The sequence below is a fragment of the Symphalangus syndactylus genome, chromosome 6, assembly GCF_028878055.3.
Source record: "Symphalangus syndactylus isolate Jambi chromosome 6, NHGRI_mSymSyn1-v2.1_pri, whole genome shotgun sequence".
Classification (NCBI taxonomy): Eukaryota; Metazoa; Chordata; class Mammalia; order Primates; family Hylobatidae; genus Symphalangus; species Symphalangus syndactylus.
Genome location: NC_072428.2, coordinates 145,449,751 through 145,521,839, shown reverse-complemented (window position 1 = coordinate 145,521,839; position 72,089 = coordinate 145,449,751). Strand labels below are relative to the sequence as shown.

The following is a 72,089-nucleotide window of genomic DNA, read 5'->3' as shown; positions in this document are numbered from 1 at the left end:
TCAAGACTTTTATAGCTAGCGAAACTATCTTTGAAAAATGGTGGTGAGATAGACATTTCCAGATAAATAAAATCTGAAGGATTTGTTGCTAGAACACCCACCTTACAAGAAATCCTGAAGAAAGTTCTTCAAACTAAAAACAAGTGACACCAGGTCCTAATTCAAATTTGCTAAAAATAAAAAGAGCACTGGCAGAAGTAACAATGTAAGTAACTGTAAATGATAGTACAATTACATAGTTCTTCTTTCATCTCCTAATTTTAAAAGCAATTGTATAAAACAATATGAATATTATTCTATTGTTGGGCCTATAATATATAGCTATGTAATATATTTGACAACAATAATGTAAAGGAGGTGGGTAATGATAAGCAGTATTAGAATAAGCAAATAATACCAGATGGTAACTTGAATCCATCTGGTGGATAAATTATAACGTAATAATTAAATTATTATATATATTAATAATTATAATTTATTATAGCTATTATAACTCATTAGAACAAGAATAAATTAGAACAAGAAATGGTATACAACACTAACATAATAAACAAAAATATGCATGCTTACTCTCCCTTCTTTTAGCTTCTTTAAAAGATGTTCAATTAAAGTTATGTATGCATAATGACATTTTGATCAATAACAGGTCATGCATATGTAGGTGATCCCGTAACCTTATAAAGGAGCTAAAAATTTTCTATTGCCTAGTGACATCATAGCCATTGTGATGTCATAGTGCAATGCATCACTCATGTGTTTACAGCCATGCTGATGTAAACAAACCTATCGTACTGACAGTCATATAAAAGTATAGAACATATAGTTATGTACAGTACAGAATACTTAATGATAATAAACAGCTATGTTACTAGCTTATGTATTTATCATGCCATACTTTTATTGTTACTTTAGAATGTACTCCTTCTGCTTACAAAAAAAGTAAACTGTAAAACAGCCTAGGGCAGGTCCTTCGGGAAGTCTTCCAGAAGAAAGCATTGTTCTCACAGGCGCTGGCAGCTCCATGCGTGTGATTACCCAGAAGATCTTCTGGTGGGACAAGATGTGAAGGTGGAAAGCAGTGATACTGAGTGTCCTGGCCCTGTGTAGGCCAAGGCTAATGTGAGTGTTTGCATCTTTGTTTTTAACAAAAAATGTTTTAAGTTTTAAAAACATTTTAATGATAAAAGCTTATAGAATAAGGATATAAAGAAAGAAAATATATTTGTTCAGCTGTACAATTTTTGTTTTAAGCTAAGTGTTACTACAAAGGAGGTGAAATTTTTTCTTAAGTTTATCAAGTAAAAACATTACAGTAGGCTGAAGTTAATTTATTATGAAAGAAGGAAATTTTTTAATAATTTAGCATAGCTTAAGTGTCTTGTGTTCATAAAGTGTAAAGTGGTACACAGTAAAGTCCCAGGCCTTCATGTTCATTCACCTCTCACTCACTGATGCACACAGAGCAACTTCCAGTCTGGCAAGCTCTATTTCTGCTAAGTGTTCTATACAGGTGCACTATTTTTTATCTTTAATACCATATTTTTACTGTACCTTTCCTATATTTAGATATGTTCAGATACACACATACTTACCATTGAGTTACAATTGCCTGCAATGTTCAGTATGGTAACTTGCTGCACAGGTTTGTATCCTGGGAACAAAAGGCTATGCCATGTAGCTTAGGTGTGTGGTAAGCCAGATCATCTCTGTATAAGTACATGTCATGATGTTCACACAAGAAAATTGTCCAATGACACATTACTCAGAATATATCCCCATCATTAGGTGATGCCTAACTATATGTAGAATAATTATAACAATGCGTTAGTGGATTTGGGATATATATAAATGTGATATGTGCAATATGTGCACTAACAGCACAAAAAGAGGAGGCACAATAGAACTAATATCTCAATATTACACTGAATTGTTAGAAACCCAAAGTAGATTCTAAGGTAAGACATAAGTTGTAAATCCTAGGGCAATTACTAAGAAAACAATTTTTTAAATGTAGGGTGAAAAAATCATTACAAAATTCAAATGTTGTAGAATATATTCACTTCGTGCAATGGAAGTCTATAGAGGAGAAACGGAAGAACAAACCGGTACACCAGACATAGGGAAAACTAAAAACAAAATGATAGGGCCGGGTGCAGTGGCTCATGCCTGTAATCCCAGCACTTTGGGAGGCCTAGGCGGGTGGATCACCTGAAGTCAGGAGTTTGAGACCAGCCTGACCAACATGGAGAAATCCCATCGCTACTAAAATAAATAAGTAAAAAATTTTTAAAAAATACCCAGGAATGGTGGTGCATGCCTGAAGTCCCAGCTACTTGGGAGGCCAGGGCAGGAGAATCTCTTGAACCCATGAGGTGGAGGTTGCAGTGAGCCGAGATCGTGCCATTGCACTCCAGCCTGGGCAATAAGAGCAAAACTCATCTCAAAAAAACAAACAAAACAAAATGATAGACATAAGTCAAACCATATTAATATGGACACTAAACGTGAATGGATTAACAATCCAATCAAAAGATAGAGATTGTCAAAATGGATTTGTTTTAAATAAGATCTAACTATTCTGTCTATAAGAGATGCACATTTGATTCAAAGATACAAATAGGTTGAAAGTCAAAAGGAAGGGGAAGCCGGGCGCGGTGGCTCACACCTGTAATCCCAGCACTTTGGGAAGCCAAGATGGGTGGATCACGAGGTCAGGAGATCGAGACCATCCTGGCTAACATGGTGAAACCCCGTCTCTACTAAAAATACAAAAAAAAAAATTAGCTGGGCGCGGTGGCAGGTGCCTGTAGTCCCAGCTACTCGGGAGGCTGGGGCAGGAGAATGGCGTGAACCTGGGAAGTGGAGCTTGCAGTGAGCCGAGATTGCGCCACTGCACTCCAGCCTGGGCGACAGAGCGAGACTCTGTCTCAAAAAAAAAAAAAAAAAAAAAAGGAAGGGGAAAAGTATGCCATGAAAATAGTACCCATAAAAGACCTGGAGTGGCTTTATTATAACATCAGAACAGATAGACTTTAAAACAGGAAAAAATGCTACCAGACATAAAGAGGGGCCCTTTATAATGATGAAAGGGTTGCTCCATCAGTAATATAGAATGGCTGTCAACTTGTATACACTATCAATGGAGCCCAGAGATACACAAAGCCAAAATTGACAGAATTCAAGCTAGAAATAGACAACTCAGCAGCCATAGTTGGAGACTTTATTACTCTACCTTCAATAATGGATGCGACTAGTGAGACCAACAGGCAAATAGAAGACTTTAATAACACTATAAACCAACTAGACCTAACAGGCATCTACAGAACACTCCACTCAACAACACCAGAATGCACATTATTTTTAAGCATATATGGCCTATTCTTCAAGATTGACAATCCGTGAAGGCCATAGAAAAACCCAGTAAGTGTTAAAGATGTATATTATGCAAAGTAAGTTCTCCAACATAGACAGAATGAAATTAGAAATGAATAACAGAAATAAATGTAAATTTTAACATATGTAGAAATTAAACAACATAGTCCTAAATAATAAATGTGTAAAGAAAGAAATCCCAAGGGAAATTAGAAACTACCTCAAGAGAAATGCAAGTAAAAAACCACAGCATAACATAATGTATGCAATGCAGCTAAAGCAGTACTTATAGGGTCATTTGTAGTTATAACAATCCACACTAAAAAAGAAGAGAGATCTCACATTGATATTATATCTTTCCACCTTAAAACACTAGAAGAGCAAATTAAAACTAAAGCAAGCAGAAAAAACAGTAAAGAGTAGATTAGAAATAAATTAAATAGAAAATAGAAAAAAATAAGACAACCAAAAGTTCTTTGGAAAAAAAAATTGACACATTGTTATCTAAAAGATTCATATTGCTAAAATCAAGAATGAACATGTAACGTCACTACCAACTTTATAGAAATAGAAAGTATTATTAAGAGAGTACTGTGAAGAACTATATGGCAGGAAATTAGACAATTCAGGTGAAACAGACAAATGCCTAAAAAGACACAGACTACCAAAACTGCCTCAAGAAGAAATGGAATATCTGAATAAACCTATAATGAGTAACAGAATTAATTAATAATTTTTAAACTTCCAGCAAAGAAAATCCCAGTCCCAGATGTTTTCACTGGTTTCATTGAGTTCTACAAAATATTTCTGAAAGAATTAATAATGATTACTCATAAACTATTTTTAAAATATTATTTCAAAACTTAATCCTAAAACTTACTCTCTAAGGCCAGTATCACCCAGATTTCAAAGCCAGAAAAACAAATCACAAGGTAAGTATAGACCAATGTCTCTTATGAATATAAATGCAAAATTCTGCAACAAAATACTAGCAGAGAGAATTCAGCAACATATAAAAATGATTATACTTCATGACCAAGTGGGACTTACCCCTGAAATGCAAAGCTGGCCCAACATATGAAAACCAATCAATGTTATACAACATATTAATAAGAAAAAGAATAACATGAACTTATCACTAGATACAGAGAACACATATGATGAAATCTGACACGCTTTCATGACAAAATGGTCAACAAACTAGGGATAAAAGGGAAATTCCTCACCCCAACAAAGAGCATCTATGAAACACCCACCCCTAACATCATACTTAATGGTGATGGACTGAATGCTTTTTCTAAAATCAGGAACAAGACAAAGACATCCATTCTCACCACTTCTATTCAACATTGTACTGGAGGCTCCAGCCAGGGCAACTAGGCAAGAAAAAGAAATAAAAGGCATCCAGATTTGAAAACAAGTAAAACTATTTATTTTCACAGATGACATAATAATCTTGTATGTAGAAAATCCTAGTGAATCCACTCAAAAAGTATTCACACTGATAAACAAGTTCAGTAAAGTTGCAAGATACAAAATTAATATACAAAAAGCCATTGTATTTCTATAAGCTAGCAAAGAATAATCTGAAAATGGAATTAAGAAAGCAAATGCATTTACAATAGTATGAAAAAGAAGAAAATCTTAGGAACAAGCTTAACAAAGGAAATAGAAAACTTGTACCTTGAAAACTACCAAACATTTTGAAAGAAATTAAAGAAGATCTAATAAATGGCAAGTCATCTCATGTCCATGGGTTGAAGAGCTTAGTGTTGTTAAATGCAACACTCCCCAAGTTAACCTATAGATTCAGCACAATTTCTATAAATATTGCAGCTGCCTTTTTTGCATAAATTGACAAGCTGATTCTAAAATTCATATGGAAATGCAAGTGCCCATAATAGTGTAATCAATCTTGAAAAAAAAAGTTGGAGAACTCACACTTCCTGTCTTAAAATTTCCCACAAAGCTACAGTAATCAACAGAGTGTGGTGCTGGTATAAGGACAGATGTATAGGTTATCGAGATTGAGTTGAGAGTTTAAAAATAAACCCTCACATTCTATAGTTAACTGATTTCCAACAAGCATCCCAAGAAAATTCAATGGGGAGAAAATAGTCTTTTTAACCAATGGTGCTGAGACAATTGGATATCCACATGCAAAAGAATGAAGTTGGACTTCTACCTCACGCCATACACAAAAATTGACTCAGAGTGGATTATAGTCATAACTGTAAAAGCTAAAACTATAAAACTCTTGGAAGAAAACATAGGAGCAAATTCTCATAACCTTACACTAGGCAACGTTTTCTTAGCTATGACACCAAAAACATGACAACAACTATTAGATAGTTGGGACTTCATCAAAATTTTAAACTTTTGTGTTTCCAAGGACACAATCAAGAAGATGAAAAAGACAATCCACGGAATGGGAGGAAATATTTGCAAATCATGTACCTCGTAAGGAACTGGCATACAGAATATATGCCATACAGGATATATATGTCATGTATATGGCACACAGGATATGGCATACAGGATATGGCATATAGGATATATACACAGGAAAGACTCTCACAACACAATGATAAAAAAGACAATCCAATTTAAAAATGAGTGAAGAATCTGAATAGACAATTCACCAAAGAATATATACAAATTGCCAAAAAACACATGCAAAGATGTCCCACACCCCTGGCCATTAGAGCAATGCAAGCCTAAGCTGCAATGAGGTCCCACTTCAAACCCACTGAGATGGCTCTAATCCAAAAGGCCGACTATTAGGAGTGTCAGCAGAGATGTGTACAAAGTACAATCCTCACACACTGCTGAGGGAAATAGAAAATGTGTTGCCAGTTTGGAAAACAGTTTAGTTGCACCACGAAAATGTTAAACACAGTTTTCATGTGACCCGGTCATGCCACCACTAAGCATATAACCGAGAGTGAAATATAACCAAGTGAAAACACACGACCACACAAAAACTTGTGTGTGTGGATCTTCATAACAGTATGACGGCAGTCTCCCCTTATCTGCAGGGGACACGCTCCAAGACTCCCAGTGGATGGCTGAAACTGAGATTAGTACTGAACCCTATATAGACTCTGCTTTTTTGATATGATGGCCAAAACAGCTACAATGTGGCTAATGGGGAGGTGGCGGATGGATGCAGATCTGCTGGACAAAGCAATGATGCAGGCTGGGTGCAGTGGCTGAAATCCCAGCACATTGGGAGGCCAAGGCGGATGGGTCACCTGAGGTCAGGAGTTCGAGATCAGCCTGACCAACATGGTGAAACCCTGTCTCTACTAAAAATACAAAAAATTAGCCAGGTGTGGTGGCAGGTGCCTGTAAACCCAGCTACTTGGGAGGCTGAGGCAGGATAATCACTTGAACCCAGGAGGCAGAGGTTGCAGTAAGCCGAGATTGCGCCATTGCACTCCAGCCTGGGCAACAAGTGCAAAACTCCATCTAAAAAAAAAAAAAGATGATGCTTATCCCAGGCAGGTAGGGCAGGATGGCACAAGATTTTATCACAAGACCCAGAATGGCAGACAACTTAGAACTTATGAATTATTTTCTTCTGGAATTTTCCATTTAATATTTTTGGACCAGGGTTGACTATAAGTAACTGAAACCATGGAAAGCAAAACTGCAGGCAAGGGGGAGCCACTATGTTCCTAACAGCTATAAAGAGAAAACCCAAAATCTATCAACTGATAAATAGGCAAAATGTAGTATATCCATACAATGTAATGTTATGCAGTAACAAACAGGAATGAACAGCAACATGAATGAGCCTGGAAAACATGCTAAGTGAAAGAAAAGACTACATATTGTAAGATTCTATTTATGTTTAAAACAATACCAAACAGGGAACCCCATAAAGACAGAAAGTCTCTAGGTGGTTGTCTATGGCTGGCTAGGTTGGAAGGAATGGAAGGGACTGGGAGGAGGTCTGCAGCTTCTTTGGGGTTGATGCTCTGAAGTTGGCTGTGCTGGCAGCCATGCAAGTCTGCAAGTAGAATACACTAAAAACCCTTCAACTGTGCAATTTAGATTTGCAAATTGCATTAAATGTGAGTAACATCCTCACAAAGCTGCGTGGGAAAAAAAGATGTCATACGAACACATATGCGAGAATCCAGACATCCTGTCTTAAGCCAGACATGAAAGACATTTGTAAAAATATAAATCAATGCCACAGTCCTACTTGTATAAACATACTCTATGTCATGGGGTTATTACTGTTATTTTTATATGAATTAATACATTCCTTAAAATTTTCAGTTTTAATTCCCAATACAATAAACTCAGTGATTTTTAAGGATGTGACAGGGTCTTGAAACCAAAATGTTTGAAAACTGCGAAGTCAGAGGAAGATGTCCCAGCAAGGCAACGTCAGTGGGGTCAAAGGAGGGGAGGGAGAGAGGCCACAGGCTGCCTGCTCTGGCGACGCCTTCAGAGGGGGCTGCCTCCGAGGCACCTGATGCTTCTCAGAGCATGAGAAGCTGAGGGACAGGCCACCGGGACTGTAGTTATTCAAAAGTTGTGAGGGGCGGGGTCCTGAGTCTAAGGGTAGGATTGGCCTCGATGCCCCTGGACTGCCTTCTTCTGCTGCAAAGAGAGGACATGACTCTGAGGATGCACAGGTGGGGCAGTGGGACACCGAGGAGCCCTGCGGGAAGCTGCACCTTCTCCCTACTGCTGGAGGCCCGCGAGGCAGATGAAGCAGGGCCTCTTCAGGATGAGGACAGGGGACACTTGAGGAACGGAAAGGACTTGGGCAGGGATGTGCATTGGGCTTGCTGGCACCGCTGGGCCCAGGAGTCCAACAGTCCTGGATGCTCCAGGCATCTGTCTGCTGCGTGGTGCGGATCTCCCACTGCTGGAGGCTTCTTGGCACGTGCAGCCATTCTGGGGTGGCCCTGATAGCTGTGACCCCTCCACCTGGGGCTCCCTCAGAAACAGCCTCCCTCCGCCACTGGGGAGGCCTGTTTCAGAAACCAGTGGGGACAGACAGGAGCTGTCTTAGGGTAAGTCATAGGGCCCAGGGCATGGATGCCACTGTCTGAGCTGGTACAGGAGACGGGGCCCATGTCTTCTGCCCTGCAAGTGGGTGCCAGTGAGGTAGGGGTGCACCTCTGCCCTGTGCAACCACACTGTTCCGCTAGATTTTCCTGGACCAGACGCCGCCACCAGAGCTGAACCCATGCCCTTTCCAGCCATGAGAGGCCAAGCCTGCGCCCAGGCAGCACCGACTTCTCGCATGCCCGCCGGGCCGGCTGGAGAAGCACTGCGGGCTCCTGAACCTGGGCACGCCCTTCCTGCTCCATCCCTCGGCTACCTCAGTTTTAAAACAGAGCCGATGGTGAATGGCGCGCGCTTCCCAGAGTCTGTGCGCAGACCGAGCAGGGTCCTCGGGGACAATGCAGAGAACATGTGTTCATCCCCAATTGACACGTGACGTCCCCGTCATCATGACATCCCCGTCAACACGTGACATCCCCGTCATCCTGCTCCGGGCTCGTCCCCAAGCTGGCCCAGCTCTATGCTCCTCGTTCACGCCGTGAGTGGAGGGGTTCTCTGTAGAAGCTCAGAGCGTGAGGTGAGGAGTAGTCAGAGCAGACTATCCCTGAGGGGTGAGGAAGCAATCCTTATCCTACTCAGACGGGCTCCACAGGGGACCTTGCTGGGACGTGTCCTGCCAAGCGACGGGAGCCCCAAGGAGGTCTCAGAAAACTCCAAGCTGTGCTGCAAAGCCGGGCACACAGGCTGACGTCCGGGCGGTCACTGAGGGATTCGCCTAAGTGCTTCCCAGCTGGCTTTGTTGTGCAACCTCTTCCTCCCTGGGGACCATGACACCAGGATATCAATGGCAAAGTCAATGGTGAAGTCAGTGGCGATTGTGGCTCCACGCTTGGTCCCGCAGCACCTCTTACCTCTATGCAGCTAAAAATAAGTTCCATGCTCGTTTCCAAAACAGGAAGAGCTATGAAAATTGACAGCAGCCAGGTGAGGTGAGTGAATGCGGGTGGGGGCGTCTAGAGAGCCCCATCCTGCCCTGACGCCGTGCACCTTAGGGTGAGCTGTATATCCTCAGCCTCTCCATCTGCAAAGTGAAGGGGCTGCAGGGAAGGACCCCTTGGGTCCCTCTGTGTCAGATGAGGGGCAGCCTCTGTTTAAGGCATAAGAGGAGCCCTGTCATGGTCTCCCTAACTGACAGTTGATAAAGACAAATGATCAGGTCCGGGGGCCATTAGCAAGCTCCCGGGCCCCTGCTGGGAGTGCAGGGCTGGAGCATGTGTTCAAAAAGCCCATTTTCCATCCCAGCACTTCTGTCTGTTTGAATTACAGGACTCACCCATCCCCTCCTGCTGGCCCCCGCCTCCCCTCAGCCCACCTTTCGGCCCTGCTTTTGGAGTCTGTGCTGGAGACAGACTCAGCCTGCTTCTTTTCACCTTCTCCTTATGCACTGAAAACTGGCTGCTGTCGCATTTTGCCAAAATTGCTATTAAAAGACCCTAACATTGAAAAGTGCGAGTGGGCAGCCTAAAGACACCCTGACTCCCTCCAGCACCCTAGCAAATTCGCCCACTGGACCAACAAGCACCATTTGCCTGACTGACATTTTTGTTTTAGGGATCTTTTTAAACTGGCGCTGCAAGACCAGACTGGCCTCAAGGCAGTCACTGCCTGAGCCTCAGACCATGATTAGAAACACTGCTCAGTCATCAGTGCTCCAGGTCTCTGCAAAGTGGTCCCGGGATGCATCTCCAGACTCCTCCCAGCCTCCCTTCCCAGGGAGCAGTGCCGGGAGAGAACAAGAGCAGGCAGCTGGGAGCCAGCTCTGCAGAGCTGCTGCATCCTGGTTACCTCAGGAATCACTGCTCACCCAAGGCGCCCTGCTCACCGCCCTGCATCCGAGGCACCTCACAGCTCAGAGTCACCGCTGAACCCAACCATTCCTTCTAGCGGCTTCTCCAAGCAGCCCCCTTCCCTCCCCATGTGAAGGGCCAAGGAGGAAAGAGAGCTGAAGTCTGGGAAGGATTCTGCTTGTCAATCATTCCCCCCGATTTGGTACATGTGCCCTAAGCGCTTGGCACTGGATGTGTTTCTTATAAATCTAGATGATACATTTGAGTATGAATGAACCATAAAATGCCCCAATCTTGGCAGGCAGACATCTTTGCTCTAGGAAGAAAAAGGAAATAATCCAGTTTATGAAGGTAAAGTTGAGGGGGTGGTGCTTTTTGATAAGGACACCCATAAAATGAGTAAGAACACGTTTTATAGGTGCTGGAATCTTTAGCAGGAGGTCACCTGGGAGGCTGCAGAGGGGAGGGAGAGCTGATCTGTACAGGGGGCAGCCAGTGAGCAGGAAATGCCCCAGCACCGACAGGAAGGAGGGCCGTCTTCCTACACAGGGTGGCGCTGGTGACATCCCAGGTGACAGTGACGATGACGGGGTAGCTACCACTTACTGAAGGCCTCCCGCATGCCAGGCACTGAACTGTGGCTCACCCACATGCTCTCATTTAACCTAAGCCAGAAGCTTGTGTCACCACTGCCCCCGTTTCACAGACGAGGAAACCAAGGCCAAGTGCAGTCAATTCACACAGCCAAGATTACACAACCGGGAAGTAGCCAGGCTGAGCCTCGAACCCAGGTCTGCTCGATTCCAAAGATCATGACCTTCACCGCCATGCTCTGCTGGTTCAGCAGGTGCTCATTATGACGTCAATTATACTTTATTTATGAATTCATTTAGTTTTTAGTTTTTATGTTCCTTGAAAACATGTGAATGTGGTTCACACAGAAACCTCCACGGCAATGTTTATAAGCTCCAGGGTGGATTTGTGTCATGTCAACCCCTACCCTAACACCAGCCCTGCCATCAGCAGGACCAGGCCAGAGGGCCACAAGGGAAGGCAGCTGTGACTCCCACCTACTTCCCTCTGGGCCTGAAATGAAGCCCTGACCTCTGCACAGTCACCATGGCCCTTTTGTGCCATTGCTCTGATCGTCAGAGCCATTCTCTGCAACCAGCACACCGGCAGAAGCGTCAGGTTCCAACACGATCCCACTTCCTTGTTTGACTTCCAGCCCGGGGCTGCTGTGGCCCGCTCCCACGGGAGCCTCACCGTGACCTCGCAGTGGTTTCATAAGTTTTAATGAGTAAATTCCAGACTTAGCCCCATGCACACATAAGACACCCACGGCACACACCCACGGAAACACGGTGACTTGGGTGGCTGTGGGTTTGCTCCATCTGAGAGGAGACCCAGGTAGGCCCAGGCAGTGTGGCAGGGCCCTGGGATGGCTAGGACGAGGAGCCCTCCCACTCGACACAGGCAGTGTGACTGAGCGGCAAATGCCAGAACACCAGGGGAGACCAGCGCCTGGCAAAATGCACGGCATAACTTGGGCAAGACAGCATTGCAATGAATGATAGTGTGAAAGAAAAGACAGCACCCGTAAACCCATGAAACAGAGTTAACTGGGAGGCTTGGAAAGTATCTTTAGGAGCCATTCAGCCGAGCTGTCCCTGGTCTGCAATCCACAGAGAGAAACAAGGGGCTACAGACGCAAAGATGCTGCTGAACGAGGGGACAGGTGAGGACGCCACTGCGGTACTGTGGCACCCAGGCCTCGGAAACACAGGTGCCATTGGATTCCCTGGGAAGCCAGAGGATGACAGCTTGTCTCCAGCTGAACAAAGAGAAAAACAAAGATCAAGGAAGAGGAGGGGGCTCCCATGGAGGGGCTGGGAGACCACCCTACTGACTCCCCACCCTACCAATGAAACTCAGACCCACAAAGGGGAAAGGGCTGGCCCAAGTCCCCAGCCATACCCTGCCGAGCTGGGGCAAGCAGGACACTGTACCTGTAGCTCTCTGCAGCCACTCTGTCACAGATGACATGTGTAATCCCTTCACATGTGCAACTTCGCCAGGTTTTTCCCTCCACAAATTATCCCCATGGAGAGAGATTCTTTCCCAGCGCCATGGGAGACGGTGAGGACCCCAGGCATAAATGAGCGCATCCCAGAACACCCAGCGTGCAGAGGAACCGGAAGTGACAGAGAACGCCCGGCATGCAGGGGAACCGGGAGTGACAGAGAATGCCCGGTGTGCAGGGGAACTGGGAACAACAGGCGAGGGCTGTGCGTGGGGAGGGGGCTCTGCCCTGGGACTGCCGCCTTCCAGGACTCTGCCATCAACTGCATCTTGTCACACAAAGAGGTTCATTTTCTCGTGCGCCAGGACGTGTAAAAGGCTTGGCAGCACTGTCCTAAAGGATGGCCTGACATCTGGCAGCTGTGGCTCCTCCCGTATGAGGATTCCACCCAAGGGGCAGAGATCATCACCAGCTCCTGACACAGCCTTCGGGGGCTCCAGGGCTTTCCCAAAGAGCTTGGTCTTGGTTCTGTTTGGTCTCAGCCACTCAGCATCACGTCTGAGTGCCCCACAGGCTCAGCCCTGTTGGGGCAAGAGAAGAAGAGGAGGCGAGAGGTGACAGCTCTACGACATGATCCCTACCCTCCATCCCCTGTAAGAGAAGAGGAACCAGGGCCTGGGCTGCTGCAGTGAGCCCAGCTGGTCAGCGAGCGCCTGGGGAAAGACAACAGGGGCAGCGTCCTGCAGAGGCCGGGGCACGGCAAGCGGCCAAGACAGGGCCTGTTGGATTTTTGAAGCCAACCAGATAGCAAGAAGGAAGGAAGAGCGTGGCGTCAAGGTTCACTCCCAGCTTAATGCGTTCAGCTTGGCAGACGGCAATGATCCAAACCGAGAGGGAGTCTGTAGAAGGCTGTGGGGATGGAGGAGGCTGAGCCTCGCTCTGGGTTGTTGTCCAGACCCATGCAGGACATCCAGGCACGGGTGGGTCTGGCGGTGTTTGTGCGTAAGGCCTAGTGCCCAGGAGAGAGGCCAGCCAGGCCTGTGGAGTTGGCAGTTACAGACAGAGGGACGTAGAGTCGTGGCTGGGAGCCCATCTACTGAGAGCAAGCTGGGGTGAGCAGTGAGGCGACCCAGGAACCCTGACACCTACTGAGGAGGAGGCAAGAAGAGACAAGAAGTCGAAGCTCACATGGGGTGTTGATGCCACAGCGCAGGCCAGGCCAGCAAACTCCAGGCCTCAAGGGCCTGAGAACAGCCCCGCTTTGAGAAGCCCTGCACTGTGAATGAGAAACTGGTGGGCAGCTCCACACCAGTGCGATTCAGGAGCAGAAACACGCGCAGACACTGCAGTGCCACTCGCGTGTGCTTATTGACAATTTGGGTGATTTAGAATGTGCTGGTTTTATCCTATTCTTCTTAGGTTAATGGAAAAATAGTGTTGCCAAAGGCCTCACAGATGGCAACTGACTGCAGGCCCCAGCCCAGGCAGCCTCACCTGTTGGCCGAGAGCGCTTCCCACTCGTGCATGCGTGAGTCCCCACTAGTGAAGGAGGAAGAGAAGTGGGCTCCGTCCTCTCCCCTGTCCCTCTGATTCTTCCCTTGAGAAATTCCCCAGGAACCCAAGCCCCGCTGAGAACGGCCAAAGACAGGAAGGACAAAGTCTCATACAATCCATTTTTCAACACGAGCCACCACGCCCAGGGCTCAGTGTCCAGGGGTTCCAGACGCTCCTTCACTGGACTGTGGCCCCCGGGGCTCCAGGGCCCCAGCACCAATGTGGCCTCTATCTACCCACACCCAGAACCATCTAGTGTCCTCCTCCTTCCAGTTCCGGGGCAGGCCCCAGCCACCTTCCCCTCCCAGCGTCTTGGATAACGCTGCTCCCCGGCCGTCCAGGGCGTCAGGTCACCCCTGGGTCCTCCTGGTCTCAAGTGGGCTCTGCACAGAAGTCAGGAAAACACATTCTCCCCAGACTTGTGTTTCGAGAGTTTGCTCAGTCCCAGGCAGCACAGCCTGGTTCAGGATCCTATAGCTGACCTGGGGCCCCGCTTTGAGGGAGCAGCGGGCAGCCTGGTGGGCACCCCATCAACTCAGCCAAGGCCCGGCCTACTTCTCAGCAGCCGAGGCTGGAGCGACATAGGGCAGCCAGCCGCCGCCCCGTCCTGGGAACCCACAAAGACCCAGGGACCCACAAAGGCTTGTGGACGGCCCTGGACCAGGGTCTTCTCCTCCTTGCAGGGACACAAAAGTAGGGAGGAGGTGGTGGGAAGGAAGCTGAAAGGTTAGGCACACCCCAAGAGAGCTAGCGCACACCAGGGGGACAGGGGAAAGGCAGACAGAGCGGAGCCTGGTGAACCTGCCCGGGCCTCCCACTCAGCCTGGCAAAGGTGCGCCTGGGTCCACTATGGACCAGACCCAGAAACCCGGGCAGCTGCAGATGTTCACACAGCCCGACTCAAAATGGGCCAAATCCCACCGGCACCGGGGACGCAATCCAGCCCTGCAGCCTCCGAGGAGGGACGGCCCGTCCAGCTGAGGGTTGGGACCTGTGACCTGGCGCTGCCTGGCGGGCTTCCAGGTGGGCCTCTGCCTCGTGCACCTTGACCACGTGTGCGCTCCTCGCCAGGGCCTGCACCTTAATTAAACATGGGCTTTTCCCGTGCTTGTTGTCCTCGTCCTCTTTTTTAAAGAACATTGAGTGATAAAATTCAGGCGACGGGCGGAGCAGTCCCAGTGCCAAGACCGACGGATGCGCCCCTCCAGACCTCAGCCAGAGCAGTTCTCGCAGCTGCCCTCGGAGGCCCCACAGATCCAACCGTCTGTGCCGATGCAGAAGATGGTTTTCCAATCCCCCACCGAGCATGTGGCCAGGAGGGGGCGCGGGGGCTTCCGGGCATCCCCCCAGGGCAGGGCTGCCTCCTGGGAGCCCCCCACCCCCGCGGTTCCACGCGCCTGGGCCCCTCCTGGAAGACCCGGGATCCGGCCCCGCCCACTGCCGAGTCAAGTCCAAACCTCGCTCCTCTTCCGAAGCGTCTTTCATGTGGTTTCTGTCTAATCTGAAAACGCCTCCCTTCCCCATTGTCTTTGTATTTGTGAGCTGTTTCTTAAGTCACCTTTTGAAAAATCTGGTGCCGAGGAACACAGGTATTTCACGTGTGCACAGTGCTCGTGTCTACAAAGAATTTGGATTTCACCCCACGAGAGAAGGGAGCAGCGAGCTGTGTGTGTGCAGAGCTGGACTCTGCTAAGAGGCAGGGCAAGGTTGGGGAGCGGTCTCTCTCTGGGCCTCAGTTATCCAAGCTGGGGGAGAAGGGCACACGTCCGTCCACGGGGCTCCTGCACAGCAGGCCCTGCGCCCAGCACCCATGGCCGGGAGTCCCTGGGTGTTGTTCATTAGGGCTCCGTCACCCTGCAGGAGAGACCTGCTCGCCCTGGCATTAAGAAGAGGAACCAGGCTCAGGGAGGCTTGGGGATTCCTGGGTGGCAGAATCGGTGCTGGCCCCAGGCCTGGCTGACTGCCACATGCCATCTAGGCCCTTCCAGCACCCCAAGAACAGTCACCGCCTGTCTGAACATCCCTGTGTCTCAGCGCCAAGAGCCAGTGGGCTTCAGCGGCTTGAAGCTCTTTACTCACTCACAGTTCAGCGGCCTCAGAACCCAACAGCTCTGGGTGCTGCTGCAGAGAGCAGGGCAGTGAGGACGCAAAGTGCCACAAATCCCTCCTGAGCACGGAGGAGGCCGCCTGCCTCCGGTGTCACCCTATGTGTGGAGGACAGCGTGGAGGGATGGCTACACACGCTGCACACGCGTCCATCAAATCTGCTTTCTTGTTCCTGCCAGGAGCCGCAGAGCCTGCCTTAGAACTTCCCCCGCGATGGATCTAAATGATATTTAAGGTTTGACAAGTTACACTTGTGGTTTTCAAAAGAAATCATTTTTTTGTGAAGAATTACCTTTCTTGGCATAAAATAATTGGAAAGTACCCGGATATCTCAATAAAACACATCAAAAGTAACTTTCTCCAGCTTGTTTTGACACGTCCACTTGTGGTTTCTGTCAACTTTAGCTAAACATCAGGTTTTCTCAGACAGAACAAACCATTAAAATATTCAACAGAAAAAGCAAATAGATATAATTCCTTTCTGTTTGCCTCTTTTCAAATAAAAGGCAATATTGAAAGGAGAGGCCAGCCCAATTCAAAGCACATTTTTCTGATTCATACACTTGCCATAATTATTTGCATAGGATGTAAATGTCTAAGCCCTGGGCCCTGTCATTTTTTTTAAAATGCTGCATTGTAAAGCTGAAGCACAGGAAGCCAGTTTGGTATTTACAGAGGTCTGTCCAGTTCTGTGGAGTCTGATAAACGTTAGAGGAAAGGTGTATGGGTTTGAGATTAGAACGTTAGAGTGAGGACCTAAAGCAAACACCTTCCCGTGAGAGATGAAGGGAGTCTGTCGTGTTGCCCCCAGACCCTCTGCTCCTCATGCCTCATGAGAGGACAACAGACACATCAGCCTCCAGAAAGTGGACCCCGGTCCCAGACAGAAGAGCCGGCGCCTCGCGGCAGGACTGCCACTCGGGCTGGCTTTGCAGCTGGGCATGGGGTTTCCTGACAGCTGAAGCAAAACAGGAAACTTGTCCAGGGGCATAATTTTCTTTTTCTAACAGAAAGAAAACCTCTAAATTTGTCCAAAGAACAAAAAAGCAGAAAGCAAAACCGACTTTTTCCTGGAGGTAAATTGGAGCAGGAATCTGTGTTAGGCCACCCTTGTGGTGCTGTAAAGGAGCCCACCTGCAGCTGGGGAATTTATAAAGACAAGAGGTTTGATTGGCTCGAGGTTCTGCAGGCTGCAAGCATGGCGCCAGCATCTGCTTCTGGCGAGGCCTCAGGAAGTTTCCAATCATGGTAGAGGGCGAAGGGGGAGCAGGTGCATCTCATGGTGAGAGAGGCAGCGAGTCAAGGGGTGCCATGCACTTTTAAACGACCAGCTCTCATGTGAACTCAGAGCGGGCACTCACTCAACACCAAGGAGGTGGTGCTAAACTATTCATGAGGGATCCACCCCCAGGACCCAGACACCTCCCACCAGGCTCTGTCTCCACCAGTGGGAATCACCTTTCAACATGAGACCTGGAGGGGCAAACATCCAAGCCATATCAAAATCTGTGATGACAGGTCTTATGCCACAGGTGATACCCAACAGTGTCCTCAAGAAGAGTTCTGAAACAAAAAGACACAAAAGCTCTGTCCAGCCAGGCGTGGTGGCTCACAGCTGTAATCCTAGCACTTCGGGAGGCCGAGGCGGGCAGATCACTTATGGTCAGGAGTTTGAGACCAGCCTGGCCAACATGGTGAAACCCTGTGTCTACCAAAAATATAAAAATTAGCTGGGCACAGTGGCACACACCTGTAATCCCAGCTACTCAGGAGGCTGAGGCAGGAGAATCGCTTAAACCCGGGAGGAGAAGGCTGCAGTGAGCCAAAATTGTGCCTCTGCACTCCAGCCTGGGCGATAAGGGGAGACTCCATCTCAAAAAAAGAGACACAAAGTTTCTGGCCAAAGGACCCTTTCTTTCCTGAGCATCTCCCAGGAAGCTGAGTGGCTACGGTGGGACAGTCACCCAATGTGAGTGAGAGGGAAAAGTTGGGAAACTCTAAGCCCCCTGCCCCCACCCCCACCCCCACCCTCTCTCACAGTCTGAGGAGGGGTTTTTGCTGCTTATGGACTTACCAATATTTTGTGGGAAAATGGGGTAACGCGAAGAGGAGAAAGATGGAAGCCAAGAGGAGACAGAAGTGCTCTGAACGGGCACACGGAAGATGGGAGCTGTGTCAAGGACACCAGGCAGCCACTGTGGGGCGTGGCCTCAGGGACGTGATGGTGAAGGTCCGGTGCAGCTGCCCTGTGTCAGAGCCCCCGCGTCCCAGCATGGGTCTGCGAGCCTGGAGTGCTCTCACTTCAGTCCTCGTCACAGCATGGTGAGGCAGCTTCTTGCATTTTGCCCATTTTCCACATATGTGGAAACTGAGGCAGAAGCTCAACACTCCCAAAGCCCAGACAGAAAGTACCAGAGCCTGGATCCATGCCCAGGGAGCCTGTCCCCCTCCCCATGAGCTCAGGCTTCCCGCTGGGGCTCCAGTGTTACAAGATAGCATTCTGCCTTCACCACATCCTCTTTCAGAACTTTGAGATAGTAAAAATAGATCAAAACTACTCTTTTCCAATGCCTGGAGCTGCATGTGAGCTTCTCTGGATGCAATTTTCTGTTGAGTTTGCATTATGTAAGAAGCGAATGGCCAGGCCCGGTGGCTCACGCCTGTCATCCCAGCACTTTGGGAGGCCAAGGTGGGCTGATCACCTGAGGTCAGGAGCTTGAGATCAGCCTGGCCAACATGGCAAAAACCTGTCTCTACTAAAAATACAAAAATTAGCCCGGCGTGGTGGTGCATGCCTGTAGTCCCAGCTACTAAGGAGGCTGAGGCAGGAGAATCACTTGAACCCGAGAGACAGAGGTTGCAGTGAGCTGAGATCATGCCATTGCACTCCAGCCTGAGCGACAGGAGAGAGAAACTCCATAAAAGAAGAAGGAAGAAGGAAGAAGGAAGAAGGAGAAGGAGAAGGAGAAGGAGAAGAAGAAGAAGAAAGAAGAAGAAAAGAGAAGAAGAAGAAGAAGAAGAAGAAGAAGAAGAAGAAGAAGAAGAAGAAGAAGAAGAAGAAGAAGAAGAAGAGGAAGAGGAAGAGGAAGAGGAAGAAGGAGAAGGAGAAGGAGAAGGAGAAGGAGAAGGAGAAGAAGAAGAAGAAGAAGAAGAAGAAGAAGAAGAAGAAGAAGAAGAAGAAGAAGAAGAAGAAGAAGAAGAAGAAGAAGAAGAAGTCATCTGCAGGGAAAATGAGGATTATTTTAGACAAACACTTGGTTCAAGGAGCTACTGGACCCCCAGGAACCGTCATCAGCAATGCCAGGAGAAGAGGCCGAGGCTAGGCTCTGAGGAGGGAGTGCAGCTCAGGCCAAAGGCAGGGGAGAAAAACACAGGCGCTGGAGGGCTCAGGTGCACAGGGATCCCAAGGGGGTCAGGCCCGGGGCGGCAGGAAGGCAGGTCTGTGAGGACAGAAGGACCCCGAAGGCAGACAGAGGCTCAGGAGGGAGCTGAGCAGGAAAGATCAATGGGCACACACACAGCTTAGCAGGCTCAGCCTGGACAGAGTGGGCAGCGGATCAGAGGGGCGGGACCAGAGATGGGGACGTTGACAGCCGCAGTGAAGGCCTGAGATAGCAGCACAGGACAGAGAGGAAGGAAGGGGGACCATACTGATTCTAACAAGGAAGGCTCCATAGGATTTAGGATTGGCTAGATGTGAGGGGAGAGAAGGACAGAGGGAGGGAGACAGAGGGAAGTCCAGGGTGAGGCCCAGCTTTCTGGTTTGGGAGCAGAGCCGGAGGGTGTGTGCACAGCAGAAGAGGAGGGGCTGTTTGCTGAGGGAGAACCAGGGCCAGGGATGGATGAGGTGGAGCGGGAGCGGGAAGAGGGGGCTGGAGTCAGGTCAATTGAAGGTGCCCCATGGCCGCCAGGTGAGATGCAGGCCAGCCACCACGTACAGACCTGGAGCTCAGCAGAGAGCTGCTTGGGAACTGCAGGGCAGCATGGCGCATCATGTCACGAGCTCTGTGCTCAGCTGGGGCCAGCTCCAGTCTGAGTTGTGTCTCCAAGTTCCTGCTGAAGTCCTAACGCCAGGACCTCAAAACGTGGCTGTATTTGGAGACAAGGTCTGTAAAGAGGTAACTAACTAAGAAGGAGGTGTTTAGAGCGAGCCCTAACCCAATCTGACAGTCCTTACAGCAAGAGGAGATGTGGACACAGACAGGCACAGACAGGCAGCCTCGTGAAGACACAGGGAGAGGGCGGCCATCTGCCAGCCAAGGCGAGCCCCAGGAGAAGCCAGCCCTGCCCACACCTGATATCAGACTCCTGGCCTCCACGGCTGGGAGAAGATGAATTTCTGGCTCAGTACCTTGTTACAGCCTCAGGAGACCCTCACAAGGCCCAGCACCGAGGGCCCTCACCGTGCTGTGTCACCATCCAGTGGAAGAGGCACACAGCAACCGGCACGGGCAGCACCTTAGACAACAGCAGGGGCTGATGGAGGCAGGAATGAGGAACACAGAGGACCCAGTGGCAGCCATGGCCACCATGGACACGGGCCTTAAGGGGCAAGCCTGGGACTCAAGGCTGGAAGACATGTGGGCTTCCAGGCAGAGACCTGTGTCTGACACTGGGCAGAACTTCAATTCAAAACCTTTTCATGCATTCCCTGTCCTTAGGAAAGGCCAAAGCTGAGGCGATGAAAGCACAGTCACCCAGCTGAGCTGGTTGCAAAATGGGCCCCCTATAGCTGACTGAGAACACCTATGCAAAGCCCATTTAAGGACAACCATTTAGGTGGTGCAAATGCTTGTTGGCTACAAACATCCTTTCTGAGATGTAATTGAAGCTGCTCCTCCAGCCTGAGCGAGCTGGTGGGTCCCACTCCTTGTGAAGATGGCTCGTAATCAAAGGGCGGAGGCTGCCTCATCCGCCGTGAGCCACGTGCATCACAGGAAACCCTGCCTCGCCTCGACACCCTGTTCTTTCACTGCAACATTTGAAGACCGAAAGGAAGGGTGCAGACGTCAGGCCCTAGCCCTGGGTCAGGGCACCTGCCACTGAGGAAGTCCTGCATTCACACTGCCCTGCAGCCTCCTGCAGCTCCGGGGCTTCAGCACCCCCAGCTTCTAACATCCCCTCTAGAAGATAGTCAGAAGGACCAGCCCTGGGGTTTCTAGGGCCGGGAGAGGCTGTAGCACCCAGTAGGTGGTGCAGAGACAAGGGTTACTGATTTTACTAGAGACGATGATAAGACCAGCCCCACAATGGGAGCCGACCCTCCTCCCCAGCTCCAGTGCTTCCCCCTGAGCTCAGGCCCAACACCACTCCCATCATCTCCCCGACTCTCCTCTTGCCTTACTCAGCCCATGCCCTCCTCCAAGGTCAGTTTCTCCAGGGACAGCTCCTCCCCAGCTGCTCCTCCAGGACCAGCTCCTCCCCAGCTGCTCCTCCAGGACCAGCTCCTCCCCAGCTGCTCCTCCAGGACCAGCTTCTCCCCAGCTGCTCCTCCAGGACCAGCTCCTCCCCAGCTGCTCCTCCAGGGTCAACTCCTCCCCAGCCTAGCCATGTTCTGAAACTCCCCTCTGAGGACACTTCAGATCAAAGGATACATAGGGTGGTTAGGTTGGGCTCAAATGTTCTGCAGAGTGAACCAAATGGTAATAGGTCCACAAGCCCTGCAAACAGCCTTAAATTGCTCTCAGTGGTTTTCAGGACACAGTGGAGCCAGGACAGGTGCCCTCCCCACCCCAAAGACCCCACCCAGAGGCTTTACCCCCAGATTGCTCAGAATGCCCCTTCTTCTCCCCCCACCCTTGCCCCACACCTCCACAGCCTCGGACCTCAGTTTCCTTTCTGATTCCTATTGTACTGCCAGTCCATGCTACTCAACAGCCCCCTGTGTGCTCACACAGACCTGGGAGAGCCATTAGAGGCAAGAGGCTGTGTTCCTCCCTCCCTCCCCCACGACCCTGGAAACGGAGCCCAGCACATGGCAGGAACCTGGTACCTGTCGAATGAGCAAATGAATGGACAGATTCCAGTTTCTCAAACATGCCAATTACTAGGGCCAGCAATGAGCAGAAAGAGAAATGAAGCTGAGCCTGGGGCTTCGCGTGACTCCAGCAGGAGTCAGACGGGAAGAGCTCTGTACTCCATGGCGGAATCCCTCATCTTGGTTCCTGTGTGTTTAGACTGTTCTGAGTCAAATTCTATGTAAATATATTATTTTAGTTTGGGCCTTTCAGTTTGGGTTGTGTGTGGAATAGATGTGTTAGCTTAGAGTTTGTCACCATAACATATAAAGTGCTAGAAAACAGATGAGGGCTAGCTAAATGAAAGCTAAGAATAGAATCTAATTTATGCAAGTTGATTATACTTGTAGCAAGAGTGATAATTAGAGATATTTTGAAAAAAAGAGAACCTGAAGGTGGAGATAATTGGAAGATTTCTTTCTGCTAGGCTACTAGATAGGAAAGAATGAGATCTTTAATTACATTAATAAGAAAATAATTATTGATAGTCACAAATAATGTGTCTGCTTGATTCAGGGAAGCACATGACCTTCCAGAACTACCTAATCAATGTAAAACCTAAAGAGGTTTTTTTTAAAATAACACAGACAAACTCTAAAGTGAATGAGTCAGTCACTGGAGGAGCACGGGGCTGCTGTCTTCCTGAAACCTGAAATGGTGAACATTCCAGCCTGAAGGGGAGGAAGGAAGGGAGCGGGAGTGGCGGGGAAGAATGCAATGCCAGCCCTGGGCAGGCCTGGCAGCAATGCCCGGCCCTCTTGCCCTCCAGCGGGGGTCCACGGCTTTGTAGGAAAGTGAATGGAACCCCACAGTGGAGCACGTGACACATGGCAGGTGCCTCTCCTGCTCCGTTCCTGTCTGTAGGTCATTTCCAAATCCCCTTTCAGCTCTAAGAACATGGATGTGTAAACATTCTCTTCACTTTGTAACTGAAAAAATGCTTTCTTCTCACTCAACTCACTGTCAGGGGGCTTCTCAGAGAAAGGCTGTAGCTAGCAGGCCTTCCAGGGGTCCACCGTCTTCCCCAGCTCCAGAGCTTCCACCTGAGTTCAGGCCCAACACTGCTCTCATCATCTCCCTGACTCTCCTCTTCCCTTACCTCAGCCCATGCCCTTCTCCGAGGTCAGCTCCTCCAGGGACAGCTCCTCCCCAGCTGCTCCTCCAGGGATAGCTCCTCCCCAGCTGCTCCTCCAGGACCAGCTTCTCCCCAGCTGCTCCTCCAGGACCAGCTTCTCCCCAGCTGCTCCTCCAGGGTCAGCTCCTCCTCAGCTGCTCCTCCAGGACCAGCTCCTCCCCAGCTGCTCCTCCAGGGTCAACTCCTCCCCCAACTGCTCCTCCAGGGCCAGGTCCTCCCCAGCTGCTCCTCCAGGGCCAGCTGCCCTTCAGCTGTTCCTCCAGGTTCAACTCCTCCTGAGCTCCGTGTAGCACCTCCCTCCTGAAAGACTTGGTTAGTGCCTGCTTCCCTGTGACTGGAGGTTCAGAGCTGATGGAAGCACAAAAGTCCCTTTCTGGGTAAAGTCTTCCAAAAAGCCATTTTTTAAATAAATCACTCTCCTGTGCAGATGCTGTCAGTAAGCACCAGACAAGGCTCTAGCTCTCAGTGAGCAATGGACAAGGGCCAAACTCCCAGCACAAGAGGCAGAGCCCCTCACTACCTGGACCAGCCCACCTGGCCGTTCCTCACCCTCACCGCCTCCCTCACACCCCCTCCCTTGAAGCAGGACCTGCCATCATCCCTTCATTCCTAGAAGGCTTGTCCTCATCCTTCGAGATCCTGCAGATGTCACCACATTGGGACACCTCTCACAGTCACATGTGTCTACACAGGACACAGGAGCCCAGAACACAAGACAGTGCAGAGGCAGCACCCATGTACTCATCTCTCTTCCACCAGACTCTGGGCTACTTGAGGGCTGGGGCCTTAACTGACCCCTGCAGCCTTCTCAGGGAAGGGCAAGGGCCCAGCACTCCATAAATGCTTGGAATGGATAAATGTGCTTTGCCACAAAACAAAATTTAAGGAATCTTAAAGAGACAAACCATGGAAACCATTGTCAAGCAGTTGACAGGTCATAGGGTGAAAAATTTTAAAACAGAGTGGGCAGAGAGTGTGGGATTTGTAATTAGCATTTGCTTTGCACCTTCTTATCTGCCAGGCACTGGACAAAGTGCTATCCGAGCATCGGCCAGGGTGGGTGGTTGGGGTCATTCATAGATTCTTGATCTGTGGTCTTGTTTCCGCGGACGTGTAGGCTATGTCTCTTGAGAATCCAGATGCTTTGCAGAACTGTGAGGTTCTCATTCATGGATGGCTCCTGCTGAGCCTTCACAGCCTGCACTGGCCAATCTCCATTTTCCAGAACAAACAAAACAAACAATAGAAAATCCTGCAGCTAAGACTCATGTCCCAGACTCCTTAACGTTTCTCCTCCAACTTGCTGTTCTTGCCCACTCCAGCTGTTCCGAAGGACATATCCATGGCTCAGAGGTGCTCACTAACAGGCTGCAGACAGCCGGAAATGACAAGGGAAGAGTGTATCCCTCCATCTAGGCACTTGAGATTTTAGGACTTAAAAGCATTTACAGCGACCAGGATTGACATTTCAAACCCAGATCTAGACGGAGAAGGTGACTCTCCCCCAGCAGGGCCTGAGGCTGCCACCCCATCAGTCAGCCTTGCTGTAAACAGCTGCAGAACTTCAGGCTGAATTCAACAGGAAACACGGATCCAGTGCATGAGTCTGTGGGCTGAGCTGAGCTCTCACCAGGGCTCTGGTGCATCTGCCGAAGGTTGCTTAGGGGGCTGTCAGCTGGGCTGGACTGGCTTGCAAGTCTAGGGGCTAGCTGATGGCTACGATGGGTGTCTCCAGCTAGGACCAACCAGAGACCCAGCACGGCCCCAGCTGCCTCCCTGGAGCAGACCAGCCCCAGCACTTCCCCAGGCCATGGCCGAGGGGCCAAGGAGAGCTCAGTGGTAGACAAGGCAAGTCACCTGGCAAAGCTCAGGGCAGGGAAAGGGCAGGTCAAGGACACCCCAAAGGATGTGACCAGGGAGGGGCAAAGCACTGGGACCACTGGACTGGCTCTATCAGCCTGACAGCCCCACACACCTGATGCTCCTCTCTTTACAACTGGACTGACACTCTCAGCCTGGCAGCCCCACACACCTGAAGCTCCTCTCTCCACAACCGTCCTTCTACTAAGCATGGCCCAACTTTGTTTTCTCTTTTGAGTTCCACCTGCCCCAGAAAGGCTGCACACAGACTGTGGGAAAATCAGACTGAATGATCTCCAGAGCCGCCTCCTTGCAACCCTCTGCTCTGTGGGGCTGTCACACTAGGCCCAGCAGCTCTGCCTCCCACACACCCTCCTCAGATCCACACAGCCCACCCAGACAAAGTACTGCCCCAAGGGGGACACTTTGCTTTGTGTCTGCTTCACACCTCTGCCTTTTGGAAGGAATCACCTTACATGACTGTGATCCCCACAGATCTGACAGTGATGGCGTCTGGGGAGCCACCTCATCCCAGGAGGTGTGGGTCAGGCTGGTGGGTCAGAGCTGCTGCCCTCACAGCCATGGTGATTGGTCTGGGGCAGGGGTCTGGTGCATGCTGCCAGGCAGGGCCAGGCACAGCCCTGCTCCAGGATTGATGTGCATCCCTGGGGGCATGGGGCTTCCTTGTTCTGAGCTTGCTAGTTATGAATCTTAGAGATTGGAGTTGCCAGCTTTTGCACCCAAGAAAAATTCCCCAGAGAAAGCAGGTAGGACAGAAGAAAGAAAAGGCCAGCGTTAGGGGAAGTCACTGAAGCTGCACCTTCCAGGCTCTTCCAGCACAGGAAGCTTTGAACTGTTTTGCCTTGGGTGGGTTTCTGTCACTTGCAACCTAAGCAGTCTTGGTTAATATGCACTCCCTGAATACATTTGGAGCAGGACTCTCCTACTGTATTAGTCTGTTCTCATGCTGCTAATAAAGACATACCTGAGACTGGGTAATGTATAAAAAGAGGTTTAATGGACGTACAGTTCCACATGGCTGGGGAGGCCTCACAATCAGGGTGGAAGGCGAAAGAGGAGCAAAGGCACATCTTACATGGTGGCAGCCGTGAGGATGTATGAAGGGGAACTGCCCTTTATAAAACCATCAGATCTGCTGAGACTTATTCTCTGTCATGAGAACACCATGGGAAAGACCCACCCCCATGATTCAATTACCTCCTGCCAGGTGCCTCCCATGACAGATGGGGATTATGGGAGCTACAATTCAAGATGAGATTTGGGTGGGGACACAGCCAAACCATATCTCCTGCCCTCCCTGTTTGTTGCTGCCTCTGTAGTTGTTACTGTTGTTTTCATGTTCTTTTCTCTAACTCCTTCTTCCAAATTTGGCCCATCTTTCCAAGCATGGCCCGGGCCCCATCCTCCTGCCTCAGGCAGTCAGATCTCATCCCCCTTCAACCTTCACTCCCAGGACATGGGTGGGCTTTGTTGCCCTCTGACCAAATCACCCCTCCCCAGGGAGGCAGACAGCGTGAGGCCTCTTGCTGTGAACCTTGGTGCTTTCAACACAGAGCATAGTCTGTGAGCAACAGATATCCTCTTGTGATGAGGCATAGATACCGTTTTCCATCCTTTTAGAGACAATCAACTAAGACTGCATCTTCCTGCAGGGTGGCAGCCACCGTCCTGTCCCATCCAGAACCTTCACAAACACAAGGGCTGTGGTCGGATTGAGTGAGGACTTCCCTTGTGTCCCAAGTCCCCTCACCTTTCATGCAGAGCCAGCCATGTCACACCTCCCTCATCTCATGGTCCTCAAGCCTCTTCCACTGCACTGTGGCAACAGTGCATGCTGCACACATCATTGGACTCTGACCTAGCTCTTTTCAAAGTCTTTAATATGCAGCTCTATCTTTGAAGCCATGTAGGTGAAGAATTAAATTTCTGTGCTTTGTGGCCCATTTCATTGAAGTGGAGAATAGGTTTATCTCTATCACACTCAGAATTTGTAGGCCTTCCCACTCACAGAATGACATCCTTCAAGAGTGTCCTGGATCCCGGCTCCCACAGTGCTCCTCCCTGTCCTCTTTCAGAGCATCCCATGGAGTTAAGGGACTTAGCATGCTATTGCGTAGGTGTTGTTCACCTTCTGCAACCCCAGACGAAAGTTATGCCCACAAAGGTCTTGTTTCATGTCAATAAAACATGTCACAAGCCACTCAAGGGTTAGTGGCTTGAAGGATACTCCAATCTGGAATTCTGTGAGCTGGGAATTGGACCTGGCCTGGCTGGGCAGCTGGACTTCTCTCAGAGGCTGGATGGTCTGGAATGGTTCCTGTCACAGGCCTGGTGCTGGGCGTGCGGAGGGCCAGCTGTGCATTAGCCAGAATGCCCCAGCTGTCTTCCACGTGCCTCTCAGGTTCCCGCGGGCCAACTCAGGTTGGCTATCATGGTCTAGGGGTTCCAACAGTGGCAAGAGAACCCAGCTGTGATGTCCAGCACTCTCCATGTCTACACCACCACTGTCCCATGGCTGAAGTGAGTCACGAGGCGGAGCCCAGCCTCACCATGGGAGGACACTGCCTTGGATGTCTACAAGAAAGGAAGGTGCTTACAGGCATTTTCACAAGTAACCACAGAACCTGTTTGCTAGGGCTGTCATGAGGACTGGATAAGGGCTCTGCATGCATTCACATGCACACACACATGCACAGGCACACACACGTGCACACACACGCACACACACATGCACACACACATGCACAGCCACACACGTGTGTACACACATATGCATGCACACACACAGAGCTAAACCAGAACTCCAATGTCCAATAATACAGTACTGCCATTTTTTTTTGTACTCATATTGTGGATTCCTTGCACCTGCCACAATGCCTGCATGTAGAAATTGTTCACTATGTGTTTAGTTAATGAATTTCTGTGGCTTTACCTGGGCTTCTTGACCATCCAGGCTGCCCAGGAACTTCCGGGTGAGCTGCTTGGATGACTCGATTCCAAAGAGCTTCTCATCCATTATCCACTGCTTGGGGTTGTGTTTTGCAGTTTACAAAATTTTTGATATTTGTAAGACAATGCCCAGAAAAATGGAAATGGCTTCATGTCCCAGCACTCCCGGGACCAGAGTTATCATGTGCTCTCCTCCTCCAGCACCTGACGGTCCACCTGTGCAGGAGATCCAGGCCAGCTCTGAACCCCCATGGAGAGAACACCATGAGGGCCTCGCTAACTCTCAGGTAGGGGCCAGCTGCCGAGGTGCATCAGCACGGAACAACCATGCAGCACTTAAGTCCTTTGGTAAAACACATGCTCCTGAAAGGCGGTTCAGGTTCCTTTTCACCTGGGAGAAAATTGAGGCTCAGAGACATCGAGGGATGTCTAATAATCGCAGAGCAACTGAGAGGCAGATGCAGACCCTGGGACTCCTGGGCAACCCTAGGCTCTTTCCCCCACTCACCATCCACCTCCATCTAGCAGTAAGAAAAGATCTGCATGCCTGGGGCCCTCTGGGGAAAGGCAGGGCTGTACCTGTGTCGCCACAGTGAACCACGTACCAGGAGTCATCTGAAAGAGTCCACACAGGGACGGAAGCCTGTGAGAGCCTGCTAAGCCCCCAGGTGCACGCTGGTGATGACACCTCCAGAAACTCCGTGCCCCTTTCCTTAGCATCCGCCTTGCTTCATGGATGAGCAAGGGTGCCCTGCCCTCAGCGAGCCACACTCTACAGGGGAATAGTCAGCACCCCCAGGAGGTAGGGGAGCTGCAGAGAAAATAAAGCACAGAAGGGGACAGGAAGACCAAGTCAGGACACAAGCTAGGGTGGCCAGGAAGCCCTTAAGACCGGAAGAAGGCCAGGGAAGAGCTACCCAGTCCCAGGTATCTCTGCAGAGGCACAGAGGAGTGGAGGCGGGCACCTCCAGGGAGGGCCCACTCGGCTTTGCCTTGACAGCTGGAGTGGGAGAGCCCGGCCAGGAGGGCGAGGAGATGTGGCCAGAGAGCAGTGTCCCAGAGGCCACCGTGGGGTTGGAAACATGCAGGGTGAGCTAAATCACGCTGGCCGGCTGCTGCTTTGGAAAAACCTCCAGAAGCGAAATTCAAAGCCGTGGTCATAATGAGGAGGCTTCTGCAAGGACCAGACGGGAAATGATGGAAGCCATGGGGTAGAGGCAGAGGCTGGATCCCAACACAGTGCACTGGGTTCAGAGCTCTCAGGTCTGCTGGCACATGGCGCCCTCCATGGGGGCCGATTCTCTCCTCTGGGAGGTGAGTCCCTCCTTGGGGACTGACTTTCTCCTATGGGGCTGTGTGGCACACGACTCCCCAGATCCTTGGGATCCCCAGAGTTCTGGCTTCTTCATGCTAATGTTGACTGACAGCTTCAGGATGGAGCCGTTCACCTGAAAGATGGGCATGACAAGTTGCTTGGACTGGTTTTTTGCTACTTAATTCCAATTCTTAGAACACAGCTCCTAGAACCCAAGCACAAGCCTCTCCCTTGTTTGGCATTCCCTGAGATGGAGTGACATAACGAATTCCATCAGGGCCGACTTCATGGCCCGGCGTGAGTCTGGCATCCCAATGTATAAGGTCACACCCTTATCTTTTGAATGTTGTGACCACCACCCTCTGCCCAGCCCAATTCACCCTCCCACCTGTGCTGCGCCCAGCCCCATCCTGAAATCTGTTTTCAATCCAGGGACTAAACAGCAGTCCCCCTACTTGTCACCCACCACAGACTGAGCCCTGGCAGTGGGGACAGTGCTGCTGGGTTCTTCCTGAGTAGTCACCAGGAAACTGACGGAGTGACACACCCAGGCACCAGGTGGGCAGCACCCCAGCTCCACGGGGCCTTCTTAGGTAACATTGAGTAGCTGACCTCTTAGCCAGCATGGGCAAAAGTAGCCATGGAAACGAGACACAGGTCTTTTGGGAGTCCTTTTGGAGGCTCTGCCCATACCCGGCGTTTCCCCTCTAGGCCTCGCCTATGCCGCAGCCTTGGGGGAGGCACGGAGCCTGGAGCTGTACCCCCTCCCCAGCTCTGCCCACCCTCGGCAGGGTTTGGCCATGATTCTCAGCTGCTCGGCTCCTGGGTTGCCTTTGTGTGAAAGGCGGTACAACCACACGACCTCCAGGACTGACGCCAGGGAGCCCTCCGCACATGCCAGCCCCTGTTCCTTCAGGGGGGTCTGCAAGCTTGGAGCAAATCGGGCTTGCACACTGCCGGGAAGGATCCAAGCGGTTGCTGAATAAGGGCTGAGCTCGAGCAGATTATTAAGCAGCAAGACAAATTCTCCTATGTATCTGGCTCTGGTTTTTATTTTTAGCATGAAACACAAACACACACACACACACGTGTGTTTTGGGGGAAGGGCTCCATTTCTCCAAAGCCACCCTCAGGATGACGTGTGTCCACATCTTCACCTGAGCCTGGCACGACAGCCTGGGTCTGCGGGCATAAGTGCATGTCAGTCACCTGTGAGCTCACAAACCCCACGGCTGCTCCGGCTTCATTCACATCAGACATCCCAAAGCCAGGGCTCTGGGAGCAGGACGTGAGCATCCAGCCACATAGGTCTCTGCAGAGAGTCCTCACGCTACACCAGGACCCATCCTGTGCTCAGACAAAGATTCCACATGCCTCCTGGACCGCACAGTGCCCAGCCCCAGGCCTCTTTTCTTCTTCAAGGAAATCACTGTAAAAGCATTGTGCAGTGTAGATATTCAGGAGCCAATGAGACTTTGGAAAAATGTTAGGTCCAGGAGGTGGAAAGAGGGACAAATTAGAGAGTGACTTTAGAGTCCCAGGGATGGCCCTACCTGCCCTCTCCCCTGAAGGAGTGGCGTGTGAGCAGCCTGCACTCAGCTGAAGCTCAGCAGTGAGACCCAAGCCCTGGGGGCCAGTGTGGGTACAGACACCCAGAAGATGCCAGCACCTCTCAGATACACCACGCACTGCAACACCTAGCCTAGGGTAACGTCAGCATCTTGGCTTTTTAACCAGGTAAAGTGACATGAAATCAGCAAACTTTTCCAAGAAGCTTTCAGGAAATATGAAAACATTCACCTTCTGAAACTGGGATTGCAGTAAGCACTAGATTCCTTCAAATAAACATAAATATTCCCTGTGAGGGGCAAGGAGAGAGATGTAAGGTGTGGGGATAAGAGGAGATAGATAGATAGATAGATAGATAGATAGATAGATAGATACAGATAGAAAGATAGATTAGATAGATAATGCATATGTAAATAGATGATATATGATAGATAACAGAGATATATAATAGATAATAGATATATAAATAGATGATAGATAGCTACATAGATTGTACATAGACAGATGATAGGAGATATAGATAGATGGTAGATAGGACGAGTGGATGGATGGATGCATGGATGGATGGGTAAATGGGTAGGTGGATGAGTGGGTGGGTAGGTAGATGGACAGGTGGGTGGATGAGTGGGTGGCTGGATGGATGGATGGATGAATGGATGGATTGATGGATGGGTAGATGGATGGGTGGATGGGTAGGTAGATGGATGGGTGGGTTGATGAGTGGGTGGATGGATGGATGAATGGATGAATGACGGATCGGTAGATGGATAGTGGATGGGTAGATGGGTGGGAGGATGAGTGTGTGGGTAGGTAGATGGATGGGTGGATAGGTGGATGGGTGGATGAGTGGGTGGATGTGTGGTTGGGTAGATGGATGGATGGATAGATGGATGGATGGATGGATGGATGGATGGATGGATGGATGGATGAATAAATGGGTGAATGGGTAGATGGGTGGGTAGATGGATGGATGGATAGATGAGTGGGTAGGTGGATGGGTGGATGGATGGATGGGTGGATGGATGGATGGGTGGGTGGGTAGATGGATGGTTGGAGGAGTGGATGGATGGATGGATGGATGAATAAATGGGTGAATGGGTAGATGGATGGATGGATGGATGGATGGATGGATGGATGGATGGATACACAGATGGATGGGTGGATGGGTAGATGGGTGGATGGATGGATGGATGGATGGATGGATGGATGGATGGATGGATAGATGGGTGGATGGATGGATGGATGGATGGATGGATGGATGGATGGATAGGTAGATGGATGGGTGGATGAGTAGATGGGTGGATGGATGAATGGGTGGGTAGGTAGATAGATGGGTGGATGGGTGGGTGGATGGGAGGGTGGGTGGGTAGGTGGATGGGTGGATGAGTGGATGGGTGGGTGGATGAGTGGGTGGGTGGATGGATGGATAGATGGATGGATGGGCGGGTGGATGATAGAGATAAAAGAGGAGGCTTGCACAGGTCACTGGTGTCAATGTGCTCTGAACTGAAGCTTACAACTAATTCAAGCTTTATACCTGAGGTCCAAAATCAACAATATCAAAATTATGAATTCCTGCCAGAAATGAGAAACTTGCTATAATGTGGGTTTCCACAAAGCTGCCTAAGCAGAAGGTTAGGGAAAAGCTGGGGAGTCTGAAGCGCTGGAATCCTGGTCTGGCTTTGCCTTCACGAGCCATGTGCCCCCATCGCTGCTCTCATCCATAGGAGCCTGGCTCTCCTTCCTGCAGAGCAGCATCACCAGCCCCACCAGTGGCCAACGCCACCCTCCCCTCACTGCAATAGGGGTCACAAACACCGGCAAGCCATAGGAATTCCAGCCTAATGCCTGAGTTCCCTTCCAGCGCCCTGGAATTCCTCCATCTCTGGGTCCCCTGTGTCTGGGGGCTCCTCCATCTCAGGAGTTCCTCATCTGACTCGGGGCCACAGTGCCCACGCTGCAGCCCTCCCCACTCTCCACTCTCGGGGCCATAGTGCCCACGCTGCAGCCCTCCCCACCCTCTGCTCTTGCTGTCCTTCAGCAGCAGGTCTTCCCCTTGTGGTGCACCAGGTGGTTTCTGTCCTTTGAGAATTTGGTGTCCTGTCCAAGGGGGACAATTCAGACCCTGGCGTCAGAAAAGAACACGTGGCTAACTGGTAGGTGATTTTGTCTCAGAAATATAGCTGTCATTTTTATCAGAAACACAGGGAGTGTCTGAAAATTCTAATCTGATTTGGCTCTGATGGGAAAGAAAAACTAGGAGAGTATTCTCCTCACTTGGGTCCAGGAGAGGGGCCAGGATGGACTTGTAGGAGTGCAGACCCTGCTGGAGAACTGGAGAGACCCAGAGGGCTAACCCCACAGAACAGGTGATTGAGAGAGAAGCCCTAGGTGGAACCTCTCCGTGGGGTCCTGGAGGACCACCTCAGCTGCTTTGTGTTTCAAACAAACTTCTCTGTTTCACAACTCCAAGAGGTAGCTCCGCAAACCTGGGTCTGCTTCAGGGTGTAGTTCCCTGACGAGCTTAGTGGTGTTGATATTCCGCGGTATCTCTTACTCCTGTCTGGTAATGACGGGTGGACCCCAAAGGTCATTCGGAGGCATCCCAGCTTCCACAGCAAGGCGTCGCGGGGTCTCCCTTCTGACTTCCTAACCCAGTGGTGGTGAGGCACTTCACACTCATTCTCCCCTCTCCTTACTGAGCGACCCTGGCACTTTGCAGGGAGCCTTGTGCATGGATGCTTTTTTTTTTTTTTTTTGAGACGGAGTCTCGCTCTGTCGCCCAGGCTGGAGTGCAGTGGCGCAGTCTCGGCTCACTGCAAGCTCCGCCTCCCGGGTTCACGCCATTCTCCCGTCTCAGCCTCTCCAAGTAGCTGGGACTACAGGCGCCCGCCACCACGCCCGGCTAATTTTTTTTGTAGTTTTAGTAGAGACGGGGTTTCACCGTGGTCTCGATCTCCTGACCTTGTGATCTGCCCGCCTCGGCCTCCCAAAGTGCTGGGATTACAAGCGTGAGCCACCGCGCCCGGCCTGCATGGATGCTTTTAACCTGAGTCTCCTGCTTCCCCTGCAGTTAGTGTGGCCTCTGTGATGCAGCTACATCCAGGGGTGGAATGGAGGGCTAACAGGGACTTCTGGAAACTTCTGACTTTCCAGATTTAACTGCCGTGTTTCTTTCTTCTCTTTCTCCTCCTCCTCCTTTTTTTCTTTCCTTTTCCTACTTCTCATTCTTCTTCTTCTTCCTCTTCTGGAGAAAGTGGACGAGGCAGGAGGTGAGGCAACCATTTTGTGGCCATAAGGCATTTGTGAGGACGAGAGGAATAGAAAAATAGGACTCAGAGTGTGAGGCCACCACAGAGGTGCTGCTCTAGCCCCGGCTGCCACTGCCTGGTGAGTGTGCCTGGTGGCCCAGCCACTGCAGTGGGGTCCCTGCTACCTTCACCCACATAAAGTCCCTCAAACAGAAAGGGAAGCATTTCCATTTTGGCAGAACAAACCCCCATATGAAAATAACTTGGCCCTGGGTTTCAGAAAACTCAGTAAGCATTACACTTAGTACTTATCACTGCTCAGAACAGAATGAATCTTGAGAAGTGCTTCCACTTTGCTGGGAGATGAATCTCACTCAAGACCTTTAGAGGGCAAGGCACCAGCAGCATGGGCACCGGCATGAAGATGACTGAGGGGCTAAAACTAAGAGATGAGGTGTTGGGAGAAAGCCACTAGGAATTATCCAGAAAGCCAGCCTCTTTGGAGAAGGTATGATCTGTGATGAAACTTATTTTAACTGGAAAAGGCCAGCAAAATTAGGATGTAACAAGTCCTATTAAGAGAGGGCACGCCTCTTTGCTTGCTCTATGGGTGCAGCCAACTCAATTTATCCAAAATTCCAGCAAACAGAAAGAACTAATAAAGATTATTTTCATCTACAGCTGTAGACCTATGCAATGCTAATTGATGTTTATTAAGACATCTTTGGGGAAACAGAAAAACCCCAAAGGACCTTATTATCCAAAGAGTCAATTACTTCCAAATTGTTTGGATGTTAAGAGTAAGTTAGTGCATTGTCAATTCACATTCAGGCTGGTATTTGTAGAATAAATGAAGATGCTGCATCTTCTGCTCAGTCTGTTAATTATGTTCCCCACAAACTTATCCCTACAGAGAATCTGTGACTAGATAGTAATTTGCTTAGATTCAGTCTGCATATTAAATGATCATCTGCTTTTTCCCCCTTTGTTTTTGCTTTATTTCTCTTTTGTTTTCCTTATTCATATTCAGTTACTTCTTTCAGCATCCTAAAAAGCAAATGGCTACTGTAATTAATTTCTAATAGATCATATGGATGCAGATATCATGTAAGAAGTCAATGTTTTTAGCCCAGTTCTGCAGAATGTCCTCACAAGCTCAACTCCGTCATTATTCAGCAGGCATTCATGTCAAAGGCAAATTCATTTCTGGCAAAATGGGAAAAAGATTATTTCGAATTCATGAAAAGCAAAACGACTTTGCTCAAAATTGGTAACCTGTCATAGATTTGTTACTGTGAGTTTTTCAAAAACAAGATATAACCTAAGTCCTATGGGTATTTGACTAGCACAACCTAAGTCAGCCATCCTTTCTCCCAAACTCCCAGTGCAACAGGGGGCTTGGGATGTCAGAGAATCACAGCATCTTAGTATACCGGACTGAGAACAGGTATGAGCCACTGCTACTGTCATCCTGAAACCCAAAAGGATAATGAATATTTCAACAAATGACCAAAACATGAACACCAATGCCTTTGACAAAAGGCAAATGAATTATTTACACAAATGGGAAGCTGAAACTGACTAGTGGTATTTTCTGATACCAAACATACAGGGGAAAAGAATCCTTGGATACCAATTTGCCTGAGAACAACACAATTCCATAGAATGCCACAAGAGACACTTCAGTGACCGCCCCCACTCTCTCACAGGGTGGCCTGTTCCAGGGGACTCTGACTTCCTACCGTGTTGGGATTTTCTTCTTCCACTGCCCAAGTTGCATCAGAGCCCATGGGGAAGGCAATCCCACTCTGACACAGCAGCAGCAGCCTGATGTGGGATGTGTGCTTTTTATTCTCCTCTTGCCTCTGCCTCACCTCCACAGTCTGACTCCAACTCCATTTAGTTTCTTCAGTAGCTCTGCATATCTTGCAATAATTAAATAAAGTTCAATATTTTTATACACTTCTTTCAGTTGAAAGTTATTCTTGTAATATGCTTAGAGCTGAATAGCGGCTTAGGTGTCACTCATTTCAAACTCTTCCTTTACACAGATGAGAAAACTGAGACCCAAAGAGGAGAAATGACTTATTCAAAGTCATGCAAGTAGAGGGTATGAAGCCAAGACTAGAATCCACATCTCCAAAAGCCCATAGTAGTATTTTTTCTTTATACCACTTTATCTCAATTGTACGTTAGGATGCAAGGGAGGCATATGATTTAGCTCACTGTTTCAATGACTTTAAAGAAACTTCTGAACCAAAGGTTAATATCAGTGGGACTCTGTTACAACACAGGTTTTTAAATCTACTATATTTTTAAATCTGCACGATTTAAAATTCACTATAAAAGTGAAAAATAATGTTCCATTCCTCAAAATAATTTAAAGTAGAGGCCGGGTGCAGTGGCTCACGCCTGTAATCCCAACACTTTGGGAGGCCGAGGTGGGTGGATCACCTGAGGTCAGGAGTTCGAGACCAGCCTGGGGAACCATGGTGAACCATGGTGAAATCCCATCTCTCCTAAAAATACAAAAATTAGCCAGGCGTGGTGGCACATGCCTGTAATCCCAGCTACTTGGGAGGCTGAGGCAGGATAATTGCTTAATTATGGAGGTTGCAGTGAGCCGAGATCTCACCATTGCATTCTAGCCTGGGCAACAGAGTGAGACTCTGTCAAAAAAAAAAAAAAAAAGTAGAATTACCATATAATCCAGCAAGCACACTTCTGGGTATACATACAAAAGAATTAAAAGTGGGATGTCAAAGAGATATTTGCACATCTGTGTTCATAGCGGCACTAGTCACAACAGCCAAGGGGTTGAAGCCACTCAAGTGTCCATCGTCGGATGGACAGATAAGAAGACTTGGTCTCTATGCACCATAGAATATTATTCGGTCTTAAAAAGGAAGGAAATTCTGGCACCTGCTACAATGCAGATTAACCTTGAGGACATTACGCTGAGTGAAGTGAGCCAGACACAGAAGGACAACTACTGAATGATTCCATTTATATGAGGTCCCTAGAATAGTCAAATTCATAGAGACAGAAAGTAGAACGGTAAGTGCCAATGGCCGGGGAGTAAGAGAGAGTCAAGACGTGTTTAATGGGTGCAGAGCTCTAGTTTTGCAAGATGAAAAAATTCAAGTGATCCATTGCACAACAATGTGAATATACTTTACATACTGAACTGTACACGTGGTAAATTTTGGTTATGTGTTTTTTTCACAATTAAATTTTAAAATTTTTTAATGAATACTGTTTCTTAAATATAACCTTCAGTTATAATCCAAGCTCAAGATAATACGACCCCGATGCATGCGTGCCTGCTCAGGTAAGCATTACAATGTGAGATGCAATTTTTCATCAGAGTCGGCTGTAGAGACATCCAACAAGAAAACACAAGGAATGTCGCTTTTTCTTTTCAAATATCACCAAAAGAAATATTTTTGTTTCACTTTCCCAGGTTCCAAATCTGCTAAGAAGAAAGCAACTCTAAGACCTTTCTCTCTGCTACATAATATAACTGAGACTACTAATTAAAGTTTCACCGAGAAGGCTTTTGGACAGATGGTTTCACTATTTTAATTAAGTATATGTATTAGACTGTTGGAATTAATATATTTGACACGACAGATGTTTTCTGTGCTCATTTAGAACTTTTAGTCATTTACTATCTATGTCGGAATTAGGGCCCCTTGTGAATTTTATTCTGTTCAATTTTGCAGTTTATTTGTATTTTGTCATGTTACAGTTATTACTGAGTAATCTCAAGTATCATATGTACAAAGGAAACTTTAAAGAAATAGAAAGTGCTTTTCTGTGGGCATGAGAACTGATTTTAGTTAGGATGAGCCATTTAGCAACCACAAATTCAACTGTGGCATCTTGTGACTCCAGCCACATTCCAGGAGGGGTTTCTTGGTGCGTTCTTACTGTGTGTCCATCTGCGCCGCCGTTTCCAGCCTCAATGCCACTACCAGATTTAAAAGCCTTCTGTGCTCACACCATCCTGAACCTCCGCCTGTCCCTGCCTCTCATTGCCCTGTTCCCTCCACCATCCTGCTACCAAACCTCTCTTGCTAAAGTCCTGGTCTCTGCACGGCACCCTTATTTAGGAGCCTGGGAAGTCTCCATGTCCCCTGACTACATGCCTGAGCTCCTCCTTGTGGTTCCCAAGAGCATGGGTGTTGAGCCCTCCCCAAGCTGCTCAGCCGCCCCCACCATCAGTGTCTTGGCTGCCATCTCATCACGTTCCTCCTCATTTCCATGTGGGAGGGGCTCAGCCCCAGTCACCCCTTGCACCCCCTCTTGGATCCTCTCCCACCTCCTCACCCCTCCTCATGCTTCCTGAGCAACAACACTCAGGGCGCACTCCTGAGCGTCCGCCCAAGAGAAAGACCAGCTCGTGTCCGCACAAAGACTCGTAACAAGGGTCTATGCCATCAATACTCATACTGAAAACAATTCACGCATATTCAAACTGAAACAATATTCAAACTGGAAATAATTCAAGCCTCCGGCTGATGAATGGATACGTAAAATGTGGTTCCTCCATACAGTGGGTTACTCTTTAGCAATAAAAAAGAATAAACTGCTGATGCCTGCAAGGACACGGATGAACCTCAAACATGATGCTGAGTGAAGACGCCAGTCTCAAAAGATCCCGGACTGCCTGATTCCCATCTACGTGAATGTCCAGAAAAGGCAAATGTGTAGGAATGGAAAACCGGTTCGTGGTTGCCCGGGCTGGGGCGAGAATGGAGATTGAGTACAGATGGGCATTAGGGGTCTTTCTGAGGGATGGAAATGTTGGAAACTGAATTGTAGTAGCAGTTGCATAATTATGTTTTTTTTTTTTTTTTACAAACCATTGACTTATACACTTAAAATAGGTGAACCTTACAGCATGTAAAATTATTATCACTATTATTAATGCAAAAAATTTTTAAACTTTAAAATATGTTTTAAAACCTGGTAGCATCCTCCCCGTCTCTACCACATCCCTGCTGTGAACTTCAGAAACACTTAGGGATCAGGCCGCCTGGTGGTGGGCCGTGGAGTCCTTCCTAGTTTGTGCTGGTCTTGTGGTTTAGGGAGTTTAACTTTCTTTCCTGAGAAAACCGTGTGAGAACCTTGAGTCGTTAACTTCCCTTTACTTTCTTCCCAGTGTGGACCCTGGTCAGGGGCTCCAAGCCATCCAGAGTCTGGCCCCACCGTTCCCGTCAGCAGGAGCTCAGCTGCGGTCAGGTGAGGCGCCCAGCCACCGCCCAGCCACCGCCCAGGCTGCCGCCCAGCCACCGCCCAGGCTGCCGCCTCTGTTTCTTTTGTTCTTCCCTGCCTGGGAGCCGGTATCCCACCTTCCTTTCTTTCTACAGGAAGCCAAGCCATTCCCCAGCCCATATTAAATCCCACATTCTCCCTTTTTTAACATCACCCAGCATCCACCTTCCCCCATCTTCTAGGAGCACTCACCCCACCCGGGGAGCAGGTCCCCCCGTCCAACCATGAGGAGCCTTGCACCCAGTTACGTCTGCATTTCTTGATGTTCCTGGGGCACCTGGGAGGAGCCCGGAAGAGAATCTCTGTAAATAAAGTCGATGGCTCATGCTCATCAACAGCCTGCAGACCCAGCCCCGGGGCGGCCACATGCTTAGGCTCAGACCGTAGAGGTCTAAACTCCACCCTCACCTCCCGTCTGAATTCCCCTGGATCGCACCCTCCAGGTGGGATCCCGTGGTCTGCTGTTGACACCCCCACGGGCATGGAAATTCTACTTTTTGGAGCAGTCCATTCCAATTTGGGAAAGCTCTTGCTGATGGAAACTTCTTCCCTGTCTGGAGCCCACTGTGACCACCCCCCCACACACTGACCCGCCCCTTCTACCTGTTGCCACAGGGAAGCCCTTAAGGCCACACAAAATGTCTGCAGCCCTTCTTCCCACTGACAGCCCTTCCTGCCTCCTCGGTTTTCTTTCGTTCCATACAAAATTCTAGAACTCCTCAGCACCGGGCCACTCTCCACTGGGCAAGCACCACCATCTCCGTCTGTTGCACTGGGATGTAAACAGCGAGCCCAGCCACCCACCGCAGCCTGGCCAGCCTGAGCAAGCAGCACCACTGTGGCCATCAGGTGCCCGTGCTGCCCTCACTGCGGCCTTGGAGGTGCCCGTGCTGCCCTCACCAAGGCCGTGCCGGTGCCTGTGCTGCCCTCACCACGGCCTCGCAGGTGCCCCTGCTGCCCTCACCGCGGCCATGCCAGTGCCCATGCTGCCCTCACCGCGGCCGTGCCGGTGCCCATGCTGCCCTCACCGCGGCCGTGCCGGTGCCCATGCTGCCCTCACTGCGGCCGAGTGAAGAGTAAAGGGGCGCCACACTGAGCTGTCTGTCTCCATCCCTGAAGACGCTCACTTCTTTTTCACCCTGGCTGCTTAGCTATACTCTCCCGCCTTGTGCTAGCAGACTTAGAATTTGGGGAACTAAATTCAGAAAGATCTGTGCATCCCTCTCTGGCACTGGCAGGACCACCATGGCAGGCAGATCTTGAGTTGTCACCTTTTCCCTGGGTGGTGGCATCCTGCCCCTGTCCTGCAGCAGGCCCAGACGTCCTCCCAGCTCCACCTTCCACAGCATTTAGATGTGCACTTTCCATGATTTATCCAAGTCATGGCTGTCGTCAGTTATAAGTCAGTTTAGGAACAAACAGCAGAAACTTGGTCTGACTTGACTTAAACAAATAGGTCTTTATTTGTCTCATAAAAACGAGCCTGGACATAGGTGCGGCCTGCCAGGGAGGTGACCAGGGCCCTGCCCTCCCCACGGTCCGCAGTCCCATCCTCAGCACGGCTGTCTCTGGGCACAGACCGCTGTGGGCACATCCTTCTGCCAAGGACAGAGAAGATGTCCAGGAGCAGGGCAGGGCTTTCCCAGGAGCCTCTGCCTTCCCATTAGAGGAATGGGCACCTGCCTGTGTCGTTCTGCCTGAGTGTCACTGCCTGGAGCTGAAAGGAAGCTTAGAAAATTGAGTGTTTGGTAGGGCATGTTGTTTCCTGAGAAAAATCAGAATTCTACACTTAAGGAAGAGTGTGGCAAGGACATGTGTGCTCCGCCAGCAGCCTCAGTCACAAGAAAAACTCAGAGAGAGGAGAGCCCTGGGGCTCCCGGTGGGGGCTTGCTCCAGACCTGTGTGGGAGTCAGCTTGGCTGTCTGAACATAATCCCACGATGTGGCTATGGATGGGGCGGCTTACACACGGAAGTTCATTTCTCACAGCTCTGGAGGCTGGAAGACCAACAGCAAGGTGTGGGCAGGGCTGGCTCCCTCCAATGCCTCCCTCCCTGTCTCTTCCCTGGGTCCTCACAGGGTTGGCCCTCTGGGTGTGTCTGTGTCCTCATCTCCTCTTCTTATAAGGACACCAGTCAGACGGGATCAGGGCCCACCCTAATACTCCATTTTACTTTAATTAACTCTTGAAATGCCCTATCTCCAAATACAGTTACATTCTGAGGTCCTAGGGGTCAGGACTTCACCATGTGAATTGAGGAGTGAACTTAACTCAGCCGCATAGACTGACAATGACCTATCATCCCTCCTTGAGGCTGCCAGCCTTACCCAGATGCGTCCACACAGGCATTCTTGTCCAGACGCGTCCACACGAGCATTCTGCAGCCTGCGTTTACACACTCCCCCATAAATATACGTATTGGTCTGAACTTGTTTTTTAAGAGAACTTAGGAAAATCCAGACACAGTATGTCCGCAACCTTACCTGATCCAATAATTCTAAACAATCCTTTCTAGAATCATACAGTACATGGAGCCATTAATTAGATGGTTACTTCTATACTTATTATCCCAATCTGTCATAACTAAAACCAAGTTTAACCTACACACCGTGAAGTGGAAAACTATTAAGTACCCAGAAAACTGACTTAATTCTCTACTAAATATAGGTACAGAGGTTCCTATGGCTACACCCTTCTCAGATACAAATGGCCCCAGCTTTTAGGATAAAAAGCATTCCTGTAAATCATGTAAGACAGATGGCTGTGAGCCTGCACTTCTGAATTCGGGTTCCAGAGAATGACGGGCATTATTAGTGGGCAAAAACTGAAGGAATTTTTTTAATAGCCGCCAAAGGCTTAGAGGAAGCTGGGGCTGGAGGCTTCGGTGGGAAGGGTTCTCCCTCTCTGCCTGCGTCTCCCACGGAGCGCCTCTCCCGTTTACTGCTTGGGGCTCTCCAGGGCTTCCTGGATACCTGGTGGGCATAGAAGGCCTTGAGGGCTGGACCAAGCCTCTCTCCTTCCACTTAGCGTGGGGGCTGAGACATCCATCCTCACTGGGGTCTTGCCCTCGGAGAGATGCCACTCTAAACTTCTTGGAGGGAACGTGCTGAACACCCAGGCCTGGACAACTGAGGAGAAAGAAGAGGAAAAACAGATTAAAAACTTCCCTGCATCAGACTGAGAAAAGAAAAGGAAAAAAAAAAAAAAAAAAAGAGGTGAAGCTTCATCTCAACCAGCTTGCATACTTGAATAATGTGCAGAAATGATAATCTTGAGTTTCAGGTAAAGCTCATGTCTGTGCCACTGGCCCGGGTGCCCTACAGACCCCATTCCTGGACTGCACACCTCATTTACCTGGGACTGAGCAAAACCCAGGGGAGGACCCAGGTGTCAAGGCTGCAGCTGCTCCGTGCAGGTGACCTGCATCCTACCCAGCACTGAACACACAGACCCCACTCCGTCTTCACGGAACTCGTGGCCAGGTCCCACTCCGTCTTCACGGAACTCGTGGCCAGGTCCCACTCCGTCTTCACGGAACTCGTGGCCAGGTCCCACTCCGACTTCACGGAACTCGTGGCCAGGTCCCACTCCGTCTTCACGGAACTCGTGGCCAGGTCCCACTCCGACTTCACGGAACTCGTGGCCAGGTCCCACTCCGTCTTCACGGAACTCGTGGCCAGGTCCCACTCCATCTTCACGGAACTCCTGGCCAGGTCCCACTCCGTCTTCATGGAACTCGTGACCAGGGCAGAAGGACACATTAAATATGAGTGTTTCTTTCCCTTTGGGGATGACAGTTACAGATCCCACTCCATCTTCACAGAACTTGCAGCCATGGCAGAGGGACACATTAAATATGAGTGTTTGCTATCCTTTGGGTATGACAGTTGCATGCTCTTGATAAGGGATTTAGAACACAAGGGATTTGAGAGCAGGGTGAATTTCGTCCAAGATCTAGCAAACATGGTGATCAAAAATGTTTCTTTAAGCTCTTCCTGAATGAACTCAATATTGTGAATATCCAAAGGGCTGAGTTTTCTGAGATGAGGCTAGACAAGTCCTGTAGGAGACAGAGTGGACAAGTGTGTCATAGTCCCTCCAACCATTGCGCTCCCAGTTTCACTGAGATGAGACAAGTGTCCTACAGAATAGACCAGCACAGAGTGATCAATACTTTGAGTGATCCCAGGTCACCCTGTGGAGGGATGGGCTATGAGAGGAGTAACAGCATCAGCCCAGCTCTGGATGAGGTGGGGGATCTTAAAAGACACACTTAGCTCACGGAACCAACTACATTCTCCTCTGAAAAGGAAAAGAAAAATGTAAACAGGAAGTCAGAATTTCTTCTTGAGAAGCTAGTCCCTTTAGGGAGCAGAAATGGGCTAAAATAGACAAAGAAACTAAAATTAAGTCACTTAAGAATTTCATGAAAAATATAAGGGTCATCATCATCAATCACAATTTTGATAAAATTTCTTAAATATCTTGTGGAAGCTCCTTCCCATGTTACAAGAGCCCTGAAGGGAAGACGGACGTGCAGTTGGCTGATGAGGAAGCTTTGGGAATCCTGACACTGTCAAGGCTGCCACACTCAGCAAAAACAGACTTAGAAGCTAGACCAGGTCTTGGACCCAAAGGTCTTTCTGGAGAAACTGCTAGACATGCATTAGGCAAAGAAAGAGCAAAGGGGCATATTCAGCTTCAACCGCTCTTCAAAAAGAGAGGAAAAGAAAGGATTTTACACTGTGGAGAATATTTCATAAGACTGTGTGAAAAGAACAAACAGAAAGGCCCTACCTGTGCTTGGTTTTTACAGCTACCTTCCCCATTGCTTAGAAATAGGCAGACAGGCCGAGCGCAGTGGCTCTTGCCTGTAATCCCAGCACTTTGGGAGGCTGAGGCGAGCAAGCAGATCACGAGGTCAAGAGATTGAGACCATCCTGGCCAACATGGTGAAACCCCATCTCAACTAAAAATACAAAAATTAGCCAGGTGTGGTGGTGCACGCCTGTAATCCCAGCTACTCGGGAGGCTGAGGCAGGAGAATAGCTTGAACCTCAGGAGGTGGAGGCTGCAGTGAGCCGAGATCATACCACTGTACTCCAGCCTAGGCAACAAGAGCAAAACTCCGTCTGAAAAAAAAAAAAAAAAAAAGGCAGACAGCCCAGCCCTGTACCTTCAGAGAGGAACACATTCATCCCCCCACCACCACCAAGTGCTGGTGAAAATGGAGGGCCCTGGGATGAAAAGTCCATGGCTGAAATCCCCCGCAGTGTGCTGCCTTCTGGGTGCTCAGAGCTCTCCAAGCCTTATCTCCTCCAACCGTCACAGCACACTCAGAGCAGTGCCACTTTACAGACGGCATCCAAGAGCTTTAGAAAAGTTAACTCACCCCTTGCCAAAAGGCTCTTCATTGTGGAGCCTGGCTTTGCACCGGGACAGTCTGACTGCAGAGCTGCTCCTCTAAACCCTAGAGGAGGAACATTAAGCAGAGAGGACTTGGGTGTGCAGCCACCATTCCAGGGGTGCAGAGAGAATGTGGAATACTCATCTCTAATCACGAGAAGCTTAACTACCTGGCTGGCCAGGCACACACGAAACAGTTAAGCCCTAATGTAAGGTGGCAGGTAACAAAATGTGAACATGAACGATAAAATGGGTCCGACCAGACACCTCAAGCCCAGGATCAACTTCTGCTATGATGCCAGTCCTCAGCAAGAGCTCTGTGATGGGCTGCCTTCTGGCTCCCAACCTTCCCCACCTGCATCCATGCCTTCTGCCATGGAACTCTGCATCCCTCCTTTCTAAAATGGTTGAGCCAATTTCCTTTACTCTTGGGTCTGAAATCAGTAATAGGATGTGTTTTGGCTCATACAGCAGTTCACAGAAACATGGCCTGTGGATCCCTGAGGGTCCCCAACCATTCTCTGGGGATCCATGATGTAAAAATTATTTTTGCAATAACACCTAGATGTTATGTACCTTTTTCACTGTGTTGGTATTCTGAAATGTGTCAACATTTGGAAGATCTGCATGACTCAGTGAATTAATATGAATTCACTCAGGGAATTAACGTGACCTTTATTATTTTAAGGTATGTTTCTTCTATATCCAGTTTATTGAAGGTTTTTTTTAATCATAAAGGTATGCTGAATTTTATCAAATGCTTTTTCAGCAGCTACTAAAATTATTTTGTCAAATGCTTTTTCTGCAATGTGAACAGAACATTAACAGAATCAAGAACATTAATAGAACTGAGAACAGAAATCACGTGATCATTTCAATACTTATTGATTTGCATATGTAGAATCAACCTTGCACCCTGGGGTGAAACGCACTTGATCATGGTGAATGATCTTTTTGATGTGCTGTTGAATTCAGTTGGCTAGTATTTTGTTGAGGATTTATGCATCTATGTTCATAAGTGATCTTGGCCTGTAGTTTTCTTTTTTGTTGTTGTATCCTTGTCTGGTTTGGGTATCATGGTAATGCTAGCCTTGTAGAATGAGTTTGAAAGATGAAAAGGTTCTGTGCAAGGCCAGGCATGGTGGCTCATGCCTGTAATCCAAGAGCTTTAGGAGGCCAAGGTAGGAGGATCACTTGAGGCCATGAGTTCAAGACCAGCCAGGGCAACATAGTGAGACTGTCTCTCCAAAAAAAAAAAAGTTTCTACACAGTAAACAAAACAATCAACAAAGTGAAGATACAACTACAGAATAGGAGAAAATATTTGCAAATTCTTTATCTGACAAGGGATTAATAAGCAAAATATATAAGGAGCTCAAATAGCAAAAAAAAAAAAAAAAAAAAATCTGATTTTAAAATGGCCAAAAGATCTGAACAGACATTTCTTGACAGAAGACATACACATGGTCAACAGGTATATGAAAAAAATGTTCAACATCACTAATCATCAGAGAAACGTAAGTCAAAACCAGAGTGAAGTATCATTTCACCTCAGTCAGAATATTTTTTTCTCAAAAAGACAGACAATAATGATACTGGTGAGAATGTGGAGAAAGGGGAAACCCTTGTTCACGATTGGCAGGAATGTGAATTATCACAGCCACGGCAGAGAACACTATGGAGGTTCCTCAAAAAACTAAATGTAGAACCGCCATATGATCCAGCAATCCCTCTGTTGGGTATATATCTAAATCTGCACTCCCATGCTTATTGCAGCACTATTCACAAGAGTCAAAATACGGGATCAACATAAGTGTCCATCTGTGGATGAATGGATAAAGTAAATGAGGTATAAATACACAATGGAATATTATTCAGCCATAAAAAAGAATGAAATCCTGTCATTTGCAGCAACATGATGTTGAGTGAAATAAGCCAAGCACAGAAAGACAAATATCACATGTTCCCACTCATACGCGGGGGCTAAAAAAGAGAACCTCATGAAGATAGAGACTGGGTTGGTGGTTACCAGAGGCTGGGAAGGGTAGGGGAGGTGGGTGGGGAGAAACAAAGGCTGATTAAGGGTATAAACCTACACGTAGAAGAAATCAGACGTGGTGTTTGATAGATCAGTAGGGTGATTATAGTTAACATTAATCGGTTGTTTTGAAATAGCTAGAAGAGAATAATGCAACTGTTTTTAGCAAAAAGAAAAGATAAATATTTAAGGTAATGGATCTCCCCATTACCCCAATTTGATTATGTGAGTGTATCAAATTATCACATGTACCCTGAAAATATGTACATCTAATAGGTGTCAATAAAAAGTAAATAATTTTTTAAAAGGGCAATAGATGTCTGAGTTGTTTCCACCACATGGCTATTGTATACTGTTTTTATTAATGTGGGTATAAAAATCACTATTTGAGATCCTACTTTTATTTCCTTTGGGTATATAACCAGAAGTGGCACTGCTAGATCCTATGACAGTTCTATCTTTAATTTTTTGAGGATCAACCATACTGGTTTATGTAGTGGCCACACCATTTTACATTCTCACCAACTTTACATTAAGTTTTCAATTTCTCTACACCCTTGTCGACACTTTGTTTTTTTTATTGTAGCCATCCTAATGGATGTCAGGTGATATTTCATTGTGGTTTTGATTTTCATTTATCTAATGTTAGTGATATTGAGCATCTTTTCATGTGGTTATTTGGCCATTTGTATATCCTCTTTGAAGAAATGTCTATTCAAGGGCTTTGCCCACTTTTAAATTGAGTTACTTATTTTGTTGTTGTAGCTGAGATTTAAATGTTCTTTACATATTCTGGATATTAACCCCTCACCAGATACATAATTTGCAAATATTTTCTCTCATTCTGCAGGTTGCCTTTTTACTGTGTTGACTATGTACTTCGATATGCAGAAGTTTTTAGGTATGATGTAGTCCCATTTCTCTATTTTTGCTTTTGTCACCTGTGTTTTTGACGCCATATCCAAAAAATCATGCCAAATCAATGCATGAAGATTTTCCCTATGTTTCCTTCTAGAAAATTTATACTTTTTGGTATTACAGCTAGTTCTTTAATCCAGTTTTAGTAGATTTTTGTATATAGTATAAGGTTAGGGTCCAACTTCGTTCTTTTGCATATAAATATCTAATTTTTCCAACATCATTTGTTGAAGAGGCTGTCCTTTCCCCATTAAGTGGTCTTGGCACCCTCACCAAAGATCATTTGACCATATATGTGAGGATTTATTTCCAAGATTTATATTCTATTCCATTTTTCTATGTCTTTGTGACAACACCATGCTGTTTTAATTACTGTAGCTTTTCAATTACTGTAGTTTTGAAATCAGAAAGTGTGAGACCTCCAACATTGCTCTTTTACAAGATCATTTTACCTACTCAGGGTTCCTTGAGATTCCATGTGAATTTTAGAATGGATTTTCCCATGTTTGAAAAAAAAAGGGGTTTTGACAGGGATTGCATAGAATCTGTAGTCCTGACATCTTAACAATATTGTCTTTCGATCCATGAACATGGGATGTCTTTTCATCATTGAACTGTGTCTTCTTAACAGCTTTTGTCAACATTTTCTAGTCTTCAGTGCAGTTTTAACATTTTGTTTACAAGTCCCTCACCTCCTTGGTTAAGTTTATTCCCCAAGAGATTATTTTTTTAAAAAAAACGACTGCACCTAAGCAGGAGGGAGCTCTTCTTCCATTTTATCCTTTCCTTAGTCAATGGTAAAGTCTAAATAACTGCTACATGGTATTTAATTTTTCCTTTTTAAGCAACCATACTTGCAGGTCAAAATAGCCTTAATAATTGTGTATTGTCAGCTTACTTCTAAGCAGCTCACTTAGATCCCAGCCCAAGACCAGGACCACCCGGGACCCAGAAGGCACATTCTCCAACTACAACTTTCACTGCAAAGATTAGCTGTGTGTAACTGGCAACCATTGGAAAACTGAAGATGAAGGACTGTATTTTTTTTAAGTTTTCCAGCATGGATAATGCAGTTAGACTGAGCCCTGAGATTGCTAATTACAACAATCTGAATAAATACAAATAACTCTAACCCATCATGCCACCGGTCTTTGGAGCAAAATAGGAGCAATTATATTTCAAGTAAGTCAGTTCAAAGGCATGACTAACTCTTTACAAGGAACCAAATTGTCCATGGGTGTTGAGTGGCTATGAAACATCATGCCCTTCATCTCTGCCAAGGGGCAAGTTCAGGTGCATGCAGCTGGGTTTGGCAGCCAGCCTTCCCTTGGGAGAACAAGTGCTATAGTCCCAGGTCAGACTCCAGGCTGAGCTCAGAACATCAAAGGAAGTCAGTGGTGGAGAGTGACTCATCCTGAGAGCAGCAACATCATCTTGACATCCAAGTACTGTGCATTTTGGTTGAAGCTTCCCCTCAACCCTAACGCCATCATAGCTAGGCAGAGGCCTTGAGGAAAGCTCCCTGGTCCAGCAGGCTCACTTTTCACACAGCTATACCTCATCCCTGAACCTCGCCTGCACAGCCCAGCCAGTCCACTGCTTCTGTGCTCCCAAAGGGACGGGGACAAAACATGACAGAGGCCCTGGGGACTGAGCAGGAAAAGGAGTCCTTTACAATTTCTCTTCAGCGAACCAGTGACATCCCACAGGACAACAAAGACTTATCATGCGAGTGGCTCATGAGCAGATGCAGAATGCCAACTCAGATGTGTCCTTGCATGAGCGCTGGGTGAGATGAGAAGGCAGGTAAGGCCTCAGCCTTCTGAGCACGAGTGGCCAGCCCTGCCAGGCAGTTGACCCAGGCAGTGGCAGCAAGCGACCAGAGGTCCCTGTCCCAACCCCTCCCCCAGGGTTGCCCCAGCCCTGGGAAGCCACCACTGGGAAGATGCTAGCACCCTCATGTTTGTGCCCCTCCTCCCGTGGTCATGAAGAAACAACAAGCGGACTCTGACCTCCTGAGGACACACTGGAAAGCAAAAGCAAAAGCAGAAGGAATCAGCGAGATGGGCCTGAGTCCAGCCTGCAGCACAGGGCTCGCCCAGATGCTCCCTGCTGAGCCTGAGTCCAGCCAACAGCAGCTTGGAAATCAACTGACAAGTTGCTGATCTGAGAGTTATCCATGGTCCCAGGTAACCTAGAAACTGCGTAGCTCAGACGAGACACCCACAGACCTATATTGAGAGAAAAGGGGAGTCAGAAGGTATTTAACATTTTTTAACAATTGTGATGTTAATTGTGATGCTCATCAGTGCAGGTCCCACGAGGTGGCTGCCTGGAGGGTGGATCTGATGAGGATCCCACAGGCTCTCCTGCCCACAGCCCTCCCCACCAGCCTCAGGGTCCCCGCCCCAACAAGGGTCACCCCTCCTGACCAAAGGAAAGGACGAGATGCTGACCGCAGGGTCCCTGATGAAACCATGTCTTTCCTGGAAAGGGAAAGAAGAGCTGCCACACCCTTGACTCCACTTACATATGAGCAGGGACACGCCACTTCCTCGGGTTCAAATCCTCACTCAGCCACTTACTGGCTGTGTTGGGGGATTAAAGAGCTCATTCATATAAACCACCTCTATGAGAGTCTGGCAGGCACATGGCCGGCCTTAGGCCTTTGTCCGTGGTTATGATCGTTATCTTCATTAGTCGTCACAGACAGGGACGTGCAGAGCTGCCGTGACATGGTGTGGAAGACAGCAGAATCAGCAAACGCTGCGTTAGAATAGTCGAGGTCAACGGCAAAGCTGGGGTGTGCATGAAACGGGAAGGGGCCACAGCCAAGGGGGACTCAAAGAGGAGGAAAGCAGGGAGAGCCTGGGAAAAGTTGCCATCCAGCGGGGAGGCCATGGGAACCCACGGTGGAGGGCCCTGGATGGCCCAAGTGCCTGCCGTGCCTCCTGGATCCCCGGCTCCTCCTCTAATAAGCTGTGCTGCCCTGAGGGGGTCAGACAACTCCTCGGAGCTGGGTTCCCTAGAAGGCCCAGCCGTCACCCTTCCATCTAGACGGAGGCCTGCAAATCACCAAGGCCTCCTTGGTCTCAAACCTTGGAGCCAGCAGGACATACAATTGTCTGTGAGCACAGAGCAAGATCACAGCTGGGCCAAATGGTGGCGACCTCAAAATGTGATGTGAGAGAGGCTGGCAGGGCCCTCCTTCCCCAAATCATCCACAACATCTGTAAAAACCCCACCACTACGGCTTTATCCCTATGGGTTCATCCTACCACTGTCGGGAGTCAGCAGTCCCTGCCACACGCAGGTTTATATGTTGCCTAAACTCTCCAAATTCATCTGAAGCGAGCTCATCACAGCCGCTCTAAGCCCCTGTCCTCCACCCTGTCTCTTACCTGGCAGGACACACACGGTCCACATGTCTGCAAGCCTGGACCTCAGCCTCACTGCTCCTGCTCCTCTGCGGCACCCCATCCCCCCGGCTCTGCCGCTGCACCTGCTCCATGTTTCTGGAACCTCCCCTTTCTCCCGGCCTACACCCAAGTCTGGACACCACCGGCCCGGTGGCCTCAGAGCCGGGTCCCCCAGCAGGCTCTGGAGGATGCCCTCTGCTCATCCACCCTCTGCAAAGGCCCCCAAGCAGCCTCTCTGTGAGGCTGCACCCCGCAAAGCTGGCATTTGTCTTGGCCCTAAATGGCCGAATATTGTGTTTCACGTGGTTCAACACATAAACAGTGGAGACGACTGCAGAGGTCCTGTTTTGAATCCTCAGTAACTCCATTTGCAAAGCTGCTTAGCTACCTAGCTCCAGCCTGTCCTTCCACACTACCCAGCAGCACCAAACACGCAGCTTCCAGAACTCTCCCTGCATTTCGCCTTGGCTGTGATTTGGCTGTGTAGCCCTTCTGCCTGGCCTTATCCACATGTTCTCCTCTCTCTTCCCACTCGTCCGTAAGACCCAGCCTAGCTGTCACCTCCTCCAGAAAGCCTTCCTTGACCAACCCTCATCCACAGTAAGTAGTACCCGTGCTCCTAAAGCTTCCCTGGGATTAATACTGCACTGACCACATTGGTTTCAGTGATCTGTTTTTCCTTCCACTTCCTGCTCTAGTGTAGAACTCACAGGGCAGGGACAAGATTTTCATATCCCCAGCACTGGGAACAGCAGCCCTTGGTTAACATGTACTGAATGAATCACAGGAAGCGTTGGCTGGAGCTCATTCACACTAGCATGTAAATGACTAATATACATCTTTTCCTGAAAACAACCCTTGATGGAGGAGAGGAAGGGAAAACCCCAGAGCCCCGGGCAAGGGAAGCCGGGGAAGCAGCCCCACCTGGAGAGGGGCAGGTCCAGGGAGTTGGGAAGCCCAGCTTCAACCCTGGTTATGAAGGTGGGCTCCGTTCGGCATGCCTCCTAAATAGCTTGGGTGGAGGGAATTGGGGCTCCTATTTGAACAACCGAGAGGCCCTTAAGGCAGTTGCTAAATGGAAAACTTCTCAAAGGGACTGGGAAGCGTGGGCAGCTCGGGAAATCGGAGCATCTAAGCAGGAAGCAGCTGAGCAGGTGAACTCCAACTGCCTCCGCTCCGAGCGGCTGGCTTCCCTGCAAACCGCAGTCCTGCCCCCACGCCCACGCACACTGCGGATTGGCACTTCACACAGACTAATTAACAAATAGCAGGGCGATTAAATCACGCAGCCCGTGGTATTTTCCTAACTCCTCTCAGTGGCGGCAGAGCATGAAAGTGAAATCAGGAGCTCTCCCCAGAGGCCCCGCTGCCGACCGCAGGCCACTCTTCAGGAGCAGCAGCCACCGAAGAGGCACAGCCCTCATGCACTCCAGAGACCATGGGCAGCTGCCTCCATGGCCGTGTCCTGCCCTGTCTCCCCTCCCAGCCTTGGGCTGGCTCTGGCCCCCAGGAGTGGACAGCAGGTCCCGGTCACTGTGGCTTTCCTTGCTTTCTGTCCCTGGGTCTCGCCCCTTGTGCCGAGCTGCTGGCTGCCCCCCTCAGCTCCCACCCACCTCCTCTCAGGGCACAGCTGCTCCAAAGCCGCCCCTCTCCTTCCTCCCCTTGCTCCAGGCATGCGCGCTGGGTCCCGCCTGCACACTCACCCTCTTGGTTATTTTCTCTCCTGCTGGTCAAGCACCCCTTTCTCCTGGGGTTCATCTCCTCTGGGCTCTGTCCTCTTCTCTTTACACGGCAAACAAAGGACCCAGCTGCCCCTCGTTCAAATGCCAGGAGAGGGCTCCCAGCCAGCATTCCAGACAGAACACTCCAGGTTCTCCGTGACACACGGACAGATCCTTGCAGAGAAATGAGACGTTCTAGAGCCTGGACAATTCCATAAATGGCCATAAGGACTTTGCTTTAAGGACTTTGCTCTCGGAAGCTGGATTTTCCCTCTGTGAGTTAGAATTCCATGACAACATGGCACCCAAAACACAGATGCTGTTTACCTCTGTTCATACAGTCAAGTCATTAAAATTCATTAATGCCACCGACTATCATTCTACTGAAAATCACTTATAACAAATCAGACTTACAACAGATTTTGATGTTGAATAGTATTCAATTTGATCAAATCAGTCAAGACATTGAAAGCTCCCATAAGGGGAAGAAGGAGGGCTATGTAGAAATATAAAGGGGTAAAATGGTGGCACAACGGCCAGAGCGCAGAGTGCACAGAAACCGGAATTCATCTTCCTCAAGGCCAGCTCAGGGCAGGATTCTAACACACACACACACACATGCTCAGGCATGTACACACATGTACACACGCATACACACGTGTGCACATGCATGTACATAAGCACACAGTGGCTTCACATTGCTGCTTGATGACTCCTTTCTGACATGAAAACGCTACTTTGCACTTTTCACCCTCTCCCCAACTATGAATTCCTGCATACTTATCCCCAGAAATTAGAATTCACATGGCAGATAATAGAATTTCTGCCAATTAGTTCACTTATTTAACAAGGTAGGCTCTTTCTCTACTGGAAATGGTCATCTTAGGTTATCATAACATTCCACGTGGGCCTCCTCCAGGGAACGGGAAGGAACAAGGACAGTCAGCAACTGTCTGGAGAGCCTTGCCTTGCTGGTTTAAATGCTCCAGGAAGTGTTTGCAGTGGGACCAATGGCAGGTAGAGGCACAGATGGAGTGTGCTGGGGGCAGGAAGGGCTCCCTGGGAAGGTAAAAAGGAATGGGAAGAAAGAGAGGGACCATCCCAGTGAGGAGCAGTGTGATCTTGATACCTTCAACAATGCCTGTGAGCCAAGCATTTAGGATTTATTTCTACCCCAATTATCCTAAGAGAGGCAATGGCCCCATTCATTGCCGTGGAGAAATGGGCTCTAGCTCCTAGATGACAATGGCGGCCAGCCTCTGTGGATGGACCGGAGAGCTGCCAGAGCGAGCCAGGGCCATCCTAGTGGCGGTCGTGAGCCTCACCCCAACCCGCTTCAAACCCACCCCGGAGGCAGGTGCTGCCAACGCCATGTAAAGCACCTGCTGAGGTCTGGGAGAGGCCACGCCCATAATCACAGCAGGGCGTTTGTTGTGCTTTTGAGAGTCAGCCCATTACTCCTGCTGAGACGCCAGCATCTATGTGTGCCAAGAATGCTGTGACTAAGGGCTATTAACTGGGTGGCCCTAGTTGGACTGGAGAAATGGCCTGACTATCAAAAAGTTCCCCATCTTGTTCCTTTCCAAAAGGTAAGTGTAGTGTAGACGTACGTCATCATTTGTATTGGAAGACACGCTGGCCGCTTCACTGAGTCAGGCTTTCACTGAAACATAATAGCTACTCACCTCCAGAAACAGAAACTATATTGCATTACACTATTCCATATTATACTCTGTGGTGCTGTGCCGTGCTACACTGTGTAATATTATACTGGACTACACTGTATTATGCTATACTATACTACACTATGTTATACTGTACTACACAATACTGCATGATACCGTGTGTACTACACTCTCCTATGCCGCACTACACTATGCTATACAGCACTATACTATACGATGCTACGCTATACTACACTACACCATGCCATACTATGTTATACTCTACCACACTGTATTACACTACAGTACACTACACTATGCCACACTATGCCATATTATACTGTACCGTGCTACATTACACTACACTACAATATGCTACACCATGCTATATTATACCACACTATATTATACTACACTATACTATGCTACACTATACTACACTATGCTACACTATACTGTATCATACTATACTACCCATACTATACTATGCTATGAAACAATACACTATGCTACGCTACACTATGCTATATTATACTATACTGTGCTATATTATGCTACACTATTCTACCCTATATACACTGTACTATATGCTATACTGCCCTATATAGACTATATTATACAGTGCTATTTTATACTACACTGTACTATATTATGCTACACTATGCTATGTTATATTGTATTATACTATACCACACTATGTTATGCTCCATTATACTATACAATGCTATATTTTGCCATACCGTACTATGTTACGCTACACTACACTATGCTATGTTATGCTATATTATACTATACCACACTATATTATAATACACTCACTACACTATGCTACACGATGCTATATTATACTCTACTGCACTATATTACACTACACTATATCACACTATGCTACGTTATACTGTACCATAATATATTACACTACACTGCACCACACTATGCTACACTATGCTACATTATACTGTACCATAATATATTACACTACACCACACTATGTTATGCTATGCTAAGCTACATTATACTGTATTGTAGTATATTATATTACACTACACCACACTATGCTACACTATGCTACATTATACTGTACCATGCTGTTTTTACACTACACCACACTATCCTACACTATGCTATATTATACTATATAAGCCTATATGCTACACAATACACTATGCTACACTATACCATACTTTCTTATAGTGTACTATACTATGCTACACAATGCTAAACTGTACTATACAATGCTATATTACACTATACTGTACTATATTATGCTATACTATGCTACGCTATACTATATTACATTATACCACACTATATAATGCTACATGATACTACGCTACATGATACTACACTATGCTATGCTATACTATACCACATTATATTATACTACGCTCTACTATGCCGTGCTACACTACGCTATATTATACTATCTTATACCATACTGTAGTATATTATTCTACATTATACTGCACTATGCTATACTATACCACATTATATTATACTGCGCTATACTATGCTGTGCTACACTATGCTATATTATACTATCTTATACCATACTGTAGTATATTATTCTGCACTATACTGCACTATGCTATGCTACACTATATTATACTGTGCCTCACTATATTATGCTACACTATATACTACACTATGCTATATTATACTATACCACACTATATTATGCTACAAGAAACTACATTATGCTACACTATACCATACAATGCTATCTTATACTATACTGTACTATATTATGCTACACTATGCTACGCTATGCTACCTTATACTATACCACAGTATATTACATTAAACAATACACTATGCTACACTATACTATACAATGTTATCTTATACTATACTGTACTGTATTATGCTACACTATGCTACGCTATGCTACCTTATACTATACCACAGTATATTACATTAAGCGATATTACACTATGCTACACTACACTACACAATGCTATCTTATACTATACTGTATTATGGTACACTATGCTACGCTATGCTAGATTCGACTATACCACACTGTAGTATGCTTCACCACACTACACTACACCACACTACATGACACTCCACTCCACTCTACGATGCTGTACGACACTGCACTGCATTACTCTGTGCTGCTCTGCTCTGTAGTGACCGCACTACTCCACACCACGTCGCACTATACTCTTCTTTCATAGCGTGTCTCCAGTGCAGAAGAAGGAACAAGGTCTGGAGTCAGGAATGGACACACGCATGATTTAAGGCAGGCCTCACCTCCCTCTGTACCTGCCTTTTATCTATCAAACAGGGACCCTAACACATCCTCGTCTATGGGCCAGAGCTGTTATAGTGACCAGATGTAGTCTGAGAAGCCACTTCAAGAAGTGTGAGGCTCCGTCCGCAGAGCCCTGTGATCCTTCAAACTGTGTACATTGGAATTCACTGAACATCATCTATCTATTGGGTGACTGTCTCACTGACCCCCTCTCTCTTCTTTCCTCTTTTTCTTCAATACCGTTTGACCAAATCTGGAAAGGTTTGAACCCCACTTTTTTAAATCCCAGGTGGCCACAGCAGCTGCCCCAGCCCTGCACCTGCCTGGACCTGTCGTGGAGCTGGCTGCACTGCTCTCGCATGTTGCCGCTGACGTTTCTGTGGAGCCTCCGGCCTGCACAAGCACACAGGGTGTGACAGCTTCCTGAGGCTGCCAACGTGAAGGACCGCAAACATGCTGCTTAAAGCAACAGAAAAGTCCTCCCTCACAACCCCAGAGTCCAGAGGCCTGAAATCAAGGTGTTGGCAGGGCGCTGTTCCCTCGGAGGCTCTGGATGGAATGTCCCCTCAACCCTCCCAGCTTCTGTGGCTGCTGTTGGTCCTGGGGGTCACCAGGCTTGCAGCTGCATGGCTCCCATCTCTGCCTATAGTGCTGTGCTATACTATATTATATCGTATTGGACTACACTATATTATGCTATACTGCACTGTGCTATACAACCCTACACTAAACAACACCATGCTGTACTACACTACACCGTGCCATACTATATTACACCCTACCACACTGTATTGTGCTACACTATGTTGTGTCATATTCTACTGTACTAGGTATAGCACTCGGTAGAGTGCAGTGTAGTGTAACAGCATACTGCAGCATTGCCGTTACGTGGCCTTCTCTCTCTGTGTCCCTGCACTCTTCCCTCCTTAGCAAACACAGTCATTGGGTTAAGGGCCCATGTAAGACCTCATATTAACTTGAGCATATCTGGAAAGACCCTATGCCCAAATAAAGTCACATTCATAGGTACTGGCATCAGGATGTCAGCATAGTTTTAGGGGGACACGATTCAACCCACAACACTGAGAAATTATCCCAGAACACCTCTGTCCTCCTCTGTCCCTAGAAACACTGTCACCCTGACAGGATAGGTGCCCCTGGGGAGGGGAGGCAGGCACCCCGTGGCTTTCCTCCAGGTGGGAAGGAAGCAGTGGTGACAGTGGTTTGTTCACTTTGGGGGTGGCCACCCATCTCGGTGGGTCTTCCTTTCCTCATCTGTACCTGTTCACCCCCCACATGAACCAGCAGAGGTGCTTAAGAAGCAAAGGAACTCATTACAGAAAAAGGAGTCACAAGTCTCAAGACCTAGTTAACATGGGAGGAGCTGGGTGGAGGGACCGGCTTGGAGGCCATTCACCTGCAAGCTCATGGAAGCTTCGGTCAGCAATGACAGTGATAAGAGGGACCAGGTGGGAGACAGCCCACCATGGAGATCAGGGAGGGCACTGCATTCTGCTGCCACCTGCCCCACAGCATCCCAGGACCACCTCCAGGGTGGGTTTCCAGCAGGTTGGATGCCCTCGATGGAAGGACACCAGATGCTGCCATGTTGGGTTTCACTGGGCACAGCAGACCCACGGACCAACCTCCTACTGCGGAAGAGCACAGGGAGAAGGTGGGGAGCTGGGTTTCCTGCATCTGTCTGCTGTGGGGAGCACCTGGACCTTTCCTGCATGGGGTCATGTGCTGTGCTGTTGTGTTTCCAACAGGTGTAGCCAGCTGCATGAGCAAACCTTGCAGTGGATGAAGCAAAGGAAACAGATCATGGTTTTGCCATCTTGATGACTGCCGTTCTGTGTGTACACGTCTGGAAATGTGCTAGTCACATCATTTATTTAACTCCTAGAACTTTAACAAACTCTGCTGTCAAGTTAAAGTAACTGTTCATTTTCTAGGAGATTCACTCAGAGCTGGCCAGTTCAGCTAGAACACTGAGTCATTGCAGAACAAACTGCTACTGAGATGGAGATCCCTTCCCCAGTCCATAGCCGGTAAAAAACCAAACACAACTAGAAGACTGTGGATGTCACTGCATTTGGGATGGAGGGAGGAGCATCCAACTAGTGGTCCACAAGGAAGCAGCATCTCTCCAAAACCAGGGGCACAGCAGCAGGCCCAACGCGACCTCCACAACCTCAGCCACAGCAGGCATTGATCAGGGGCCTCTGCAGCGTGCTTGGCAACTGCATGGTGGCAGGAAGACTGGACCCTCAATTCACTTTGCTTCTGGACGTCCTGGTGGCTAATGAGATCCATAGCATTTCCTCCACTGGTAAGCACCAGCAGCAGGGCACTGTTGAGAGGACAATGGTCATTCCACGTCAACCTCATGCTCCCCTGTGGACTCCCTACACCTTCATCCACTGACAGCCTCAGAATGGTCATACGTGTGCACGCTAGACAAGCTAATGCTACCTTGCTGTGGGTAAGATGGTGGACTCTCACATCAAATCCAGGTTCAAATCTCTACCCACTGTGTCCCTGCTATGATGGGGAAGTTGGTCTCCCCGTCTTTGCCATAGGAGCACTGTCATGCTGACCCCACTGTGCTGATGTGGTAAGTACTGAGATAACACCAAGTCAAGGGCACGGCCGAGCATCTGGTGCCTGGAAGAGCCAGAAGGACAGTGGACATTAGGGTCCTCACTGTCATCTTCCTGCCCCCACCCCACCATCCATTTGCCCTTCTGATGGGCGCCCGCTCCTCTCCCGACAGGTGCAGCCACTAAGCAGCCCTGTCAGGAGGTGGAGGGCAGGAGGAAGGAGTGCCAAGGGCGTTCTCCTCCCAGGCCACCCCCGACTCAGGGGCACAGGCAATCCCAACACGGGGCATCTCCTCTGGCTGAGCTCCTGTGGGACAGCCTCAAAGTCCTGCTCCCACGAGGGACATCCCTGCCCCCTATTCTAGCACTTGCTAGTCTCTATCTGACCCCCTCCCCCACGCTCTTCGAGTTCTTAGCTCTTCCACACTCACGTGAGAAAATGCTCCGGATTAATCTCTTCCTGCCATGAGCACTCAGGATGGCTTTCTGATTGGACCCGAATCAGTACTGGGCGTAGTCTTCTCTCTAGAAACCAAAGGCCCTGCAGTCTTGAAGGTCTCCGTCCCCTGAGAGTGAGGTGAGGCTCAATGATATAAGGCGCCCTCGCAGGGGTGGCCGTGGTGGATCTGCAGTCTCTGCCAAAGTACAGTGTCGGCAATCAGCCCTCAGAGCCCTCGGGGCCCTTGGCCACCAGGAGGCCCTGACCAGGCAGATGGAGTCTTTGTTACAGAGCTGGGCCCAAGGGGAGGGGCACGTGTGTGCCGGGTACTGAGGGCTGTGGAACCACCCTGGAAGCAAATATTTATTCCTGCAACAATCTCCATTCCCCAGAGTGCAGATAAGATTAGTGTGGCACTGCAGATAAAGAAAAATCGAATTTCACCTGTTGCCCTTGGCCCCACCTAGGCTCAGCCCCTACCCATCTCAGCCGCAGGGGCAACCCTTGTGCAGGTGGAGCCCAATTGCCTCCCCCACTACCCCAACAGAGCTGCTCGTGCAGCCGTCAGCGACGCAGCTCCCACTGCTGAGAACAGCTGCCTGTTAAGACCTCGGAAAAGCCACAGGAAAAATGCAGGCAGACAGGAACCGAGGCAGCCGGGCAGCTGGGCAGACCTGGGCAGGGTGGGCAGCGATGCTGCAGTGGCACAGGAGGGCCTCTTCTGTGTCCCCCCCAACCATCCACCGTGCTCTGCTCGTTGCCCCTGCAGACAGGACAGGACCTGCTCGGGCCCCACTCATGCACAGCAGGCTCTTCCTTGGAGCCATCCTCCCTGGGCTCTCGAAGGCTCCTCTCAGCCTCCCTGGGAGCTCCTTCCAGCTCCTTCGTGGCCTCTCTGTCACGCTGGCGAGCACCGCATCCCCCACCCCTGGCGGGGCTCCCTTTTCTCCTCTCTCCCTGACATCTCCCTACCACCCACTACCATGGCTTCTGTCTCCACCCATTGCCTTCTCCTAAACTTATGCCCTTTTCTTGTCTTTCTTTCTTCTTCTTTTTTTTTTTTAGACAGAGTTTTGCTCTTATCACCCAGGCTGGAGTGCAGTGGCATGATCTCGGCCCCCGCAACCTCCAGCTCCTGAGTTCAAGCGATTCTCCTGCCTCAGCCTCCAGTGTAGCTGGGATTACAGGTGTAGCCACCACCCCCGGCTAATTTTTGTATTTTTGGTAGAGAAGGGGTTTCACCATGTTGGCCAGGCTGGTTTCAAACTCCTGACCTTGGGTGATCCACCCATCTTGGACTCCCAAAGTGCTGGGATTACAGGCATGAGCCACCGTGCCCAGTCTAAACTTATTTTCAACCCAAATCTTTTCCCCGGGCCCCACTGTGTATTCCCAGGTACCTTCCTATTGAATATCTCCAACCAATTACCCCTTAGACTCATCCAACTTCATCTACCTGAGATGGAGCCCACCCACTCTATGCACCCACACCTAGCACGGCTCTCCCTCCTCTGCCTTCTGCACCAGGAGATGTCTGCTCATCCCAAGCCGCTCATGCCCATGCCGGGACAGGATGTCCTCTCACCCTTTCTCTCACCTGCCCTCAAATCCAAGCCCTGTCCCACTCCCGCCAGGCCACACCTGCAGCAAATCCACTTCTCTGCAACATGGTGCTCCAGCCCCAGCCACATCCTTGCTTCCTGCCAGGCCACACCAGCTGCCTCCCCACTGTCTCCCCACCACTGGGCTTCCCCTGCACCCATGTTATATTTAACACAAGAGCCAGGTGTTCTTTCAAAAACCCAAACCAGGTGAGTTTACTGGCTGAGCCCTTCCTGGTCTGTTGCAGACGTGGTCCAGGGCCCCCTCCCCACCGTGTTTCTCTCTTCCTGGGCTCCTTACTCACTAAGCCCCCACCCCTGGCCCAGGGCAGGCACCGTTAGCAGAGCTGAAGGCTCAACTCGTGGGCTTGGGGGCTGACTCAGAAAAGGCAACGTGAGCACACCCACATCTTCGCCTATTTCAGAAGAGGAATTCAGGGCTTTGTAGCCTAAAGCCATCAGACCCAAGGGGACATCCGCGGGGATTCTCATCCTTGAAGACGCAGAAGTCCCACTCCATCGCTTGAGGCAGTGAAGGGGAAACCCACCTGCTAGGCACCTGCAGGCTTCCACTGGCGCCCTTCACTCCCCTCTCCATCCAGTAGTCTTGAGTTCTAAGGATCCTCACAGGTCATAGCCCCAAGCACTCAAGAGAATGGAGGTGTGGTGATCCCAGGCAAAGGAACCACCTGGTGTCACTGAGAGAAGCGGAGGAGGTGAGCAGGGACCCAGAGTCCCAGACAAACAGACAACCGCGAGGATGCGGGGTCTGAATGCTCTCCTCGTGATCGAACACACTAAACTGTCACCAGAAGACTCCATTCCTAGGCCTGGCTGTGTCACCAACCAGCCAGGTCACCAGGCAGGTCTCCCTGCCCCTCTGGACACAGCTGCCTCTCCTGGCAGAGCCATGGGTCGAGTTGGAAGCTCACACGGCCCCTTTAGTCTCTGACACTCCACTGTCTGTGAGTCACTCCGGGTTCCGGTGGTTTGTCACTGGGGTTCACAGGGAAACCAAAGAAAGAACAATCGCAGCCCAGGGTAGCAAGTTCACGGGCGCTGGGTCCAGGGCTTGCGTAAGGAGGCCCAGCGACCTTCAGCACCATGGTGACTCAAGGCAGTACTTTTCCACTGCTGGCAGGCACATGCCCTCTAACGCGTGGCACCGGCACCTGCATTAAAACGATGTTTCGATGATGTTGCAGGGCTTAGATCCACCCTCAAACATGAAAACAAATAAGAGTCCGGGCCTGGTGTTGTTGGAGCAATTCCCTGGATTCCATGTCGAGTCGAGTCCTGCACGGAGGGACGGTCAGGGCTCACTGGTTACCCGGCCTTGAGTCACCTCCAGCCTTCTCCCAGAGCCTCTGATTCATGGGCATGTTATTTGGGGAAAGAGTCACAAAGCCATCACCGGCTCCTTCCTCTTGTTCCTTCCAGCTTCACACCTGGCCATCACAAGTGTTGTTTCACTGCAGTAATCCAGATACGCCCTAATTGTTTTTGGATATCCCTAATGAGAGGCATTAAACAATCAGAATTTTCTGCATTCAATGTGTAGGACTAAGTGGCAATTCCTTACAGAATGGGCTTAGGTTCCAGATTTATCTGAAAACAAAACACTTCTAGCTCTGACCCCTGTGGAACAATAAAATCATGTTTTCAGTGTTCCCCTAAGGCCTGGCCAGATCCTCAGGTATCCTCAATGAATCCATCCTCCACATCATTTCTGCTCCCAAAGTCGGGCAGACAGGTTCACCAGCAAGCATCGTCTACCGAATCCTGGTTGACCAGCACACTTTTCCTCCCAGTGTTTGTAGGTGGAATTTTCCTAGGCCACACTCACCCTGCTGGCCATGGGCTGTGCTCTTTGATGGCAAAGGTAGTCACGTGGGCATGATGCACGGGGCCTCTGCCATCAGACACCCCTGTTCCAACCCTGGTGCCCCCACTCTGCCTGAGGTCAGCAAAATGGGGCACTCACGAATCCTACTTCAGAGGGTTTTCTCCTGAGTACTCAGTGAGTATTCATGTAGAGAAATTAGCCCAGCTCCTTCCCCACAAGCACTTAACAATCCTGTCCATGATTGTCGTCCAGGACGAACTGCTGCTTACTTATAACCAGAAGAGTTAGAACTCGCTCTGAACCTCCTGAGGCCAAACTGCCACAAAATTCCAAACAAATAAAATGTGAGTGAATATTTGAAGACAGGGTCTTGGAAGCCTGACTCTTTAAGAGCTTGCTTTTAAGTGAAATATGTACACACACACACACAAAGTGGAGAGAGGGGGTAAAGCAAAGATGTCCTTGAAACTTAAATCATGCGGCTTTTCCGTCCAAGAAAAACACAGGTCTTCCCTTGACATTTGGAGGCAGTTCCTTGTCTCTATTCCCCCACCCTCTTCTCTGGCATTTCTTTGAGAATAGGCTGAAGAAAGGGGCTGTAATGCAGCTATAAATCCAGGTTGTATGCATTAGTAGCATTTGGAGCAGGGGGGATCTCGAGAGAAAGAATCCTGCAGAACCATGGGCCCAGATGAATAAAAATGTCTTTCTAACTATTTGGCTACCAAACCAAATAGAAATTAAATGTTCACCCTCCCAGATCTTCCACTTTACTTCGAGAAGCTGTTTGTGGCTCCTGCTTTGGAGCCCACCACATTACGTCCAAATGGCACACAAGTGGGTCCCGGTCATCGAATACTGTGAGCCCGTGTATTCACTGAAGGTCAGCTTCACAGAACTCCGAAATAGCAACACCGAAAACCTGAAATTACGGTGTCTGAGTTGTTTTATATCAAAAGTTACACTTCTTCTTGGAATTGAAGGGGAAAACATCAATAGATTCAACATAAAAACATAAAATTTTGTACATCATCAAAATGTCACATTTAAAAAAATTAAATAGGAATCTTGAGAAGTGCTTGTGACACATGTAATAGTGCACATATACCCTAAAACTTAAAGTATAATAAAAAAGAAAAAAAAAAGGTGATATGCCAAACTACAAAAGTTACAGAAAAAAAACCACTGAGAGGCAGACAGAAAAATAGAAAAGGCAGCTAAATGGACAGAAAAGGAAATAAAAATCGCTAATAAAAAATTAACTGCATTAGTATAAAAGAAATATAGTTAAAATAGCAAAGTGCTGTTTTTGCCTATCAAATTAGCCAGGGCATGTTAGGGGTGTGTACACAGCCCTACAGAGGGCTGGTAAGGTATGCTGGTGGGAACATAAATTTATTTAACCTTTCTGCAAAATAATGGACTCACATTAATCATAGACCTTGAAACAACACCCTTGCACTTTGGTACACTAGCTCTAGTGTGAGTAATCTATCTGAATGAACCAATGAAAAATTGCTAATAAAAACATAGTATTTTGTTGACCAAGACAGGTATCAAAACCTCATTTGTAATAGCAAACATGTTAAATCAAAAAAGCATACCCAAATCATAAAATATTATTCAATCACTTTAAAACCCTGCTTACAAAGAATCTTTAAGAGTAGAGGAAAATTACATGACAATACCAGAAGTAAAAATAAAAAAGGAAGAATATTAAATTTTAATAGTCTATAAGCTCAACCATTTAAAAATAGGAATAGGGAAAAGACTGAGGGGAATACATTCATATATCAGAGTAGTCATTGCTATGATCCTCATTTTATTTCTTTTTCTAATTTAAAAATGTTGCTATATTTTTAAAATGTTCAATTATAAGCATAGATTCTTTTCCAAATAATTAAAAGGTTTTTGAAGCTATTCTATTCTACAGGAATTCTGAATATGAACACTGGTGTTAGGTGCATCCAAAGAGTTGTAAGAAACAAATGCTGCTTCCAGACATGCACAGGTGAATCCAACATGCGTGCACTTCTAACCTCGTGCATGATTCACCAGCCGCCTGTCATTGTGGGGCCTGCCGGCCTTCACCTTACACACCTCTGTGACACGGTGCACTCAGCCACACGCATCTGTCTCCTGCACTAGACACACGGCTCTCAGGGAATATGTCTTATCTCTCCTTGTATCTCCAGTGCCGAGCAGGGTTTGTGCAATGCGGTAAACACTTAATAAATACTTGTTGAATAAATCAATGGCATATACCAGGCATTAAATAACTTCTTACTGAATAACTCGAAACGAGAACTGTCAGGACCATGACCAGGGCAGCTCCACGGAGCTGATGTGGAATTGTGATCTTCAGCTGGGCCATTTTTGAGTCAGGGGTTTAGAACACACCCCATGGACTGGACAGGTGTCCGGTGGGCAGCAGCGACTCCTCCTCCCTCCCAGCCTACTCCTCCCTCTTGACCCCACACCTGCTCACAGGGTCAGTGGGCCCCCCAGCCCATCACAGGGCCAACTTCATGCCAGCCAGAAAGTTAAAAACTTCCCACAGGGTGAGGTCCCCGGCCTCCCTGGGATGACAGAGGATGACCAGCCCCACGGCACGCCCCAAGCTGCTCCACAAAGCTGGTTTGGAGAGAAGCTTGTGAGGAAGACGCACCGTTTGGTGACTGCAGCTGGACAGTGGTGTTCTCCAGCGTGCCACCTCCCCATGGTCCCTTGCTGGCTCAGGAAACCCCTGCAGCTCCCTTAAATGAAGAATTCTACACAGAAGGACCCATCCTTGCCACGAGAAATTTAGACAGGCTGATAATAACATTTTAAGTCTAGTCTCTTCTAATTAAAAAAAAAGACCAAGATGATTAAATTCCTACTCACAGAAAATTTAGAAAGCAAGACATGAAAAACAAGTTCTTCATTTCCTTACTGATTAGATCAAGGAAAGATACTAACAAGCAGTGGGGAAGTTTCATTTTGTTAGAGGACAGGACATTTTATGAAAATCTTAGAGCCCTTCTGCAGAGCCAAGGTGAGAAAAGACACAGTAATTTTCGCCTTGTTGCCATCCCACAGGTGTCCATTTTTCAGCAAGGTCAAGTATGACCCCTGATACACGCAGCCTAGTAGTTTGGTGGCTAACAGGCAGTTAAGTGAAGGCTTTTGCTTAAGAGGAAGTATCTGGAACATACTTAAACTAGAGCATGTAACATGTACGCCTTTTTTTCATTTTTCTAAGGAAGAAGTAGCATTGTCATATAATAAAAAACAATTGCGCAAGCTTGATATTCAAACTCAATTTCACATCAGCATCTCCTAATTCCTTATCCTGTGTTATATACAAACAATGCCCCTTCCCCACCTCCCACCTGACCCCTCACACCTTTTATTTAAATACTGTAAAAGGACCCCTTGTCAAAAGTCAGAAAATGCCAAGTCCAGGCTGAAGCTGGGCAACCTATAGTCTTGAAAAAGAAATTTCTAAGGCAACCCATTGCCAAGAGCCCAGGAACATCAGCCTTAGCTGTGAATTTCCTCAGTTTGAGTGAGTTCCCAAAAATATCACTGACTAGAGCTCTTCAGTGCTTGAGAAAGTTGGATCAGGAAAGATGGGGAAAAGCCTCTATTTTGTCCCTTCGGTGAATCCTCCTTTGAATCTTTGGAAAATAGTCTTGCAGATGACCTGAGAAACATGATGCAGATACTTTCCAAAACAATCTCTGGGCAACTTCATGCAGATAAAAGAAAGAAACCACCAGGTCTTACAAAGGAACACTGCTGAAGTCACCAGCAGCTGCTCAAGCCTACCGGCTGTATTTGAACTGGCTGGTTCTGCGGAACAGGCAAGAACAGAAAATGACACAGCACTGATGCCCTCAGAAATTTGACTGGGCGCAGTGATTCATGCCTGTAATCCCAGCACTTTGGGAGGCCGAGACGGGTGAATAATTTGAGGTCAGGAGCTCGAGACCAGCCTGGCCAACACGGTGTAACCCAGTCTCTACTAAAAATACAAAAAAAATAGCTGGGCATGGTGGCATGTGTCTGTAATCCCAGCTACTTGGGAGACTGATGCAGGAGAATTGCTTGAACCTGGAAGGTGGAAGTCGCAGTGAGCAGAGATTGCACCACTGTACTCCAGCCTGGGCAACAGAGCAAGAGTCTGTCAAAGAAAGAAAGAAAGAAAGAAAGAAAGAAAGAAAGAGAGAGAGAGAGAGAGAGAGAGAAAGAAAGAAAGAAAGAAGAAAGAAAGAAAGAAAGGAAGAAAGAAAGAAAGAAAGAAAGAAAGAAAGAAAGAAAGAAAGAAAGGAAAGAAAGAAAGGGGAAGGAAGGAAGGAAGGAGGGAGGGAGGGAGGGAAGGAAGGAAAGAAGGATGGAAGGAAGGAAGGAGAAAGAAAGAAAAAGAAAGAGGAAAGAAAGAAAGAAAGAAAGAAAGAAAGAAAGAAAGAAGAAAGAAAGAAAGAGGGAGGGAGGAAAAGAAGGAAGGAAGGAAAGAAAGAAAGAAAAGAAAAGAAAAGAAAAGAAAAGAAAAGAAAAGAAAGAAAAGAAAAGAAAAAAATTTGCCCAGAGCATAGAATAACTAGAATAGAGAATTTTAGGAAAGACTTAGTCCTTATGAAGGATCAAGGGAGTGATTGGATCCATCAAGTTCTACATAACAGACAGCTCTGCCTCCTCCCGCTGTCAAGTGGCACCCAGCCTGGAGATACCCAAAAAGCACCCGTTTCCTCGTCCTGCTCAGCATCCTTCCTACAGCACCAGGATGGGCCTCGACCTTCAACACAACATTTACAGCTGACAGGCGCTTTGCAGGAAACGATACAATTTGGACTAACCTTTTCAGGAAGATCAAAGTTGCCCATGTTAGCAGAAGAGCATTTCGATCAGAACCACAAGTTTGGAATCACGTTGGCGACTAGCGTTCTTGCTGTGCGTCAGCTAATGCTGACAAACAGACGGAGGTTTATCAACCGTAGCCGCACAGAGTGGGGACATGCAAGGGCTTTAGGGAAAGACTTCCTTGGAGTCCTGGCATCACTAAGGATACAGCGAACCACATCATTTTAGACCAGTGCCTTGGACCCTTGAACTTCTGTCTCTGCATCCTATGATGAGGTTAATAATGATAATCCACCTCTCAGGGTTGTGAGGATTAAACAAAGCAGGGTGTGGGGAAAACCTTGTTAAAATGTCCTCAGGATGTCCATGGTGAAGGGCTTCATCCTAACACCTAGTGCAGCAGCAGAACTGAGTGGATCACAGCTGCCTAAACACACACGGAAAGGTCCCTGCAGAGGTTCCTGGGTGACCCAAAGGGATGAGAGCACAGAAGGGAACCCGGGGACACACCTTCTGAATGAAGCAGAATAAAAGTTGTTGACACCAGCATTGGAACCCAGGGCCCCGTTCTCACACCCCTAACAACCGTGGCCAAGGAAGCCAGAGTCAAAGCTAAAGTGTCACTGGTAGAGGGCTGTGACTGCAAGTTGTCCAGGTTCTTGGCATTTTGAACAAAGAATTGGACAAGGCCAGGTGCGGTGGCTCACACCTGTAATCCCAGCACTTTGGGAGGCTGAGGTGAATGGATCACCTGAGATCAGGAGTTCGAGACCAGCCTGGCCAATATGGTGAAACCCTATCTCTACTAAAAATACTGAAATTAGCCGGGTGTGGTGGCAGGCGCCTGTAGTCCCAGCTACTCGCGAGGCTGAGACAGGAGAATCGCTTGAACCCAGGAGGCAGAGGTTGCAGTGAGCCGCGATCGTGCCACTCTACTCCAGCCCAGGTGACAGAGCGAGACTCTGTCTTAAAAAAAAAAAAAAAAAAAAAAAGATTTGGACAAAACGCCCAGCAAAGCAAAGAAAGAATGAACCAACAAAAGAACAAAAGCAGGGATTTGTTGAAAACAAAAGTACACTCCACAGTGCAGGGGCTCCAGAGCCCAGATACAGAATCTTCTTGGGTCCAAATACCCTCTAGAGGTTTCCCATTGGCCCCTTCCTGCTCACCTCATGTAAATGAGTTGGTAACCAGCCATCAGTCTGACAGGCTGTGGACAGCAACAATTCAGAGGCTAGAGTGAAGTTACAAAGTTGCAAACAAAGACTGGACCGCAATCAGCCTGATTTGTTGGGGACAGCCAGTTTCCCATCTGCCGCACAGAAAAGGTCAAAGGGAGTAGCCTCGGGTCCTTTTGTTACTTAGCATGCAAAGTTAGGCTTTTCCTTTCAGTTTAGTTCTAGGAAGTCATCGTGAAACAGCCTTAGGTCCCCTGTCTCCAGACCATATTCTCCTGCCTCAGAAGGACTGTTCTCACACCATCTTGATAGGTTTTCACCTTCATTCCTGCAGAAGCGGCCCTGGATGGAAGTAAACACTAGCGGCACCCAGTTCTCAACCTCCATGAAGACCACACCTGGGCCCCTTCTGCTCTGACAAGCTCTGACCGGTAAAATGGCACCTTCCAGTACCCCAGGCTCAGATGGGATGCTGGTGTCCAGGGAGAGGTGAGCACTCATCTACTTTACTTTAGGAGAAAGAACAAGAATAATCTACTGAGCAAAACTGCTTCATCTGATGTCAGGCCTCACATGGCCCTTGCATGCTCTGTGATCCCACACGCCCCTCTAAAACACCTGCTGTGTGCCCAGGGCTACACTAGGTGCTGGATACCATAATGAAACCCAAAACACAGCCCCTGCATCGCAGGCAGATGGACAAGAACGGCAACGTGGTAACGGGAGGGGCGTGTTCACAGCCTCGGAAATACTGCAAATACTGCAGCTACTTCCATAGCAGAACCGAGAGCTTATTGCCCACTGACACGTAAGCTCCATGAGGGAAGGAATTTTTTACTGATGGATCTCCGAGTGTAGACGAGTATCTGGCGCACAGTAGGATCTTTGCAAATATGTGTTCAGTGGATACATGTATCGTCTTTTGCAAATTATCAAGCTACCTGGGGAATATTTTGGACCAGGAGATCGTGATCATAAAGAAGAGATTTCTAAAACACGTCTGTGCTTAAATGGGGGGAAACAAAAGTTATCAACACATTTCCTGTTGAATGTAGGATCATTGTCATGTACATTTTAGGTTAGAATGACCAGAGCCTCTTGCACCCTAATTCCACCACCGGCACCGTGAGAACTTTCTATTATCTTTCTGCATTTATCCTTATTGAAAGAACCCATGCCTGATATCAGACTGAACCATTGAGGTATCTTAACTCCATGTATTAACTCATAAAAGAAACTGCCCCTGCTACCCTGCCCATGGTCATTTAATAAATCAACAGGTCTGTTTCAGTGGCCTGATGTGTAATGGCATTTATGAGCACTGGCGAAGTTATGAACACTTAACTGAAGCAATTAAGCCATGCCTTGCTCTTATTATTGTAAGAGATTGACTGGTGGTAATTTATTTTTTCCAATGCAGCTGACAAAAAGAGGTAATATTCGTACTTGTAGGTCATGTGGAATATGGGTATCAAAAAAACACTTCCTGTCATTGTTCATCACTGAATTCTATTTTTCCTCTGAAAGGGATGGTGAAATATTCTCTTAATGCAGATTTGGGCATATTTAGTGAGGCTTTCCTCAGAACCAGATGCTGCCATGGAATCTCAGAATTCTTCTAGAAACCAGAGCTGGGGCTTTAGGGCCAGTCTCAGCTGAGCCTCTTCACTTATGGAGGAGAACACCAAGACCCAAGACCCATGTAAAGGAAGTGGCTGTCCCTGTTCACCCAGAGCCAGCAGAACAACCCAATTAGATGGTCGCTTCCCTCCAGCCTTCTCAGGGATTCCCCTGGGTGGGTGAGGACAAGTGCAACCCAACACTTCCCAAGTGGAAGGAGGAAAATTGAGCAGAGCCTTAGCATGCCTTCTGGAGTCGGGGTTTCCAGATCAAAAGCCGTGAGCTTTTTTTAAATAAGTAATTTAAATAAGTTAAGTATTACACATTGTCTTAAATAAAAATGTTAACGTTCGGGGGGAAACCCAAAGTCTAGATCAGGGAGAAGACACCCTCCCTATTTCACAGGCTTCTCTCTTATGTCTCAGAGAGGGCTTGAAAGATGGCATAAGGAAGAGGAGCAGAACGGCGCACATACGTCGTGAGCAGTTGGTTGAATCAGTTTCTTGCCTGGGCTACACTGGCCTTTCCTTGGTGAGTGTTTGAGTTGTGTGCCTGTGCACATGAGTGTGCCTGTGTGCATATGTGAGTCTGTGAGAATGCTTGTGTGGCCGTGTATGCATGTGTGCTCTTGTGTGTGAATGCACGTGTGTGAGTGTAAGAGTGTGCATGCATGTGCATGTGTGCGTGATACAGTGTTTAATCGAAATACTTGTAAATGCTGCCCTGTGTAGTTTTCTTACAGACGCAAACAAATGCCATTTCCTCAGGAGCCAAGAATAAGGTGCTGTTTTCAAACTTTCTGTGCTCCAAAGAGCTGTGCTTAGATGCTTGATGCTGCTTCGAAGTTCTGAGGCAAGTTTGTAAGATCCTGCAACCCCACAAGCTCACTTACAAAGCATTACTGTAATGCATCCCAGCAAGAAGCTCAGTTTCACTGTAGCTTGGAGCACAAGATTGCCTTGTAAATAGGAAACGATGATGGATGGAAGACAGCAGAGGCTTGTGGAATTTCAACCCTGATGGTAAGTCTGCCTCTAAGAAGAACCCTGCTGTGCTTCAGGCCAGGGAGGCTGAGCAGAAAACCCTCTTTCCTTATTGCCCCACCTGCCTCTTCTGGACACAGTCAGCCAAGGAGTGAACAGTCTTGTGGATCCCTTGTCTGCATAGCCTCAGAGCACTCTCGAGCCTGCCTTTTCATCATTTC

General features: G+C 48.4%; 1 pseudogene; it reads right to left on the bottom strand.

Annotated features, from left to right (window-relative positions):
* Positions 1 to 49,454: 49,454 nt before the first annotated feature.
* Positions 49,455 to 51,843, bottom strand: LOC129476873 (uncharacterized; annotated as a pseudogene).
* Positions 51,844 to 72,089: the final 20,246 nt, after the last annotated feature.